At 41.9% G+C, this 55,327-nt stretch overlaps 2 protein-coding genes across 5 annotated transcripts; one reads left to right on the forward strand and one right to left on the reverse strand.

The window, feature by feature from the left end:
• The first annotated feature begins 1,933 nt into the window (after window positions 1–1,933).
• On the forward strand, window positions 1,934–38,420 carry LOC117537362 (monocarboxylate transporter 1-like). 2 transcript variants are annotated; one of them, XM_034202547.1, is made up of 5 exons: window positions 1,934–2,088; window positions 20,977–21,248; window positions 32,808–32,951; window positions 35,140–35,955; window positions 36,999–38,420. In XM_034202547.1, the coding sequence occupies exons 2-5, from the start codon at window positions 21,032–21,034 to the stop codon at window positions 37,283–37,285; spliced, it is 1,464 nt and encodes a 487-aa protein (XP_034058438.1). In that variant the 5' UTR covers window positions 1,934–2,088; window positions 20,977–21,031; the 3' UTR covers window positions 37,286–38,420. The 2 variants fall into 2 exon arrangements, with proteins under 2 accessions (XP_034058438.1, XP_034058439.1); XM_034202548.1 differs by lacking the exon at window positions 1,934–2,088 and adding an exon at window positions 19,891–19,923.
• A 1,704-nt stretch (window positions 38,421–40,124) lies between these two features.
• On the reverse strand, window positions 40,125–49,982 carry LOC117537363 (vasopressin V2 receptor-like; the record flags this gene model as incomplete). 3 transcript variants are annotated; one of them, XM_034202550.1, is given in 7 exon segments in its annotated part: window positions 40,125–41,087; window positions 42,340–42,609; window positions 42,699–42,752; window positions 43,558–43,813; window positions 44,154–44,300; window positions 44,473–44,706; window positions 49,713–49,982. In XM_034202550.1, coding segments are annotated over 7 exon segments (1,407 nt in total). In that variant the 3' UTR covers window positions 40,125–40,899.
• Window positions 49,983–55,327: the final 5,345 nt, after the last annotated feature.

The following is a 55,327-nucleotide window of genomic DNA, read 5'->3' on the forward strand; positions in this document are numbered from 1 at the left end:
TTTACATTGGAATGCAAAAAAACCTGTTCCATTAATTCATTGCTTTAAAATACATTTTGTAGTTTCCTTTCATTTAAAATTATTGAAGTAAGCTTGGGGGACTCAAAGGGCACCCGATTGTTTGTCTGAACACCTTGTTATTCTTGTGCATTAAGAACACTTGTGTTATGGCATGAATTAACAATAAATAGGTTATATACAGTGTAAAATACCACGTACTGTCCGCCCTCCCATGCCACCCTGGCATGACCTCTTGCCCCCCCTTTGCCCCCCCATGTAAAATGTTCTAGAACCGCCACTGTGAAGACGTATTTACTTTAAACTGTCTACAGGGGAAGCAAAAGGCTGCGTCTGCTTTTAACGAATATTCAAGCCATGGTCTGTTGTTGTACCTACCATGCAGCGGCAAAAAGTGCGCTTCTTTCCTGAAAACAATCTCCCTGATAACGATCCAGTTTCACCTGGTTGGGTTTATTAACCCCAAGATCATCTGGGGCTGTTGTTCTTTGAGCGGTTGCTGGCCCAATAGTACCTGTTGATGTGCTGCGAGGTAGCGTCTGTAGTGGAGGCTCCGTGGAGGAGGAGGAGGAGGAGGAGGAGGAGGAGGAGGAGGAGGAGGAGGAGGAGGAGGAGGAGGAGGAGGAGGAGGAGGAGGAGGAGGAGGAGGAGGAGGATGGCGGGTGTGGTACAGGGTGTGGCAACGCAGGTGGTGATGGTATGGGGCACAAGGAGCTGTGCCTCGGAGGACAGCGTTGGTGGCGGCCGCCTTGATGTGTCAAGGATTGGGCTCGCTAACTCAGCCCCGGGGTTTGCCGAGGTCAAGCTTGTGACATTAAGGCGTGCTGCTGCAACGGCAGGTGCAGGGTCGCCAGCAGCTGCATCGGCTGCAGTTCTTTCATCGCTATTTCGTTTTTAATAAATCCTTAGACCTTTTAAGCCAATTTCTGAAGTCCATTTTGTAATTCAAACAGAAATGGGAGTCTACAGAATGCACAATAAACAATAAACAAATCCAGAATAGGCGGCAGAGTGTGACGCTGTGATTGGTCTAAATGTGGACGAATCACAAATCACAACAGACACATGCATTTATTTGACGTAGCCTGCGATTTTTTTTTAGTTACTATCTGACATCACATACATCGTAGCATAACAGTTCACCTTTTATTTATAATTTTAAAAAAATATATATATATTTTTTTAAAGTTTTAAATAATAAAAAACGTGTTTATTGGGGGAGGGCATGAATATCAAATGGAAGGGCCTGGCCCTCCCTGGCCCTCCCACGGCGCCGGGCATGGGGGGGGGGGGGTACTAGTGGAGCCTCGCAGCGGCGAATCCGTGCAGCGCCACACTAATTGACCCTCATAACGTAAGCGCATAGGTGCGCCGCATTTTCGGCTCAGTTGAGGCACCCTCCGCAAGATGAGGTCCCCTCCGCAAGATGAGGTCCCCTCCGCAAGGTGAGGCCCCACGCAGTCTGCATGATCGGCCTGTAGGGATTCCGGGAAGGACGGCTCTGGGTTATGATCACAATGTAAATGTTTGATTCCAGCTTTTGGACCTTTGTTTCATATAATCTTACCCCACTCTCTCTCCCCCCATGTGTACACTTTGTCAAACAGAGGTAAAAAGGCCAAACGGGGGTTATATCTCTTAATTTTCCTGTGTACTAGGCTATAACCCATGTGTAATGCAACATGCTGCTATTACAAAAAATACATCTTATCTAATCTAAGAGGTTTGCAGGACTTTTAATTGTACCAGTTCTCCACTACTGAATCAGAGGCCTCTCCTTTATATAAATTATCTGAGTACTTCCACTAGCAGTTTGACGCCTCTCCCTATACGCACGTGCTGACTTTTTTCAGATACCTCCGCTGCCACTCACGCTCGTACGCATGCGCGGTGCCTGCAGTGTCATCATCACCATCCCAGAAGTTGTCCAGTCTGTGGTGATACCCCGAGCTGCTGCTGCTGGAGGATCGACGTTCAGCCATTGTCAATACTAAGGACACCCCGGGACTCACCCACTCACAGCCGAACCGAGCCCCACCGGGTCCGGCCGAACACCCGAACACAGCCCCGGTGAGTGAACGGACCAACCGTCGAGACAAAGAGGCAACCGCTGAATAAAACGGCTCTTTTTTGGAGGTGGGGGGGTTATGCTCAACTTGTGCTGAACGACTAGTTGTGTAAATTGGCTAGCTCCGCTCCTCCATTAGCTTAACCAGTGCATCCTTCTGCTTTCGTTACTGTTTCCTCATTGCGAGACATGATTTAAAGAGCGTGCTTCACCGGGCAGTTGTTTAACCGACGTGGTTACATTAATCGGTGCCGTGATGCTGGCGCTATTTTTTTAACATTCATTTAAGTGAAGTCAGGGAGGCTGGCCGGGTGTTTGACAGCCCGGTGCTGCGGGTCACTCAGCGGGTCGGCTCAGTGCCAGAACCGACAGCTTATGGACTCAAACACACACACACACACACACACACACACATACACACACACACACACACACACACACACACACACACACACACACACACACACACACACACACACACACACACACTCAAACACACACACGCGCGCGCACACGCACTCACACAGAAGAGGTTTGATTTGCAGTCCATTTGCCCGCAGCCCTTTAACGTGTTATCTGTATCCTGAGCTGAATGAGCTTCACATGCTGGCTCGTTCGAGGGGCTCAGCTCAATGGAGAGATCACATGCGCTGCCCACCATTCATCCCCATTGTCTCTACTGTCTATTACTGTAGAGGAAAATACTGTACTGTATTTAGGTGCAATATAGTGCTATTTGTACAGTTCTTGAGTAATTTATGGTTTTTATACACTACAATTTAGAGGGTGTGCTTTTTACTGGATTACTGTAATTTTAGAGCTTGTGTTAAAAGCTATTATTAAAACGAAATGTGATCAAAGAAGCATTAACTCAAGTATTTTGAGTTATATGTATGTCCAGTGCTTAAATCTTTGTATTTAAAAATAAAATATGATCAATTAAATGTAATATAGAGCACTTTTATACTCTACTTACACTAAGCAGTTCTCAAAAAGAAACTCCAATTATTTAGATCATCATGTAACTGTGATTTATTAAAACAACGCAGTACCAACAGAATTCACATAGTACACAGTACGTAATAAAACAGGACTAAATTCAATGATATTCAAAGCCAACATGAAATGGTGGATCTTCACTAATGGCGCGTTTCCACTGCAGCGGGTAGCCCCGTTTAAGCGTCCTTAACCGTCCTCAAGCGGCCAGGCCGGTTTTTGGTGGCGTTTCCATATAGCCTAGTACCGGCTAGCGGGTACTTTTCCCCTCTTTTTCCGGCCCCATAAAATCGTGGTTCCCTCAGACCAGGGCCAGGGCTGAACTAGTGACGTCAACACTCTCGACTGCTGATTGGTCAGAGAGAATCGTCACAAGATTGCGCGCGAGTTCATCCCTAGCGTCGCATATATATCTAGAAGCAAGCTTGCAGCATTTTTATACACAGCATTTTGTAAACGGAGGAGCTACAAAAATGGCAATAAAAAAGAATCAGCATGACATGCCAAACAATATGAAATAAAAAAGCAGAACACAAATTAAAATCAATGGAATACATTTAAAAATATGTTGCAGTTCTCTGCTTAAAACACAACGCCATCATATTAATTACATCCGGCATTCAGGCATGGTATTTATTGCATATCAGGTTAGGAAGGTGCATCTGCTAACACTTCACTATCTGCACATTTGGAATATAACACAAAGACAATCAGGATATGAAAATGATGGCGTCTTTGTGTTGGTGAGCTAACAGTCTGTGAACAACAGTCTGGAGCTTCACTTCCTGATAACACATTTTTCTCACTAACAATTTTGAGGATTTAGTGCCAGTGGGCCAGAGCTCTCCCGAATTTCATAGCAGAGAAAAAAGCTACTTTTAATTACAGCATCTTCATAACAGATTCATAACATATGAATTAAAAGACACACCCCAAGTGTTTTTATGCATTTAATACAACATTTCTATTCCAATTGGTTTAAAACATATATTTTAACTTTCAACACAGATGTCAGCTTTGTCACTAGTCAAGTTTCTTTCTACAAGAGCATCAGCCTGTAAAGGATGAAACTGTAGAGCAGCCTTACCATTTTAATACACCTTGCTCATGTTCATATTCTCATATATTTATATTCATTACCAACAGGCTGGACATAATGTAATTCACTTTCACAATCATTGTAAACATCTAGGGCCAGCACTTTCTTCAGTTCACCTTACTGTTGTTCTGTTTATACATGTTATTCTTATATCCTTGTGTGACCTGTACCCGTCCTGTGTTTTTTCCTTATTGCTAATTATTATCTTATTGTCACCTAGGCAAGAGGAAACGAGGAGGAGAGCTTCTTCTGCATTTCGTCTTGATATACGCAGCCTACTTTGCATTACATTCCTGTTTGCTGTGATCCCTTTCCTTCTTCTCGCTGTGATCCCTTTCCTTCTCGCTGTGATCCCTTTCCTTCTTCTCGCTGTGATCCCTTTCCTTCTTCTTGCTGTGATCCCTTTCCTTCTTCTCGCTGTGATCCCTTTCCTTCTTCTTGCTGTGATCCCTTTCCTTCTTCTTGCTGTGATCCCTTTCCTTCTTCTCGCTGTGATCCCTTTCCTTCTTCTTGCTGTGATCCCTTTCCTTCTTCTTGCTGTGATCCCTTTCCTTCTTCTCGCTGTGATCACTTTCCTTCTTCTTGCTGTGATCCCTTTCCTTCTTCTCGCTGTGATCCCTTTCCTTCTTCTCGCTGTGATCCCTTTCCTTCTCGCTGTGATCCCTTTCCTTCTCGCTGTGATCCCTTTCCTTCTTCTTGCTGTGATCCCTTTCCTTCTTCTTGCTGTGATCCCTTTCCTTCTTCTCGCTGTGATCACTTTCCTTCTTCTTGCTGTGATCCCTTTCCTTCTTCTCGCTGTGATCCCTTTCCTTCTTCTCGCTGTGATCACTTTCCTTCTTCTTGCTGTGATCCCTTTCCTTCTTCTCGCTGTGATCCCTTTCCTTCTTCTCGCTGTGATCCCTTTCCTTCTTCTTGCTGTGATAAAAAGCCACACACCAAGAAACAAGTACACGATCGCTTCCATATCCTCCATTGTTGTGTGTGAGTTGTGTCGCATTGAAGATGACGCCACTGCAGTTTTATCTCAGCGTCGCTCCGCCCAAAAAGCCGATCGCCCCGCCTACACTGCGTTGCTACCCCAGGTCCTAAACTGTAATGGAAATGCGCCACGGCCTGGGCCGGCCAGCGAGGCAGCCCGAGGCCTGAGCGAGGACGCTTAGGGACGCTTAAACGGGGCTACCCCGCTGCAGTGGAAACGCACCATTAGTGTAATGAAGTATCATTATAGATAATTATGAGCTACTGTGCGTCATATCAAGTAGTTTAAACAGGCTCCATCTTTTACCTGCTGCACTGTTAAAGTGATACACACATTACTACATCAATAGTTATCAGTGTTTCCCCTAGGTTTACTGCTTTGTGGGGGGGGGATTATTGTTATTGATTACTGCATCAGTGTTTCTTAGGGTCAAAAACACTAAACTTACAATGAAAGCGTGTAGTTTATTTAATAAAAGAGCACATGTTCAATGTGAAAAGTGACAGTAAATATAGATTAGTTGCAATTTGGTGCTATATATTTAAAAAAAAAATATATATATAATTTATATAATACTTTGAATTTCAGGGGGGGCGCGGGGCTCTGTTGGCGGTTGAGTTCTCTGGAAGACTGGCAGTTGAATATTTCCCTCTTGCATTGAGTCACTTCTTTAGACTCAGATCTAAGTGAATTATAGTATCGTGTGTTTGAATGTTTCTGTTCTCAGGAATCTGCTGATCAGGTTACTTCTGCTGCTTTTCCAAAACTAACTTACGCAGTTGTGGTTTTCCTTGCGCTCTCATTTTCTGGCAGCCAAGGTTAACTGTAGACAGGTACCTTCATTGTGCAATCTTTATAGTTGTGTGTTATCATTATTGCTATGACCTGCCAGGAAAAATGTGAAATGCTTATTCAAACTTGAGCGTGTATTCAAATTCTGACTTGGTGCTTTCAGCTTATTGGTATTGGTGATTGTTGGCAGGTATCCATCGAAGTGGGAAGTGGTGAATCACCTTAGTGAATGATAGAGACGTGGTTTGTTGATGATTTACCTAACTATTATCTATTTAGTTATCAGGCTAATGAATGAGGAATGTTGTTTCAGCCTGAGGCTTAATGAGTGGAGACGTGTCAGTTCTGGTTGCTGTTCTTTCTGACTGCATAATGTGAGAAAGCCAATCGGGTTGGTTAGGAGGGAAAGCCTCAATTGGAACCGGATGTGGATCGAGCTTATGCCTGAGGTTATTATTCATTTGTAGCCCTCGAAAATTCCCAAGTTGAATGGGCTGCAAACAACGATTACTTTTATCCATTAATATGTCAATAATGGTTTTGCCCGTCCAAAGCACAAAGATGTATTCAGTGTCATGTGATATCAAATAGAGAACAGCAAGAACACATTCATATACAAAGGGGTTGAAATGAAAACTAACTAATGATTAATGGATTATCAACATGTTTTGATTATTTTACGATGAAATGTTTTTTTATTGGACTAATCATTGCAGCTCTATTCACCGGCCACATTCAAACATTTCACAGCAATTACGTATGGGGAGAAGGAAAGAGCCTTTGTGGGCAGGGGCCAGTTTAAATGCAAAATCTAGAAATAATAATGGATGCACTGGATGTGCACTTGCACACACTTTTGGATGCACCTGTTGTTCACATAGTCACAGGGAAAAACAATTAAACCTGTGCACTGTGTCCTTGAGCTGGTGTGTGTGTGTGTGTGTGTGTGTGTGTGTGTGTGTGTGTGTGTGTGTGTGTGTGTGTGTGTGTGTGTGTGTGTGTGTGTGTGTGTGTGTGTGTGTGTGTGTGTGTGTGTGTGTGTGTTCAGACCATGCACACGTGTTTGAATGAGGATGTATGACATGGGAAACACTGAAATGATCTCATCCTGTCTCTCAAAGGTTCACCACTGGCTGAACAACATTTGCTTACAGTTAAATGCAAAAAAACAGTAAGCATGATGTTCAGTAAACGACCAGTCAAATTCGAAGGATCCAATGTGTTTTTAAACGGAGCAGAAATAGAACTAGTCTCCCACTTCAAGTATCTTGGAGTCATATTAGACTCAAACTTGACTTTTAAGAAACATATCAAGAAAGTATCCAATACCGTTAAATTCAACTTGCAACATTTTAAACAAATCAGACCTTTCTTAACTGTCAGTGCTGCAAAGTCAGACCTCCACTGTGTGATTCTATCCCACATTGAACACTGTTTGACAAACTGGTCGTTTGCTTGTGCCACAAACCTGAAACCCACAGAACATCTGTTCAAGAGAGCGATCCAGGTGTTTGACAGAAAGCCACATTCATACCACCACTGAGCCATCCTTGAGAAACACCATTTCTTGAGTTTTGACAATTAAAAGTCTTTTAAAAGTATGTGTTTTTGTTAAAGGCAGCTCATTGTGGAATAGCCTCCCAACTGAGACACGGGATTGTCCCACTGTCAATAGCTTCAAAGGTCAACTCAAAGAATGGTTGAGAAACAAACAGATGTGCAATCACCGCTAAATGCACTTTAACACAGGGGCATCTCCTCTCGCACTTTATGTATCTCTTGTATCTTATCTTGCACTCAATATGTTGTTGCTGCTATATTGTATTGACATGTGGTAAATACTTGTGTATGTTGCTCTTTTGCATATCATGTATTTATTTTTTGCTATGTTTACAAATGTCATGTTCTTATATGTTGTATGTCAGGGACTACGGATGGAAATGAGCTCAAATCTAAAATCCGGCATGTTTACATATGCGTTCATTAATGTGCATTGTCCCTATTCAAATAAACGATGAGATGAAAATGATCTATTTGGAGTGCACTCAGAAGTGTTTGAGAGAAGGATATATGAGGCAACAATCATATTAGTTAATGTCTTTGATATTTAAGTGGTCATTAGTGCCACAGAACAGATATATAATGCTTGGTAAAGGCACGTAATGTGTATCAGTTGTCTTGTTTGAGACTGTGTGCAAAACAGGCTTTATGTTACGCTAAGTAACCCTAGTGTCATTTATTTATGAGTGTTTTAGAGTTTAGTCAAATAAAAAAAGTACCCTTGCTACCCCCCCTTCTTCCTTCCTTCCCTTCACACTCTTCACAAGTTTTCTAAGAGTTGCTTTAGTATCCTGTCTTTTGTGTGCGCTACGTAGAGCATTTGGGAAACCAGATTAGACGGCATCTTAATCATCATTTTCATGTGTCCTGAAGTTGAACCGTGTGATGTTTGGGTCAAGTCAGTTATCCAAAAAAACGGCTTTGGCACATATAGGTTATTTCTAACTTAGCGTCTGCTGAAACTATTATTTGTTATTTAAGTGATTTCCAGGTAACTTCAGGCCCTCAACAGCCTCCAGTAAAGGGAGGGTTTGTAACTGCACAATGAATGGCCCCATTTATAACTCCTCGAGGAGTTGTCCTGCTTTGCTGGTGCACACCCACACAACAGACACACACACACACACACACACACACACACACACACACACACACACACACACACACACACACACACACACACACACACACACACACACACACACACACACACACACACACACACACACACACACACACACCTAACTAACTCCAGCACAGCGCTAGGGTCTCCAGAGACAGAGAAACATAAATCCATGAATCCCAGATGCCTGCTTCGCTTCCTATTAAATCCAGGCTTACAACTGGTTGTATCACATTCCTCCTCCGTTTTTGTTCCATTTTAACATTTGATGTGGGTCCTGGTTGCGACGTAAAATAACTTCAACAAAGTTTCTTGCTGTTGCCGAAGCCAAGTTCACACCACATGTCTTTCTAAGTGATCAGATCTCTGTACTGTTCACACTACACAACTTACTGGCTTGAAGGTGTTGTGATTTCCCCACGACATCACCAGGGGTTCACACACTACAAGCTTTCTCACAGTGAGTGTCCCCAAAATGTACTGCGAGAAGTACAATTGATGACAATACCATGTATTGTTGATGCACACATGGTCACAGAACAGTTTCCACATGTCTTTACGATGTATCCATTAACCTCCAGATGCAACAACAACTAGTCTGTTTTGGGCAACACATGGCACACACAATTACAGACAGCTCCGCCCCCAGGGTTCCCCTCCACCCATTTCTTGCACTTTGATTGGCTGTAGCTCCGTGACAGTCCGCAGATATCTAGCCTGCTAGATATCTGGAATGCGTCTAGGTTTTAAAACGACATAAACACGTGAAGAGAGCCAGGGGGGAATACAGAGTGAGACTGGAGATGTGATAGTGCAAATAGTCACGGTATTAAGTTGATCTCATAAGTGGGATTTATTGCAGAATGATCCTAATAATATATGGTCCATTTGACTGCTTTGAAGTGTAGACGGGAACATTTACATTTTGACTGATTGATTGACAAGAGTCAAGACAGATAGACAGTTCGTGATCTCTCCATACTAATTTTCTTGTACAACAACACGGGCTAGTAAAACATGTTAACATGCAACGTTAAATAAACCGGTTTGTGTGAATGCCCTATACATTGACAGCACATACTCACAATTTAGAAGCTGTCACTTGGGATTGGGAATGCCTGGTGTTTCTGCTTTTGAAAAATTACTAACTCATCAGCATTTCAAAATATTTGTATATTGGTTTCCTGTTGATGGACTAAGCAGCCAAATGTTTTACTGATCCATGGAATCTAAATTGGTACCACTTCCAAATGTTTGTTTTCTTTTGAAGTCAATGCAGTCTGGTCCTAAGTGTTTCATGTGAGAACTGAAGGAGGTCTGACTGCAACGATCCTCCTGCAGTCATCACATTCCTCCTCAGCGCAGGAAGGCTGTGCTGCAGCGCAGGTCAGGACCCGATGCTTAGTTTACTGCTGGTTCGGTTAGCTCTGATGTGTCACGGCCACTTTGGGACTTGTTTTTGTCTGTAGATGTGCTCTGAAGAGAAGCACATTTAATGCAGGATAAGTTGGATTTCCCTGAAAAACAATGTATAGTCTTTCGTGTTGTCCTGGCGATGGACTTTCTTTTTTTGAATATTCTCTTTTGAGTTAAATAGTCAGTGGTGTGCCTTTACGTTCTTCTGATGCTGTGTTTGGGACGTTTCTTGACTTTAACCTCTAACAAATCATAGCAAACGGGTGCCAAGGATGGGGCTCAATGGCAAATACAGTGCCAATCAGTGTTTCTGCCAGACCAGGGCTGAGAGGGCGTCCACCCCGAGAGCGGGGGGGGGGGTGTGACGTGAATTTTGAATTGAGCCGTCCCTTATAGATACTATCTCTTTACGTATTGGTGATGGGAATTCCGGCTCTTTTTAGTGAGCCGGATCATTTGGCTCGGCTCACTAAGAAGAGCCGGCTCTTTCGCCTCCCAAGCGGCTCTTCATGTTACCCACAGTTTACCACGGAGCCTCAGTTTCACCGCTGCAAGGCTCCGGCGCTCGCAGTTCACGCGTGCTCCACTAGCACCCCCCGTCAAGGCCTGCCGGCAGTACACTTTCCGTCACAGGAACACGCTTTGCTGGCGGCGAAAAGAATCCCACCAGACTGCTTTGCCCCTCCAACAGATCGATGTCCTTGTCCTTTTTCCTTTTCGTAATTTCAAGCGATAAAAACTCGATCTTCTCTCGAATTATACATTTTTTTGGACGCCCTCGGCTCGAGTTCAGGGCGTTCCGAGCTGAATAAGGGCGTCAAATGACGGCAAGACAAGAAACGCTGGTGCCAATCAAATGCTACTATAGCTAGATGAAATGCCGGACCTCACTTTGAGAATCCTTGGAGAGCTTCAGTGACTGTTGAAGAGATGAATGATAAATGTTGTCACACCCATGTGATGGTATGCATGGCTCTGTGTCAGTGAGGGGACTGGAGAGAGGACTATGTGGCAAACAGCTCTGTGAGCAACATGATAGGGCAGACAGTCTCTGCCAGGAGTACTTACCAGGATGACCTGCTGTCACTACACAGAATGAAATCTCTTCTAAGGTTGTAATAAAAGAGTGGCTGATACCTCAGGGACTGAGTAGTATGCCATTAAGTTGGATTTAAATACCACTCGAACATTTGAATGGTGGTAAATTGCTTGTCTTGTTCACTTGTGTCAGAGTTGAGTGACTTAAAGTCTCACAGCTTACAAACTATTAACAGAAACATTTACTGCTGAAACAATACTTGTTTGGTTGTTTATGCAAATGTGTGTTGAATGTTGCCAACAGAGAGAGACAAGTATAGGAAATGAAACTGCCTAGTCTTGTTCGCATTACCGGATGTGCTGACTTTGGTTTCTGTCATAATCTGTTTGTTGGTTGGTCCTCACGTCTGTCTGATGACTAAAGTTAGAAGTCTTTTAACCTGAATGACTGGGCACCCTGTCTTTGCTGGTACAATATATCAGCTTTTTTAAAATATGTGCAATGTATGAAGATAATCATTCATTCAAAGAGGAAGACTTACTTGAAAATGATGATTATCAGGTCAAACCAAACTGCGTTGGCCTGAATTTGGCTGTTTCCTTTTCAGAAACTGTTGCACAGATCTTATTTAAAGTGTGTAGTAATGTAACCATTTACGAAGATCATAAGATAAAGCGTGCCACATGTTTGCAGATATCAGATCAACAGCCCTGTATGTCTATCTAATAGTATTCCTCTCAAGCTCCTGCAGTCTTAAAGTGGAGTTTAAACATTAACAGTATGTGGCAACTCCAGAGTGACAGCACCCACTTCAATAGGTTGATGTATTTGTTTGGGTGTATGCGTGGTGCTTGTTCACTGTGCTGGCTTACCTTTCTTGAGAACACTTCTGGCTGCATTCAATAATTGTTTAAATGACCGATATGAGGCAGATACACAGTCCTGATCCATTAGCTCATGTAAACTGCAATGGCTAATGTGTTAGCATAAGACATCCTGCCTTTACATCCTTTGTGCACACCTGATACATTTTCAGCAAGTCCAATATTCCCTCACCTCTTTAAGGCTGGTTTCATCAACCGACTCGTGAGAAAATATTTTCAGGCTAACAAGCAGCTTTTGTATTGGGTGTGTGCTTCGCCCTAAATAAACTCTGCCCCAGTCAATGGCAGAGAGAAAATTACACTCTTGGGAAATGTAACATGAACCTTAACCAGAGCAGAGACGTTACATCACAGGCAAAAACCTGATGTCATAAGTGGGGTTGAAACCTGCGTGACTTCATTGAGATGAGATGTGCACACAATCCTGAATCTGTATCAATCAATCAATCAATGTTTATTTATATAGCCCAATATCACAAATGTTACATTTGTCTCAGTGGACTTTACAGTTTGTACAAAATATCAGTATGACAATACGACACCCTCTGTCCTTAGACCCTCACATGACTCCGGATCCCGGCGTATATAGACACCAAAAAGAAAGACATTTGGGGAAGCTGGGTTAATCGGAACATGAGAGTACACAGGTATAGACAGAGAGAAGGAAGAAGTAAGATGTCCCCCGACAAACTAAGCCTATATCAGCAAAACTAGGGGCTGGATCTAATCAGCCCTAACTATAGGCTTTATCAAAAAGGAAGGTCTTAAGCGCACTCTTAAAAACGGATAGGGTGTCTGCCGCCCGAACACAAACTGGAAGCTGATTCCACAAATGTGGAGCTTGATAAGAAAAGGCTCTGGCTCCCATTGTACTTTTAGAGACTCTAGGAACAACCAACAACCCTGCATTCTTGGAACGCAATGCCCTAGTAGGACAGTAGGGTATAATGAGTTATTTAAGGTAAGATGGCGCCTGCCCATTAAGGGCTTTGTAGGCGAGAAGAAGAATTTTAAATTCTATCCTGTGTTCTATAGGGAGCCAGTGTAAGGCAGCCAGAACAGGAGTAATGTGGTCCCTTTTCCTAACCCTGGTTAGTACACGAGCTGCAGCATTTTGAATCAGCTGAAGCGACTTGACTGACTTCTTGGTACACCCTGATAATAAAGAGTTACAATAATCCAGCCTTGAAGTAACAAATGCATGGACTAGTTTCTCTGCATCGTTTTGAGGCAAGATATGCCTGATTTTTGCAATGTTACGTAGATGGAAGTAGGCGGTCCTTGAAATTGATTTTATGTGGGCGTTAAAGGATAAATCCTGATCAAATATAACACCAAGATTCCTTACAGTCTCACTGGAGGCCAAATTAATGCCATCCATAGTTAGTATATCCTTAGATAATTTGTTTCGTAGATTCTTCGGGCCAAGTACAATAACTTCAGTTTTGGTCGTGTTTAACATCAAAAAGTTTAAGGTCATCCACGTTTTTAAGTCCTTAAGGCAGTCTTGAATTGTATTTAGATGATTAATTTCATCAGGCTTGATTGATAAATATAGTTGAGTATCATCCGCATAACAATTAAAGTTTACAGAATGATTCCTTATAATATTGCCTAACGGAAGCATATATAATGTGAACAAAATAGGTCCGAGCAGTGAGCCCTGTGGCACTCCATGGCTAACTTTGGTTTGCGTGGAAGATTCATCATTGACACGTACAAACTGAGAGCGTTCAGATCGATAGGACCTAAACCAGTCTAAAGCAGTTCCCTGTATGCCAACTAAGTGCTCTAGTCTTTGCAATAGGATATCATGGTCGATAGTATCAAATGCAGCACTGAGATCAAGCAAAACAAGAATAGAGACACGTCCCTTGTCAGAGGCTATTAGAATGTCATTTGTGACTTTAACCAGAGCTGTCTCTGTGCTATGATGTGTTCTAAAGCCAGACTGAAAAGCTTCAAATAAATCATTGTTTTTTAAGTAATCACACAGCTGTTTTGCGACCGCTTTCTCAAGAATTTTTGAGAGGAACGGAAGATTGGAAATAGGTCTATAATTGGCTAAAACCTCTGGATCGAGGTTGTGCTTTTTAAGAAGCGGTTTTATCACTGCTACTTTGAATGATTGTGGAACATAGCCTGATAATAAAGACATATTCATAATATTTAATAAATAAGTGCTAATTAATGGAAAAACTTCCTTCAACAGCTTAGTTGGAATTGGGTCTAACATACACGTTGATGGTTTAGAAGAGAGAATCATTGAATTTAATTGTTCAAGGTTTATGGCTGAAAAGCATTCTAGTTTACTATCTAGTGTAATATTAGAACTTACGTTTCCGGGAGCTGTTGATAACACTATACTGGTCAAAGGCAAGAGGTCATTAATTTTGTTTCTAAGAGTAACAATTTTATCGTTAAAAAAGCACATAAAATCATTACTACTGAGTGCTATGGGAATAGAAGGCTCAATCGAGCTGTGGCTCTCTGTCAGCCTGGCTACAGTGCTGAAAAGAAATCTTGCATTATTCTTATTCTCATCTATTAATGAAGAGTAGTAGGCTGCTCTCGCTTTACGCAGTGCTTTCTTATATTCATTGAGAGTAATATGCCAAATTAAACGAGATTCTTCAAGTTTAGTGGAACGCCATATCCTTTCAAGTTGTCTCGACTTTTGCTTTATTTTGCGGGTTTCGGCATTATGCCATGGAGCTAATCTATGTTGTTTTATTTTCTTCTTTTTCAAAGGAGCAACAGAGTCTAATTTTATTCGCAGCGCATCTGTAGCACTATCAACAACATGATCAATTTGGGGTGGTGTACATTTTGTATAAGTTTCCTCCCTTACATGCAGACATGCTATCGAGTTAAGTATTGGTGGAATCTCTTCCTTAAATGTGGCTATAGCACTAACAGATAGGTTTCTGCTGCAGGAGCTTTTGACTAATGCTTTGTAGTCTCGTAACAGTACTTCAAAAGTTACTAAGAAATGGTCGGATAAAGCAGGATTATGCGGTTCGACTAATAGTTGCTCAATTTCAATACCATAAGTCAGAACAAGGTCGAGAGTGTGATTATAGCAGTGGGTTGGTTTATTTACACTCTGACAAAAACCAACAGAATCTAATATAGAGTTAAATGCAACAGTAAGGCTATTTCTATCGTCGTCAACATGAATATTAAAGTCACCTACGATAATTACTTTATCTGTTTTAAGAACCAAAGTTGATAAAAACTCAGAGAATTCAGATAATAATTCTGAATAAGGACCTGGTGCACGGTACACTGTAACAAATAAGATTGGCTGCAAAGTTTTCCAGGTCGGATGCGTAAGACTAAAAACGAGACTTTCAAAGGAGGTATAATTTAATTTTGGTTTAGTATTGATAAGTAAACTTGAGTCAAAGATTGATGCAACTCCACCTCCTCGGCCCGTGCCTCGGGCAATATGAGTATTGATATGGCTGGGTGGAGTGGCCTCATTTATGCTGACATATTCTTCATGTCTCAACCAAGTTTCAGTGAGACAGCATATATCAATATTATAATCTGATATTAAATCATTTACCAATATTGCTTTAGATGCTAGAGATCTTATGTTTAAGAGACCACATTTAATATTCCTGTTTTGTTGCACTGTAGTAGTTGTTACATTTACTTTTATTAGGTTATTATGTATGACACCTCTATTAGGTTTTACCTTAACTTGTCCTTGGGCAGACACACACACCGCTAATATTATCACACAGCTTGGCTAACCTAACTCCCCTGTTAAGGGGCTATGTTCATTTTCAGGTTCAGTTTTGTATTTAGTGTCTCTACTGTGACATGTCTCCATGCTTTAATGTTCAAAAAGCTCTTGATTTTTCTCACACTGCCTGTGCTGCAGCACCTCTTTTCACCCTCTGTCTGAAACCAGAGCCCAGTCTGCTCTGATTGGTTAGCTGGCCGGCTCTCTTATTAAGCCCACTCAGATTGTAAGCTCTCCAAAAAGAACCCCACAATTAACGGAGAGAAAAGGAAGAAACCTCACGTACAGCAACTGAGAAGGGATCCATCTCCAAGGATAACGTTAACATATTTGTAAAAGATGGATCTAGGAGGATGTCAACGAGCATACAGTGAGATCCTGTTGGCTGTAAACAGCTGACTACGGTCATAGAAGCTGCCAGAGTCATGGGACTCAAACATACAGTCTGTGTGCAAGCTGAAAGGAAAACAAAACAACTGAAAGCTGCCTAGAGGCCGAGAGGTGGGTTATCGTGCTCAGTGGGTTACTGAGTGGTGTAAAGCAAAATGGTGTGCTGGCATGACCTATAACTGCTGTAGAGGAATGAAATAACTGAAAGCTCAGCATTAACAAAAACACACATTCGTCCCACGGTTTTCTCTAACTGTAGACAAACACACTTAACATTTAGAGGAGGACAACCAGAAAGCGACAAGGAGTAAAAAGTTGTGTTTCTTCATGCATTGGTGTAAATATGTTTCATACGTTTTTGCCCTTATAATTGTTTGCAATCTTTGCTCTTTGTGGCGAGGAGATGGGATGAAAGATACAAAGCAGAAAAAAAGTAAAAAACAAACTCATTTTGAGCTCATGTGATGAGCATCAGCGGCTTGCAGGCACTGTGGCCTCAGACCTGAGTTAACCAGTTACTGTAATGTATGCTGGCAGTGTAATGATTGGCATAGCATGGTTGTTTAGAGCATGACTCACGCTAATGCCATGTAATAGAGCAAGACGTCTGGCAGTTCATTAGCACAGTCATTATGTTGGCTCAGTGAATCTCAATATTTTAGGGTTTCATCAATGCTAGTTTCTTATATGTGTCTCTTTATGTTAACTTACAATGACATCCTTAGTACTAGGGATGTAACCGAATATCCGAATAATCGTTCGTTGGAGTACTATTCGGGTTTCAATTTCGTTATTCGGATATACTTTTTTTTTTTTTTTGGCAGGCGCTCTGCACAGTGGCTGCCAACTTGAATTTATTTAAATCTCCAATATCAACGTAAGAGCTTGTGCCTCTTCGGCGGGTGCTAACACGTAACCATAAACTTTATCCTTTACTTTCTCCGTCTTGATATGTCGATATGACTTTTTCTCCGTTAATCTCCGTCGTTTCCATAGCAACAACAACTTCCTGTCAACAGCGCTAACTCTCCTTCAAAATAAAAGCATGTCCATACAAAATAGGAAGCCAAGCCAAATTACACTTAAATATATACAACTGCAACGAAAGTAATAAACACAATGCGATATCCTTTTCAATTTCAAAGAACACAAATTGGTTTGTATACATTAACAAATAACTATAAAACAACAATACTGTAGAATAACAAAATGAATGCCGTGAATAAACCGAAATACACGTGCTGAAGCAGTTCACTGCTGAATACTACGCACCCCCCCCCGTGCGTGCCGAATATCCGCTGCTGATTACCACCGAATATCCGGAGCCCGAAAAATGGTATTCGGGACAGCCCTAGTTAGTACCCGTTTGATTCATAGATTGTATCCCAGAGTCCATTTAAGGTAAATGGCTCAACCTGTAGCAGAGTGGATGTGAGAGTCGACCATAAATAGCTCGTCTCTGCGTGGACTAAATGGGAAAAGAGGACATTGAGGCTTACTCAACACTTACAAGGGTATTTTTGTAAACGTAGCTACTTCTTTGCGTTTCTGTTTTTTGTCCACATCAAGTGCTGTTTTAGGAAACAGAAAACAGCTGTTGTAGAACTCCAACCAGGGGGAAAACAACTCTAAAACATCAGGAATCTGAGTTATAAACCAGTCCATAATGCGTGCCTTTGTGTGTTGTCACTGATGGATGAAAAAAAAACAATGTGAGAATGATGGAGGAAACAAACAACTTGTACATTCTCACTGGACCTGTTTTTAGATGGATGCATTCACTGAGGAAGCCCGGGGATTTCCATTTGTTTTGGCAACATGTGTCACTCAAACTCATAATCAAATTCTGCAGTAAGTTTGGCATCCTCATTCCGATTCTTCCATAATTACAATGAAATAAATGGTTTATCTTGCCACTTAAATGTGGTATTTATTTATTTCCTGGACCAGTTACTGGCACCTTTATATTTTATGAAGGGACTTAGGGCGTTATTAAGCTTCGATGAGAGGGAACATTTGGATTCTTGTGGGTTGTTGGTTCATATGATGTTGTTTTTCTATAGTCAGTGTAGAGCCTACTGTAGATGGTGATTGGCATGCCCCCAGTATGGAGTACGGCCAAGTAGTGTACTGCTGTGGTCAGGGCAGCAGCAAAACGTTATTGATTATGGTGACTCTGATCTGACCCATTAAACCACAAAAGTCAAACAATGACACAAACACTAAACAATTTAGGCATCAGTAGACCATAGGGGTGTAACGGTACACGTACCCGTACCGAAATTATTCGGTACGGGCCCTTCGGTTCGGTACAGGTGTGTACCGAAGTGTACCGAACGAATATAACGTTAAACGTAAAAAATTGAGAACGTGAACAACTTTTTGGAAGTAATCTCAGGTGCTGCGTCGCAGCATTCAGAGTAATTTGGTCACATTGGGTTTAACGCGTCATAGAGCGAGCAAGTCATTTCATTGGATGAGAGGCATACTATGAGAGCTGTTCAGAGGGATGCGTTCAAATGTAGTCAGTAATTTGAGGAACTGTCGAAAATTAATGGCGAACGCAGATAAAGTTGAGCTCGAAAATCCTCCAGCATCATTGAAGTCTCCGGTTTGGGAACATTTTGATTTCGCAGTTACGTACAAGGATGACGGACAAAGACAGGTGGACCGAACCAAAGCTGTTTGTCGGCATTGTTCAACTAAAATTGGTTACGCGGCTGGCAATACGTCAAACTTGCACACTCTTGAAAAGGCATCACCCGAACGTGAATATCACCGGTACCAAAAGAAAAAAGACTGAAGTGCAAACCCAACTCCCGCTAGCATTTAAGCCTCCACCACTCGCAAAAAGATCAGACCGAGCCAAAGCTATTACAAACACCAAATATCCTTATGTTGCCATGTTAGCAAAGCGCTACCTGGCTGTATCTGCTACCTCTGTCCCTAGCGAGAGGGTGTTCTCCACAGCAGGAGACATTGTTAGTGCCAGCAGATCTGCCCTTTCGGCAAGCAATGTGGACAAGTTAATTTTCTTTAAAAAAACATGAAAATACAATGACAAGCAAGTCCTAATGTCAAGCTGGCTGCTTAGGTACTAGCACAGTACAGTTCAAATACAGATTATTTCAGTTCATCGAAAAGCTGCACCTTAATGTTTATTTTATTATATTTTGTATTTATTTGAGTGAATATTCACAGTTTAATAATAATTAAAAACCCAAAACTAATAGTTTATGTTTTGTGAGTACTAGTAGCCTACAGTAAAGTTTAAATACAGATTATTTCAGTTCATCGAAATGCTGCACCTTAATGTTTATTTTATTATATTTTGTATTTATTTGAGTGAATACATTATTCACAGTTTAATAATAATAAAAAAATATATATATATATATGTTTTGTTCTGTGAAAAAAAATTCTGCTGTACCGAAAACGTACCGAACCGAACCGTGACCAAAAAACCGAGGTACGTACCGAACCGAAATGTTTGTGAACCGTTACACCCCTAGTAGACCATGATCGGCGAGGTACAATAATTGTTGTCAACTGGATACTACGAGTGTTAGGATCTGTCGGTGTTGTAGTTTTGTATGTCTGGTTATGGGTATTTTCATCCTTGTATATTGTCTGGTCCTTCTTCCTGTGTTTTTCCTCCCGTCGTTAGTTTCCCTGGTGTGTCTAGTTGTCTGATTGTTTTCACCTGTGGCCCTTGTGTTTCGTCTTGTGATTACCCCTCCCTGTATTTAGTCTTGTCTCTTCCTGTGTTCAGTCTCGGTTCGTCTTGTGTTGTGAGTAAACTGCGGTGAGTGTTCTGTTCTGTCTCTGAATATTGTAGCCTTGAAATAAAGGAATTATTTTGTCACTTAAATCTGCATTTGGGTCCTGCTTCCTGCACACCGTAACAACGAGACACTCAATAGATTACCAATGACTTATTTTGGCTGGTTAATCAACTCAAACCAGCAGGTGGTAAACCAGACCCGGGGACTTGGCTCTGGTTTTGGTTTAGCTCACCTTCGAATAAACTGTACACACGCTGCATATCTACATTCACAGCTATAACGCACAGCAACTGCCGACCCCATAACATCAGACGGATGCCCTGCTTGCAATATACCTCACAGCTACACTAATTGATGCGGTGTTGGTTTAACATTATTGGGAATATGGCTGCATGTCTAAACAACAAAGCTCCTCACAAATCTACAACCACAACTCCTGTGCAGGCAAGGCAATCATCTCGTTTGTTAAAGTTAATAATTTGCTCTTTATCAGAGATATTTTTAAGTACAAAACACTGTTTGTCTGACCTGTCAAATAATTTGCTAACTGACTGCTGCTCAGTGTCCTATTTTCTTTTCCCAATTCAACCTTTGTCTACACAAACTCTTGACTCATGGACTTCCCAAGCAGTTGTTAAGCAGCTTTGTACGTAACATTCCTGCATCAACTAAAAAGCGTAGGCAGTAGTTTGGTGTCATGGCCAAAGCGGGTGCATGGACCGGTTCATTTGGTAAATGTTCACAAGATGTTTAGTGTTAAGCTGCTCAAATTACAACCGGGGAAATAAACATTTAACACAAACATTGCCATAGTCTAATCTTGTTACTCTTTCTCTGCTTGTATGTTGGGATGCGGCCCGGCCCAGCTGCTCTTTCTCAGACAGCACTTGGCGATAATATTTTGTTTAGAAGTTTCCCTTACTGCACTACTGTCCTCCCTCTGTACTTAATCCCTCTTTTCTACATGTTGTAGACGCCCACAAATTAAATAAAAATGCTAACTAAAGGTCAGAATAAGATATGTGTGTTATATCTGTCCTTACACCAGCTTTCTCCCTCTGTTTCCTTCCTAGGTTTTGAGTCCTGACCTCAGTTCGCCTCCTCCACTCTTCTTCCTCGGCAGCAGCCATGCCTCCAGCGCCGGGTGGGCCTGTGGGCTGCGAGCCTCCTGAAGGGGGCTGGGGCTGGGCGGTGGTGGCGGGCGCCTTCATCTCCATCGGCTTCTCCTACGCCTTCCCCAAATCCATCACCGTGTTCTTCAAAGAGATCGAGGTCATCTTCGACGCCACACCCAGCCAGGTGTCATGGATCTCCTCCATCATGCTGGCTGTCATGTACGCTGGAGGTGAGTGGCGAGTGTGTGTATTAGGAATGTCTGTTTCATTGTTTATTTATTCCTATTACTGTGTTGTTCTAGGGGGCATGTCTAATTATTAGAATCGAATAGAATCCAGTTTCTGTCCAGAGTGTCCATGTCAGAAGCGTTCTCACTTACTGCAAAGACTCCTTAGCTCTAATATCAGCAGCCGTTATCTCTGAGCTGTTCATGTCGGTCTGTTTTTGCGCCCGTTGAAAGTGTTGAAAGCCCCGACTGGCACGGTGTCAGTTTTTCCCCTCTACATTTCAATATGGAAAATAACAAATATCCCACACACTGTAACGCATTCCTTCCACGTGATGCTTGTTTGTTGTTTGGATTCGCTTGACCTGGAAATTAGCAATTCTAAATAACCAGCAGCACTTTCATAATAACTGACATTTGTAGAAACTCTTAACTAAAGCTCTAAAGATCAACCAGGAAATGGCCATATAGTCACATGGTATTTAGAATGTGTTTCTAAAATATTCACCACATCTTTGTTGTTTACAATACAAAGCACACTCTGCAGACTGAGCTATTTAATGCCGCCCTTTCTCAGGTGGGTGCTTGTTGTAGCGTGTCTTTGCCTCCAGGGAGCAAAGGGGTGTTTGTTAATACAACTGGTTTGCTGGTGGAGTGTTTGTGTGTAAATATTTGCGGTTGTGTTTCTATCGTCAGGACTGTAGTGTGAATGTTTGGCTCCAAAGAGGCTCTGTCTTCTTATCGTTCACCCTTCACTGAAGCAAATCAAGCACACACCTGTTTTTATCACCATCTCTATCTTTCTCTCAATCAGTCTCAGATTAGAAATGGATACTTTAGAGCAGGGGTGTCAAACTCAAGGCCCGGGGGCCAAATCCGGCCCGCCACTTCATTTTATGTGGCCCACAAGAGTTTGCAAAGAATATATTAAGTTTATTATAATGTTACATGCCGCTTTACAGGAGAATGTTGCCCATAAACTACATGTCCCACAATGCATCTCATTTTGTGACATGCACAATGAAGAGATTTGCAATGATTTGCCCTAGACTTCTGCTTTCAGACGTAGTTAATTATGAAGTTATTACCCTATCCGATAATAATCCAATGCAGAGGAAATATTGTAAAAGTATACATTATTTCATATTTATTATGTATATTTATCTATGTATATTTATATAGTCTTAAAGTTACCACCGGCCCTTTGAGTGCAACCATAATTCTAATGTGGCCCGCGATGAAATTGAGTTTGACACCCCTACTTTAGAGAGTGAGTTCAAACCAACTATGAAAACCAGCACATATTTGTCCGGCTGCTGAATATAAACAGGAGGGCGCAGATGTTGATTTAATGAAATTATGTTTAAATGAATAGTTAAGCAGAATGATTACAAACAAATCATCACTCACCATCTTATATCGTGCAGAGATTCTCCCCTTATGGTCAAATGTCACAGTAGAGGCACAACAAAAAAACATGTACCTGAAAATGAGCATATTAGGGCCGCTTAAATGAGTCATCTGGGCACAAAATTCATCTGAAGGTTGTTGAGATATTCATAGTGTTGTCTCTGCAAGCTGAGCACCTTCATACTTGTTTTGGCTCTTTCAAATATTTTGAATATAGTCCGATGTTTCTTACGCTTTATGGCTCTTTCACTGCACTGCTTCAACAGGCTTTTATTTAGATGTTAATTCAGGATTCAGGCTGGAGAAAGACTCCCAGGTTCAGGTCAGGTTTCTCTCTTTCTGGCGCAAGACACAAAGCAAATTCCTTCCTATGCACACTCTCTCTCTCGCTCTCTCTCGCTCTCTCTCGCTCTCTCTCTCGCTCTCTCTCGCTCTCTCTCGCTCTCTCTCGCTCTCTCTCGCTCTCTCTCTCTCGCTCTCTCTCCTCTCTCGCTCTCTCTCTCGCTCTCTCTCGCTCTCTCTCGCTCTCTCTCGCTCTCTCTCGCTCTCGCTCGCTCTCGCTCTCTCTCGCTCTCTCCCGCTCTCTCTCTCTCTCTCTCTCTCTCTCTCTCTCTCTCTCTAAAAATGGTTTCAGCTCCTTCCACTTCATCTGCGAGCCAGCCTGCGTTAGATTCAGGCATTTATGAGAGGAAACTGCTGAGGGGGGAAACAGGGGAGGAGAGAATTGCATAACAGGAGCCAGATGTTGGCGTTTTCTTTCACAACCTTTTATTTTCTTTCTCCCCTATTTCAAAACTCAGCCGGCTCAACAGTTAATAAAGTCACAGTGCTTGTACAGCGTTAAGGTGTAGGCCAACAGTTACCATCGCCACATGACTCACTGTTTACATCCGTGAGGCAGCTCACGTCCGCACACCCTCTTCCACAGAAACACACACGTATTCTCTGTGGCTGCACTACGTCACTGAATGCTGACTAATAGTGTGAAACGGATTCAGTGTAAGAAGGAAGAGGAAGATATTTGAGGCAGGCATACAACAAACGAAAGAATTGCATCATTTTCAGCTGCCAGTATAGTCAACACCTACATTACAAAACACACAGCTACAGGATAAATACGAGTCATTGCTTATGGTGTTTTGTTTTAGTTTCAGTAGTGGTATGTAACAAAGTGCATTTAGTCAAATTCTCTACTAAAGGCAATCAATATTTTAGGGTGCGTTCACATCAGCCTTGTTTAGTCCGGTTGAATCGAACCCTAGTGCGTTTAGCCGCTTGGTGCGGTTCGTTTGGGTCGGTGTGAACGCAGTCCGAGACCTCTGAAGTGAACTAAACAACCGGACTCTGGTCCGCTTAAAAGAGGTGGTCTCAGACCGCTTGCAAGTGAACTCTGGAGCGGTTCATCGCTGGTGTGAACGCAGTCCGCACCAAAATACAGGAAGCGTAGTATTTACGAGCAGTGTTGGGCAAGTTACTTCCAAAATGTAATATATTACATATGACTTATTACTGTCTTTTGAAAGTAATAAGTTACATTACAATATTACTGTCTCTGAAATGTAATGAGTGACGTACTTTTTAGTTACTTTCACCAAAATAACCACAAAAGAATGGCTAGGTGTTTTAAATGCTAAAATGTAGTTTAGTGCAGCTCATTATACATCCAGTGAAGGGCAATGTGGTATACAGCATAACAACTGTTTAGGCCCTTAAGGCTACTAACAACTTTTATTACACGGCTTAGTTGAATACTCAATTCTGATTGTAAATTCTTAACATGTGACACGTTGATAATACAGCAGTACAGACCACTGTCAAGGACTATAATGAAGGTTGCTAAGGAGGATCCAGAAAGAGAAAGGAAAAGAGGTTAAAAGACGGCGTGCTGGACGTCAGATAAATCACCAGAATAAGGCAGAGAGGAAGTAAACAATAACGGGACACGGAATGGGCTCTAGAGTGTGTTTAGTATATGGCCGTGTACAGGCCCGGTTCCAGAACAAAATGACTCAGGGTGCCTCTGAGATTACAGGGGGCGCAGCAGTAGTAGGTTTACATGAGCAATAGTGGCCGGCAACAGCAATGAAAAATAGGGTTGATGTTATGGTCCCCAATGAACAGATTATGGCCTTTGTTATGTTTTGAAACCAAGCAAGTGAGAACATTTCAAGTGAGTTAAAAGTGCAATCCTGAAATATCTCATATAGTCCAAAGTGGACTACGGCAAAGAAAAGCACAAAAGCTTCAAAACTGTACTGATAAAACAAATGAGAACATAATGTAAATCAAGGCAAATATTATTTGAACCAGCTCATGATTTGAAATGGCAAACATTGAAAAGCAAAAGTATTATTAAAACCATGTACTAAATCATCACTTTGATCCCATCATATACTCTGGGAAGAGAATATTTACTGTGCTTGAAAACTGGTATCACATCATCATGTGAGGTTGACTTTGTGACCTGGAGAACATTTCAGCTGCAACATTAGCTTGTTGATAAGCTTGGGATATGAGATCTTTTTGTAGCCATTCGTGGTGAAGGCATCTGTGCTATTGTATGCATTATTTGTGACCCAACATTTCTACAGGCATGGCAGAATATGGCACTATTTTCACATGAATATTCTAGCCCTGGTCTATTTTTATACCACGAGCTGCAACATGACCGCCTAACCCCACTGTACAGGCAGGTACTCGTTTAGATATACCTGGGCAGGCTCTGTTTTGCCGTGGTATCCTGGCACCTGCAGGCCGCAGAGGGGCGGCGTAGTTTCGGGCAACGAAGACTGCTGCTCCGGGGGCGAGGGCGGCGAGTCAGGCGGGAGTAAGCTAGTGTCCACAACGGAGGGTGATGTCCCCATCTGACCTGTTGCTACTGTCTGCAGTAGATGCAGTGTTGCTGGCGTTTAGTGATGGTTGCTTTAACTATTTTTGTATAAATGATTATCCACAGATGTGTGTCACTGCTGTGGAAGCACTTTGGAAATGATGCACGTGCAGCGGAGCAGATCACGCGCACCTGACACAATTTGTTGTTTGTATTTTTCGCTCAGTTCTCTTTTTTGAATAGAGGGTGCATAACATTCAACTGCCCCGAAGATCCCGACGCGAAGCCTGAAGGGTAAACACACCAGGTTTACTAATCTACCCGCACAATAATTTGTTTCTGGTGTCGGAATGTCTCGTTATGTTAGTACATTCAACAAAACACCATTTCATTTCGGGTTGAAATGTGTTGTAACTGCGTTAATGAGCATTGTAACGGGTAATATATTACCCACATTTCATTAGTAATGTGTTACATTTTGCTGTAACGAAGTAATGTAATATATTACTGTAACTCCATTACTTTTGTAACGCGTTACACCCAACACTGTTTACGAGTCACAAGAACGCGGATGTCTTCCAAATCTTTAGCGAAAGAGTGAAGCAGAATGAAGTGTTGAACAGTGTCGTGTAAAGTAAAAATGCTGTCGTCGGGGAAACGCCCCTCCTTACTGCAGAACGCCTCTCAATAGGCTATATGTGTGTTTTAACGCACGTCGTCTGATTATATAATCATATACTGTCCACTAGATTCTGTTGATCTCCAGATTAACTGCAGCATGGAAATAACCTGCCGATGCTCCATGGCGGAGGCTCCGGTAGAAATTGCCGGGATTTGCGTTGTTACCCCCTTAATGTCTGACCAATGGTTGAACAGCATTTCCGCGCACATGATTTGTGTTTAAAGTTTATAGTCCGTTTGAGTTTTGCCGCGTGAACGCAAACCGAACCTTCTGAAAAATGAAACGATGTAACAAATGGTCGTCTGGTGCGCACCTGAGAAACGACTATTAGGTGTGAATGCGACCTTATTTAGCTAAAGAGAACAACATGATCCAGTACAAACTGAGCTCAGTCCAAATGAGTTTGACTCTTTCTGAAAGGGGGAATAGATATTTTTTTACATCTGATGATGAACTACTATTGTCAGTTTGTATACTCTTTCTCAATACGCCAAAGTACAAATCACTTACTACTATGTTGTCATTTAGTATCATAATGGCTCTAAAGCCTCTTCAACTGGAGGGCTTTTCTCGGGTAACAGAATCATCATTATGCAATACTGTAATTGTATTCAGCACTTTTGTAATAACCTTTTGTTGTACATCCTTCCTTTCATTTCAAAGGAAATAACATTGTATGTAACTCCAGCGAGGAATCATTTGGAAGTAAACTTTATCTCACACTTTTTATTTAAAGAGACAAGGAATAAAAGAGAAATAAAACGCATGTTTAAAGAAGCCAAAACAAATGAAAATATGTCAAAATAACTTGCGTAATAAAGTGACACTGCTTTGTAAATTGTCCTATTTTGCAAAATGTCCCCTGAACTTCTTACTCCTCTTTTCCATGAGGAACCTTGTTCCAAATAAAAATCCCTTGTGACTGTGACAGTGCCTTGGAAAAAGAAGTGACAGAAACCACAACAATGGACCACAGAGTCCTTTTGTCTGTCTCTCATTAGACAGCTCTTGGCCTGGAATGAGGAAGTATATTTAAAACATCCAATTTAGCAGCAGTGGGAATCACTCAGTTAAGCAGTGGGAATCACTCAGTTAAGCAGTATAGAATCACTCAGTTAAGCAGTATAGAATCACTCAGTTAAGCAGTATAGAATCACTCAGTTAAGCAGTATAGAATCACTCAGTTAAGCAGTATAGAATCACTCAGTTAAGCAGTATAGAATCACTCAGTTAAGCAGTATAGAATCACTCAACAACTTGCACGTATCCACTCATATCCTAATCCTCATGGCTTTAGTAGTTAGGCGGAATTACAAACATGTTTCTTTCCTTTTTAAATTCCTGTAATTTCTGGATTGTGTTGGATAAGGATAACACTGGATAAGTGTTGGGGGCTTACAGGATATTGATATGATTAACATAAGAAGGAGAATTTAGATTTAAGCCGATTTAGCAAAGGAAAGAAAACAGAAGAAATGATTATCGTCAAAGTCGTCAGCTTCCCGGAGTACAAAAGACACAACTCTCCATTCGATTAGGCACATGTATAAGGCCTTAAGGCTTTTGCCACTGCCACAGTCGATTTGACATGCTAGCCTCTTTCTTTCCGTCTCCTGTCTATCTTCAGCTGTACTCAACAATAAAGGGAAATCAAAAAAGAATATAGACTGTTATAAAATGGCACAAGTATTGTCTTTTCCTGGATTTAAAGGCTGCAGTACAGTAGAGTGATGTCATATTATGAATTTACCAGACTGTGCTATTCTAGTATTTTCCTTATCCACTTTATTATGTCCACATGACTGATGATGATCGATCTTTTATCTTTTAATACCCCAATAGTCAACCCTACAATATCGTTGCAATATCCATATCAAGGTATTTGGTCAAAATATTGGGATACTTCAAAACATTATCCTTAAAATCTAATGTTGACGGATGCATAGTGGTATCAATCTTCTATCCAACTCTGCAAGAAAGTGATGAATCCTAATTCCCAAACTGTAGATCTTTTCTTTCTAAAGCTTCGGTCATCTGTAATGGATGTGTCCTGTTAGCTATGTGACAAATCCAATCATCTTTCTTCTTGCCCTTTTGGTCACTCTGACTCATCACCAGCTGATGCTCTCCGTCTCACAACACAAGTAGATTGTTATATAGATTGAAATCACTGAAGCACAGCAAGAAGCAGAGCCTAAATTTAGACCGGGGAAAAGCTCGTCACAGCTGGGTTCACTCCTAACATCCCTTTTTTTAAACTCTCTTGTGGATGCTGTGTCAGAGTTAAGCTGAGGGCAACTCCTCTCCTTCCTCCTCTCTGTGTTCTTTTGGTTCACAGAGAGAAGGAGAGCAAACGATGGAGGGAGGGGGGAGGACGAATCGTTTCTATAATGTTCCTGAGAACACCACTCACTGCCCTCTTTGTGTTTGGGAGAAAGCAACAAAGACCGTCACTACTGATTTGTTTATGTGAGTGTCGAGGGGATGCAAATTAATTCCTGTCTTTGTACAGGTTCGCTTTTGTTCACGGCGAAGCTCCACACACAATCAGGTTCATGCCGGAGTCTGGAGGGTACGCCGTGTGTTCTGGTAGATTCTCTGTGCCCGCCTCTTTCACCTCAGACTGCATCATGGAAACCCACCGGCCCCTCGGACACGGCGACCCACCGAGACAGACCCTCAGCGACAAGACAGACACAACACAGAAACCAGAGTGGTATTCAGTGCGTGACCCCGGCCTGGCCCGCTGCCAAGTTTTCAAAGGCAAATCCACCGTGGTGTGAGTGAAGGGCCCTCTGTGTCCGAGGGAACAGACTTTAGCTGAGAGGACCACGGAAGTGATGAAGACTGAGTGTAACTTCATTCATATTTAACTCAACTTTTAGGGGGTTGGATTTGTTTATTTGCACAATGAAGACACAGAACAATCGGGAAAGCATGTACAGGAGAGTAAGGAGGCAGGCTCAGATCTAAAGCTTGTTGTAAAGGATGCTAACATGAGTCGACATTAGATAAGATGGTACTTTATTGATCCCAATTTGGGACATTTTTAGGAAGTCAGCTGAAGCTTAAGTTTTGATAAGATATCTGCATACCTATGGAATGAAGGTAATTATTAAACACAGTGGCATCTGCACTTCCTCCTGCTTCACTCATAAAAGGAATCTTAACTTCATAAGAACAGCTGTACCGCTGTGCTGTTTAATCAGGTTTTAGATAAGCACATCAAACCAAGGTTTTGCTTCCTAAAATCATTTATTGAAAAGCTTCTTCGTGCCAAAGACCTGACGTTTAATCCAGATAGTTTTAGTTTGCTAAAAGCATTATCTGACCAAAGTTTTGCGGCGAGAATTGATGCTATATTTCAGTTGAGTGACTGCTTCTGTGAAGATTCATCACGATCGCTTTTCTCATCAAGACGGAAATAATGGAAAGCTATCAGCACACAGGGCCCTGGATTTTCCTGGAAGGAGTTTTGTACACACGCAACCTTATCAGACTGGGGAGACGGAGAAGGCTCCTTAATCTGGTCAGTGAACCCCAACAGAGAGCTGGGTGGCGTTTCGGGGGATGGATCCCCTCTCGTACGGGTAGAAGGGGTCAAGGTGGGTCAAAAAAACTCCTTTCTGCTCCGTAGTCTCCCGTGATTTACACCTTGTGGGAGCTGTGGTGGTTACTCTCCAAGGTCTTTGCTGCAATTTATTATGTTTTATTACTAATTTGATTCCTCTTGACGCGTGTCCTTGGCAGAGGGGTGACACAGGAAGCATTCTAGGTTAGATGTATACAATATTACTGAGACAAACATCCATCTGCCCTAGGAAGATGTCTGCAGACAAAAGGGACATTTTCATTACAATGGATGGTATATGCAGATGAAAGCCATGTGCTCGGTGCCAACAGTCTGCTGAATACTCTTAAAGCCTCAGTGGCTCAGTATTCAGAGAACATGTTCAACAGATCAAAAGTCTCATTTAAGCATTTTCAAACTTTTCCATTTGACCCAATGTGCAGAATGGCGTTTGTTTTACAGTTTGGTGTGAAGCCCAGATATGAGAGACCTTATCTTTATGAAAACAGAGTATTCTGGCTTTGTTTTTACTCCACATGTTTTTTTTACAGATAGACAGCACCACAATCTGAGTCTGAGGTCCAGTCGTTTCCCTGCTGGCTTTGACTTCCTCAGACACTTTCACTTCTTACCCTGCTGTGTGAACGTGAGAGACCATCTAGTGCATCAGAAAGATCGTTTGTTTGTTGCTAGCTCTCCTTTTAGACGCTGTCCACGGCTTTCCTACTTTGTACAGGGTTAGAGAGAGGAGCTCTGCCAGCCGGCCACATCATAAATCTCAGAGGCAATGGGATTCCTCCTGCTGCTTGGTGGTCTTTTTTATTCGCTTGTTTTTGTCCAATGCTTTGAGCCGTTTGTAAAGTTGTGGCCTTTTCATGTAGTCCAATCCCTTCCAAGTTCACTTCCACTGGTTCATTTAGGTTTTCAGCACTGCAGACTTCGTAGAGATTTGCAGTAATCACTCTTGATGAAAGGGACACGTTCAATACAAATATTAGCCGGAGAATGCAACTGAGACAATGTATGAGTTCTTTAGGGAAGCTGACAATAAGGGGATGTTTTGAGACATTGCCATTCAATTCCTGAACGATGCAATTATTTTACAAATGTCAGAAGTTCTTGATCCTAAATCACAGCATGAATTATTATATTGTGTTCCTCAGGGTCTTGGTGTGTGGTATTTGGGAAAGGTTTGTAAACATTATGATCAGTTCTTGAGTCGTCAACATTTTTAAATCTGCCCATAAATCTGTGTACAAAATGATACCAACACAAACATTGCTGCAACCACTTTTGAGACTTAAGTGAACCACCTATCAGAGCTTTGAGGAATGATCATCTCCTTCACTGACTGTCCTGTCGTGCAGTCACACACTGTAGCTTCAGCAGTCTTTGTATTCACATCCAGAGAGAGCCAGTCTGAGCCCATGTGAGGCCCATTCATAGTGAGGCTGGCACGTGGACCGCCTTCTCACCCGTCTCTCTTCTTACGTTTCTGTTCTCTTCATTTCTCTGCTGTCCTTTTCCTCTCCGAGTCTGAGGATTCTTAAGGTTGTTTCAGGGAGGGTCTTGTATGCAGCTAACAACTTCACAGCACTAATAGCCTGTGTCCACTTTCCACCAAGCCAGTTCCAGGGTCAGTTCAAAGCTGAAGCCCAATTGCGAAACCCTTTTTAATGTTTGGACTGTATCGACGTCTGGTTGAAATCAAGCACCGATTTCCTGCCCAGTTAACACCAATTGCCGAGAGACTCATAAGTCAGAGTTGTTGTCAGAGACTAGGGTGGGATTTGGAGAAGTTTTTCGAGTCCAAAGTAAACATTAACAGTGACGTTAACAGTGAAGTCATGAGTAGTGTCCTATCTCTCTGGTCGGTGGAAAGCAAACTGGTTCTTATGAGCTTTGCAACCTGGACCAACCCCCAAAACAAGCACTGAACTCAAACAAAACTCATTTCAGTGAAACATTTAGTATGGAGGAAAGGGAGCATTAGTGTTACAAAGTATGGCAGGGTTTAGGTACGACACAAACGTCCGTCTTTCTAAGAGATCCGGGGCGTTTCAGTAGAGTTTCTCCCAGAGGCTCCCAGTGCGTGGGATGGATCAGTATTCAACATGCCTCGGTCCCTACATCATAGGTTGATTTAATATCGTTGTGTGTAACCTTCATTGTGTTCTCTCCCTGCTGTCTGTGGGAAGATGGAAGGGTTCTGAGGGGCTCTGGGGGGGTTTCTGGCCGGACAAAGAGCTGTGTTAGGCTGTCTGCGGGCTCTCAAGGCCAAACGGTGCAGGCCCTTTAATAGTTATCTGTTCCACGATAAACCATCATTAAATATGGATGATCAATAAACCCAGATTTCATTGGAAGACCTCTCTGTAAATACTGTTCATTATGAGTTTGAATGTGTTGTTTAGTGCTGTGCAGTAACTAGTACTTGGTAGATCAGTCCTCCCTACTTATTTTTATTTTCTCCTGTTCTCCCTCATTTTATCTCCTCCATAAACTCTCACTCTGACGTGTGCCATGCCATACCTTGCACTGCATGGCTCATCCCTCCCTCCTTCATGTAACATCCATGCAACCACTGCTGTTACACAATCAGCTATCTTTTTCAATGTTTGCCATCATAGCCCCACCTGTTGGTGAAAAGTTGAAATGTTTTCTTTAAAATAATTATACTTGTTTATATTTCTTTGTCACTACCTACATCTCCAGATTAAATCCTTTATTTTTTGGTCGATTACAGTTACAGTCTCCTTAAGCCCAAGTCTTCCAATTAATTGTTTTTGTCCGACCCTACAAAGATATTCAATGTTAAAAATAAAAAAGGTTTTTATAATAGATTAAATGTTGTTGTTTCGATTTATTTGTGATTTGTTGAGTCTATAAAATGTCATGAAATTGTAAGAAAAGAGTAAAATATTCACTGAATCCACAATTATGTATAATTGTGGATTCCCTGTTATCATCTAATATTTATTATGTTATTTTAAATGGTGTTTCTTAAGATGCAATACTTCAGCACTGCTTTTGTATTTTCTTTATATGACATCAGTTCTTTCCCTCCAGGTCCAATCAGCAGCATCCTCGTGAACAAATATGGCAGTCGACCAATCATCTTAGTCGGAGGCTGTCTGGCCAGCACCGGGCTCATCTTGGCGTCATTCTGCAACACGGTGGGGCAGCTCTACTTCTGCATAGGAGTGGTGGGAGGTCAGTGACAAAGCAAATATAACCAAGTACTTCAACTCAAATCTATTTCGAAAACAGAAAGCTCTGATCCTTCTGATTGGCTGAGCCGCATTCCAACCTGCTCCTCAATACTCTGAAAACATACAGCTGTGATTGCATTACAATATTCAGGGTTCGTACGGTCATTGAAAACCTGGAAAAGTCATGGAAATTGAAAATGCAAATTCCAGGCCCTGGAAAAGTTATGGAACACAATATTTTTCCCAAAGTTTTGGAAAAGTCATGGAAATGTAACTAAAGTTGTGTCAAATATAATTTACATTTAATCTAATCGCTGAAATAATCTGTGGGCGCGAGCTGTTATGTGCCATGATGACGCGCATGGTGTTGTTTTTTAATATATGAAGCGCAAACTGTGCTCGAGTCTTCCTGCCTGTCGGACCGGCTGAACTCTGCTGCTTTAGATCTTTGAGTTCATCTCATGAAAAATGGGAGCAAAAACAAAAGTGTTGCATTTATATTTTTGTTCAGTGTATATGATATGTTTTCTAATGATTGATCATGAAAGTGTTCTCAAAGCTGGTGAAGGTGCAGCTAGTTTGAATGACTTGTATACTGCAGGGTAGCTGGTGGATTTACTCCAGGTGGAACTAAAGATTTAACACTTGATTAGATTTCACATCATTCATCCACATCTGAAAGTAACTAAAGGTATTAAATACATGTAGAGGAGTAGAAGTACACCATGTACCTCTGAACTGTAGTGGAGTAGAAGTACACCATGTACCTCTGAACTGTAGTGGAGTAGAAGTACACCATGTACCTCTGAACTGTAGTGGAGTAGAAGTACACCATGTACATCTGAACTGTAGTGGAGTAGAAGTACACCATGTACCTCTGAACTGTAGTGGAGTCGAAGTACACCATGTACCTCTGAACTGTAGTGGAGTCGAAGTACACCATGTACCTTCAGGTTCAGGTTATTTATTTGTACCCGTAGGTAGATTCTGTTTGCAGAGAAAAAGACAAGGGTTCCATCCTGACACTAAAAAGTGTTGAGTTTATGAACACCAGTGGCTATACAGATAGAAAGACTAAGCCTTGAACAGAGGCATGAAAATACATTTTCAAAATGCTCAACAGTGCTGGCAGAATTATAAACTGACTGCTACACAATTAAAATAAATGCTTTTATATATTTCTATTAGATGTGACTCTTTGGCGTTTCTGTTATTATTACCTGCTGCTTTAGTTGTTCTGACTGCTAACATCCTGTTATTCCTCATTTTAAAGCCGATATTCCGTGGGGTCGGGGGGCTCGGGTCCTTGTCACCTTTTACCTTTTATCATACCTGATGAGTTTGCATCCCTGACTACAGTTGCTTTAGCGTGTAGAAGCTAGTAAGCCATTTTATTTGATTGTTTTAGATAGGCACTACATGTTTCATATGCAGACCTTATTTTCCTGTTCCATGTTAAAATAAACCATTTTCAGTGGCAATTTTTTTTTTTTGGTCATGGAAAATTAGGTAAAGGTCATTGAGAAGTCATTGAGAAGTCATTGAGAAGTCATTGAGAAGTCATTGAGAAGTCATTGAGAAGTCATTGAGAAGTCATTGGTGAAAAAGTGTATGAACCCTGAATATTATCACTGTGCCAATAAGTCACCTGTTATCAGTGGTTTGAAGAGATGGACAGGATAGAGGAGAAAGAAAGAGTTACCAAGGGATACATCACTACAACAAATATAATAAATAATGATATTGCTTGGTGGAGAAATTTAATTGAATGGATTTTTTTATCAATGAAATATTGATTGTATTTATTTAAAAATACAAAAAGGGAAAGGTGTATGTAAAATAGTTTGTTCTATTATTATTCTGTCTTTTAATGTATTATTTCTTTCTTCTCGAGTAGTTTTCCATTTGTCATCTAATTGATAAAGTGTCCCCATGAACGATATGATGATGACGAATCTAGTGGAGACGGATTAGATCTTTTATTTTGCATGCTCGTTTCGTGTCTTTCCCAACTTTATTTTTATAGGATGTAAAATTGTAAAAAACTTAAATGAGGTTATGTAGTTATCATTCTCTTTTGTAATGACTTTGGTTGGCAGAAGAAAAAAAATGTACACCCTTTCTTCATCTTCTCCCCAAGTAACCCTACCTTCCCCCCCCCCCCCCCTCTACCCTCCCTATCCCTCCAGGTTTGGGTCTAGCGTTTAACTTGAACCCCGCCCTCACCATGATCGGTAGATACTTCTACAAGCGCCGTCCCATCGCCAACGGCATCGCCATGGCGGGCAGCCCGGTGTTCCTCTCCACCCTCGCCCCGCTCAACACCTGGCTGTTTGACCAGTTCGGCTGGAGGGGCAGCTTCCTGATCCTCGGGGGACTCCTGCTCAACTGCTGCGTGGCCGGCGCCCTCATGCGGCCCCTCAGACCCTCGCCCCAAAAAGCCAAGCCCGACGCAGAGGCCAACGAGGTGAAAGCCGTGGAGCCAGTCGCGCCGCAGCAGAAGAAGACCGTCATGCAGACCATCAACTCCTTCATCGACCTGACGCTGTTCCAACACCGCGGCTTCCTGCTCTACCTCATGGGGAACGTGGTCATGTTCTTCGGCCTCTTCGCGCCGCTCGTCTTCCTCTCTAACTACGCCAAGAGTAAGGACATCAGCAAAGAGAAGGCGGCCTTCCTGCTGTCCGTGCTGGCCATGGTGGACATGGTCGCCCGGCCCTCCATGGGCATGCTGGCCAACACCAAGTGGGTCCGGCCCAGGATCCAGTACTTCTTCGCCGCCGCCGTGCTTTATAACGGCGTGTGCCACGTGCTGGCGCCGCTCTCCGTGGACTACACCGGCTTCGTGGTGTACGCCATCTTCTTCGGGTTTGCGTTCGGCTGGCTGAGCGCCGTGCTGTTTGAGACGCTGATGGACCTGGTGGGAGCGCAGAGGTTCTCCTCCGCCGTGGGGCTGGTTACCATCGTGGAATGTGGGCCGGTGCTGCTCGGACCACCGCTGACAGGTAAAACACCCACAATGCATCACAGGAAGGGAGGAACTTCACTCTTGTGTATGTTTTTTTACTTGTATGCGGACCTGGCACTTTCAGCACATTATATAAAGTACAGGACAATTTGTCTGTTAAAGGAAATCCCCACCCCTACCCCATTAGGTCATGGTCACAAAACAATAATAATACAAATACACAAAATAATAAATACAATCAAATAAATAACTCCTCAAAAAGTCACAGGTAACAGGAATACAAACAATTCACGTTGAGTAGAATAGTAAGTAACTAAAAAACAAACAATGAAGACATGGGGGAACAATAAGGGATACGCAGAGTGTCGGTCAATGTGAAACAGGAAGAAAGAAAAGTATAGGGCTCCCCCCCCCCCCCCCCCCCCCCCCCGCCTCACTCTTGTATACGTTTTAGTTTTTTTTATTATTGTGGATAAATCTCTGCAAACAGTACATTAGTCAGACTCTCGATACACTGAGCATACACACATTGTTTCCTACCACAGATGTATAAAGTTAAAAAGATGTCAATGGTAACATGTATAATGTTTACCACGCTCTTAGTTTCCATTGTTCTGTCAGCATAACCTTCCTTCACCTCACCGCCCATACTACACACCTCTGAAGTTGTTTCGCAATAAGAGCTGCAGTTGTAAGTCGACACAGTTATTTATCCATCAGGCAAAAAACAACAGTTTTTATAATGGATTTATAGCAAAAAATGCTCTTTAACTTCTCAAATGTGACCATTTTCCGTTTTCTGTCATGATTGATGTTAAGCTGAATATTTTTTTGATGTTGAGGGATAACAAAGACAGAACTTGTGCTCTAGGAAGTTTTGTTATACTATCTTTTGACATTTAATTGGGAGAACAATTCTCTGTAAGTTAATATATAATGGAAAAACAATAACTGTTGCAAATTTGGAAGTGGACAAAAGTCAGGCAGCTGCATGCCTACTTTAATGTCAGTTTGGTCGTTATTGATGGTGAAAATAGCAGAAGATTAAATCTGAATCGTTTCTTTGTTGTCCACCTTCAGGAAGTTTCTATAACTACTACGAGCACTACGACTACACCTACGTCTCCTCCGGCATCATCCTCATCGTCGCCAGTGGGATCCTCTTCGTAGGAATGACCATCAACTACCGCATGCTGGCGCGGGAGAAGAAGGAGGAGGAGAGGAGAGAGAGGGAGGAGCCTAAGGAGGAGCTCACCGCCATGTTGGAGCCTCCTTCTCCGTCAAAATCTGACGAGGAGGCGGAGAAGAAAGCACCAGAGGCCGTCGCCCTGGAGAACGTGGCCAGGATGGACGAGGACACGGTGTAGATTATTCTTTTTTTTTTAAAAACAGACTCGAGATGGACGCACACGCTTCACAGAAACCGAAACCCACGCCTTCTTTATAGAGAGGTAAATCCCTGAAGCCATAGACGCCTAAGTTTATCTTTAAGAACAGAGACAGCTGCTGTGACGTGAGTTCGCCAAGGAGCTTTCACCGAGTCCTTTTGGTGACCTCGAGTCCTCCAGGAGCTCACACACTCTAACACGCCAGCTACACGTTATACGAACACCTGATAGACGCACAGCAGACAGAATGACTGTAAGAGAACATTTTAGGATACTAATCTCAGGGTGCCATTACGGTTTAGAACCTCACACACAAACATGATATCCACACCATCTGAGGCCAACAGTTTCCTGGCATTGCTTCACTCCTGCAGGGCTGGACATAAATGAAGGGACACGTTTATATCACAGTAGAGCTGTTCATAGGTTCAGCGTGACATCTCCAGGGTTTTTAATGTAGATTTATGCATAAAAATGTACAATTTGGGAGAAATACGTCCAGAAGTCACATTTTTAACTCTTAGAAACAAATAAATGGTAAGTAAGGAGGTTAAATGTAGGTACATTTTGAGAGGTCTGAAGGGTCACACTGATAGCGGTTTAGGAGCCACTGTTAACGGTGTGCTTGTACATAAATGTGTGTAGTTTTGTGTCACAGCCTAGACCCGGAGCAGCCCATCATGCGTTGCCGTATTGATAAAGACACATTCGAACAAAGCGCTCTCACAGTTGCTCCCCGCAGACTCTCCTGCCGAGTGACCGGCACTCACAGTATTACATGACATCTCTCACACTGTTTTTTGGGGGGGGGATAATGGTTGTGTGTATTCCAGATCTATTGGTTTACAGGGTGTGTGTGTGCGCCTGCCCGGTTGTGCTGCCAAAAATAGGAAAATACAATTATGGAGATTACACACAATCCTAGTAGTTGCAGTACCGGATAGCGTTGTTTTTAAAATGTGACACTTTGTAGTTATATCAATAAACCTTTGTGATTTTAAAGATATCTGCTTACTGTTCAATACAACGTGTATTAGGGCCATTGTACGTAAATAAACGGGAAATAAATTCAGGTATTTTTGAAGATTAAATTTGTAAATGTACAAGAAAAAAACATGAATATTCTTTGAGATTATTTACATTTATGAGAAAAAGACGGAAATATGATTTCTTTAGTTTTTTTCCCATGTAAATGTACCACTTTTTTTTTTCTTGAAATGTACTACTTATAATCGCCAACCCCAGTTCTGTAATATATACTTTTTTAAATTCAATGGCACTAATACGCCTGTATATGTGGGGTGTGTGTGGGAGATGTGTGTGTGTGTGTGGGAGATGTGTGTGTGTGGGAGATGTGTGTGTGTGGGAGATGTGTGTGTGTCAACAGACAGTTGAATCTGTACCCAGGTTTCATAATTTCACTTTTTTAAATCTATCCGCTGCAGTATCAACCGTCTCAGTGTCTCTGAGCTGTGCAGAACGTCTCATATCTGATTTCATGTTTCAGTTTCAAAACGATCTCGAATTGGAGAAAAAAATGACTTGACTTTAAAAGTATATAGAGAAAAGCAAAAATGCTTCTAAGTGCAATGAAAACAAGTTTCTGCTCCGCTGGAGAGATTTATAAATATATGACTGCCGTTAAGTTTTCTAAAAGTATTGCATTTTTCGCAAATGGAGAATTACCGCCACCTACTGTTGGTTTTTAATAAACTACTACTCGTTTATCTCGATTTTCCTTTGCCCATATTCCTGAATTTGGGTTTAAATGCGATACGCTTGGAAGGAAACCCCGCTGTTGTTTTAATAACATTTGCTGAAATTACAATAACATATTATCCACTTCCTCTTTTATAATCTGAAGGAAAATTAAACATTTGAAATGTTTCTCTAACAGAGCACTTTTACATTTAAGTAGGAATGTGAATAAAGGTGATGGAAAGGGTTTACTCTTGTTTGCTTCGGTGCCCGGTGAGGTGGTTTTCTTAGAGTATCTTTGTAATTACATTTTTTTTTTTATCATTTCATATTCCAGCTATTCCTCAAAAAACATGTTTTGGATATCATGCCATTCAAATTGTTTATTTACATTTTAAGAAATTGTAGTTTTTGTATTACTACCCCAAGCTTCCACAAGTGGGTCAAAAATGACCCGCATGCATTTCCTCTGGGATCCTCTGGGAAAACGGTTTTTTTTCAAAATGTAATTTTCTTTTCTAAAATTATAAAAATTAAATATAAAATATTTCTAGTGTGAACCAAAATATAATAATATTATACAAGTGATTTTTCTTAACCAAAATGACAAACATGGCATAAAAACACATATTATTCTAATACGGGTCCTTTTTGACCCACTTATGGAAGAGAGGGTCCATCACTCGTGCATCTAAGGGTTAAGAGCCTACCATTGTCTTGGAGGGGCGCTGCGCCCCGCCCCCCCTGAAATTCAAGGTTTCAACTTTTTATATATATATACATACATAGCACCAAATTGCAACTAATCTATATCTATTTTCACATTGAACATGTGCTCTTTTATTAAATAAACTAAATGCTTTCATTTTAAGTTGTGAAATTAGTGTTTTTGACCCTAAGAAACACTGATGCATTAATCAATAACAATAATCCACAGCTCCTCTCTCTGCTTCTGAGGATTTCAAAAATATATATCCCAATACCCCCAATAGCTCAGGCAGCACCCCCCCCCCCCCCCCCCCCCCAAAAGCAGTAAACCTTGGGGAAACACTGAATTGACTAAAAACTTCAGTTATTTCGCTTTTTCCCGAGTATTAGAAAGAAACGTTGACACTTTAAAAACAACTAAAACATTTTATTGAAACATGTGAATGTTAGTTTTCATCCAGTGCAAGATTTATTTTTAAACGGTACTGCAGAAGCACATTTTCGTCTTTACAAATAAATAAATACAAGAACAAATCATTGTGTTAAGTTTGTAGAAAATGTTTTTTTTTTCATGGAGATGTTTTTCTGTGAATTTGTATGTATGGACTGTTTTTAGGACTTTTGAGGGGATGAATAAACTGTTTTTAAAACATATCTCATTGAATTTGTTCTGTTCTGAAAGGGAATGTTTTTAATCAAGTCAGTTCCTGAAATATCACCCGAATATTTACTATAATTACACTTTATAAAAATGCATTACAGCAGTTTGTATCTAAACTATCTGTTTCTTTCAGGGAGAGTTTTACATGTGAAATATATAACTAGCCTTATTTTCTATATCAATGATCAAGCAGTTCTGTAAATGGCTACCTTAACAGTGTAAAGCACACTTAAGTCATCTGACAATTAGTGGTTTTATATGTGGGTTTGTGCCGGACTGAGGAAGCAGCGGTGAATTCCTGCAGGAAAACATAATTCATTCTTAAATTAAAGCAGCTTAGCAAACATGATTTGCTTCTCAGAACCTCTAAACTTCACTTAAGATATTAAAATGTACAAATGACTTTATATTAATCTGTAAAAGAAACAAAATGTATTTCCCTAACTATTATTCAAACAAGAAAAAGGAAGCTCTAGTTTTTAAGATAAAGACTTTTCAGGATTTGCACGTGTGTGTGTGTGTGTGTTCAGTAGTTGGAGTTGTGTGTGGTGGTGGTGGAGTCACTGGGCAGGGAGCCGCGGCGCTGCGAGGCGGAGCGGCAGAGCAGCAGCAGGCGGAGCTCCGGAGAGACGCTGCTGGAGAAGGCCGAGTAGATCCAGGGGTTAGTGCACGAGTTCAGACTAGCCAGCAGCATCAGCAGGGTGAACACCGCATCTACACACACACCACACACACACACACACACACACACACACACACACACACACACACACACACACACACACACACACACACACACACACACACACACACACACACACACACACACAGCATTGATCAAATTCAGTATTATTATTGCAAAGTAGCCTACTCATAATCCAGAATGGTTCCATTGAAAGTCTTAAATTATTATAGAATATTATTTTATTCAGATTTATAGTGCCGATGACTGTCCGCACCGCTGTGCAGGAGACGTGGGGTGAGGGAGGGAGGGAGGGAGGGTAGAGAGAGCATCGGAACTTCAGTCTAATCTCCCGACCTGATATTTTTATTTGTTATTCAATCAATATTTTTTTGGAAAGGTAAACTGTGCGCAAACGGGAGTAGATATATATTCATTTATTTAAATTACAAATTAAAAAGCATCCCATAAAAAGGACACTTTCTCTGGAGGAAGAAAAAGGGCATGGGCTCAAGCCCACTTTGATGTATATGTGTGCACGTGCCTGATCACCAATGAATACCTGTAAGAGTATTTTCATATAGATTTGAAATGTGGAGTCAACTTTAGGTACCTTGTATGCTACTGGGTAGATTAACCTGTTAAGCCCTGAGCACTGCATTTTATCAGTTTAATATGTGTGTTTTCTTAAGTATAAACAGACCTAATCTTAAGTGTGTGTGTGTGTGTGTGTGTGTGTGTGTCACAATGTAAAACTGAAGTCACAGGCTCCTCCAACAGTGCAACGTGAATATATATAGGATATAGAACAAATAAGAGATAAATAGTGCAAGAGAATGTTTTGAGATGCACAAATAAAATAGAAATAGTCTACATACAAGTAAATGGAATGATATGTTGGATAAATAATTTGCAAAATGCAATCAGTTGAATGTTTATGGATGTTCTTTAAAAGGTTCAGGTGTTTCATGGTTTTATGGCCTGTGGAATAAAACTGTAAGGCAAGTTTATTTTATATAGCACTTTTCAACACAAGGCAATTCAAAGTGCTTTACAAAAACGAAAGACATTAAGAGCATAAAACACATTTGAAACATTAAAAAGCAAAGATAATAAAACATGAATAGCACAGGAACATGAATAAGTTACAGTGCAAGATGTGAATATATCAATTAAGAGCAGCGACAAAAAGAAAAGTCTTCAGCCTGGATTTAAAAGTAGTAAGAGTTGCAGCGGACCTGCAGGTTTCTGGTAGTTTGTTCCAGATATTTGGAAATACTGTACCGTTCTGAGGGGGGTGGGGGTCCCAGGCGGCCCACAGCTGGACGCTGAAGAAGGGGGCCCAGCAGAGCGAGTAGACCAGCACGATGACCAGCGTCATCCTGACCGTCTTCGACATGGCCGCTGATACCCCCCCACCGCGGGCCTCGGCTGTGAGTGGGGGGGCTTTAAGCGGGGGGGCTTTGGGGCCGCAGGCAGCAGGGGGCGCTGCAGGGCCCGGCAGCACGTCAGGTTGCAGCTCCACAGACAGGAAGCCGTGATTATTAGCAGACACTAAAACAAACACAGGAGGTCAACAAAAATATTGACTTAAAAAACTGTCACAAGCGAAACAGTAAAACTGGCTCAAAGTTTAAGGTCACCTATTATGCAAAATCCACGTTTCCATGTCTCCTCTACATCAACATGTTTCCCCTCTGTGGAAAGAGAGTCTGAAGGTTTCAGGAAAAAAGATTCTCTCACTTTTTGTCCTGATCCATTTCTTTAAAAACCTGTCTGAAAATGAGCTGATCAGATGTTGAGGGGATTATGGGATGCTACAATGATCTGGTTGGTATTTGGAGCCAAACACTTAAGAGAAATGTTTTGTATACTGTACATCTGAGACCTATAATATATTGATTAAAAACAGTATAATAGGGGACCTTTAAAGAAAGTCAAATGTAATATTTTAACATTTTGAGTGTCTGATGGTTGTTCCACTTGTGCCTACCCCTAATACTGCAGATCAACCTGGCATAAATCCTCTTATCTTTTTGAGTTTTATAATCTTTTATGCGTGGTCCTTGTATAAAAAAGGATTCATAATAGTGTGTTTTATAATAATAATAATATATTTATTTTATATAGGCACCTTTCAAGGCTCTCAAGGTCGCCGTACAAACACATAAAAAATACACAATACAAAACACCAGCATAAGAAACATAAACAGATCAATCAAATAAATAAAACAGAAGATGTGTGATGGATAATGATCAGGGTGGATATGCGAGTGTGAAGAGATGTGTTTATTGTAGTGTTAATTGTGATGTAATGTTATAGTCAATAGAAAAATGATAGTAATAGTAAAATAATGTCTAATAATATTTAGAATAATTGTGTTGGGTGTACCTTTAACAACATAATTTCTAACATTTCAAATACAAAATAAAATAATAATAATAATTATTATAACCTTGCAGAATTAGGATTTATTAACGGAAATAAAAAAACGAACTCACCATAGTCAGCAGTGTAGGTGTTGTCGCTGTGTGAGGTGACGCTGTTGGACGGCTGGTAGACGGGGGCGGGGCTAAAACTGCTGTCATTCAAGGGGTTTTTGAACACGAGGGGTGAAACATACAGGGGGAGATCTGACCTCCTTCTGACTCCTTCTCCTCTCTGGCTGTCCCGTCTGGAGGGGGAGAGGGAGGCAGGGGAGAGGCGGCGGTCCGACTTCAGGTACAGGTTGTTATGGATCTCCTTGAAGATTCGTACCTGAAGGAAAATGTTGTGAAATAAGAACAGTTGATAATCAGAAACAGGTCAGGTAGGTTTACACGTACGAGGAATTTGACTTGATGGTGCATACATAAAAGTAAAACAAGAATTAAAAACTCAGGTAGAGAACTATACAAATATTAAGAATAATACAAAATGTAGTAAAATATAACAGTATTTACAATGCAATGGAATGGAATAAAATATGGAATAAAAATCGGCAGTAATACAAAAAAGAAAACAGTCCAACATCCAAGATCTAAAATCCCATCACAGAAGATGGTCCCTGTTGTTTTGTGTCTCCCTGTAAATCAAACTCTGGCCCGCCCCTCTCTACCTGGCAGACGGTGATGATGAGGACGGGGAGGACGAAGACCGCCAGAGTCATCCAGGTGACGTAGGCCTTGAGGCCCCACGACTCAGCAAAGTTCCCCCAGCAATCGTATTCTCCTGGAGACCGTTCAGAGCGGGAGAAGATGAACACCTGGAGGAGCAGAGAGGAGAGGGCGGACATATTATTCTGATTCTAAAAAGCTCTATTAAGACTTCCCTTTCCTGTAGTGTGCTATATAGTTTTGTGTGCATGTAAATGGTCGGCAAAGGCTACAATTCAAAGTCTCCCCCCTCCCTGTCTCTCTCCCCCCCCATCTCCCTACCTGTGGCAGGCTGAGCACCAGCGACAGCCCCCAGGCCAGCAGGATGAAGCTGTTCCAGCGCTGCGTGGCCCAGCTGCGGTGCGCCAGCAGGGGGCAGCAGATGGCGTAGTGCCGGTCCACCGTCATGGCAACGATCATGTAGGACGAGGCGAACATCCCGAGGACCTGCAGGTACTTCACCAGCCGGCACAGGAAGTCCGGGCCAGGGAATCTGCCTTTTGCATCCCACACCAGCTGGGGCAGCACCTCAGAGAGGGAGAGCAGGGGGAGCAGGGTGAGATGCAGCCAGTGGGTGTGTGTTTGTGTGTGTGTGCATCATGGATGGATTACTGACCCTACCTACAGGCAGTGTGAGAAAAAGTTTTTAGAGAGTACTTGTCCATGGACAAGTGAGTTTGGCAATTTACTTGTCCGAATACATTTTTCACTTGTCCAGAATGGACAAAAATTGGGGCCACTGGAATCTTCTTCTTCGTCATCGTATTTTACATTTTCCCACGGTTTTTACGACACCGCTAACGTAAGTGAGCGGTAAGATTTTACTGCATCACACATAGGGTTGGGTATTGTTTGGATTTGAACGATTCTGGTTCTGCTTTTCGATTCCGGTTATTTTCGGTTCTCAATTCCGGTTCTTTGAGAGGGTAAAAACAAGTCAAACTGGGAGAAAAATATATTTATGAAAAGATTAAGTCAAATCTGTATTCCTATTTACAAATCACTTCATACTGTTGAATTTCTTACGGTTATTGAATACAATTATATAAAAATAATCTCTGCATTGTTTAGTTAGTTCTGGTGCAGTTTGAGAATGTACAATTGGCCCAGTCTCCTCTGATGTTACACTGCAACCTGCCTGTGAGACAAAGTCCAACCACACATGTCCAACACATAGGACATAACCTAATAATAATAATAATAATAATGACACATTAGATGTATAGCCTATAGGCCTAGCGCTTTTCTACAACTCAAATACGCTTACACATGTCCTGCAATACACATGCTGCAGCTGCCCAGCTGCTCACTGTTTGTAAAAGTAAATAAATAGTATTTTCATTTCAATAATGTACCTTCTATACCCTGCTTCATAAACAATACTGACATCCAGTGGCGTGCACAGACATTTATAGGGGCAGGTGCTCAAGAGAAAAAAAAGGGGCACCTTCTGAGTCGTTGTGGCGGTCGCGCCGAAATTGTGCGCAAAAATTTGCCGGATTTTGTTACGTTTCTTTTTGGTTTTTGGTTACTTTATTTCGGGGTTAGGGTTATGTTATTTAATTCTTATTTTTACCTGATTTTACTGATTTATTATCAACATTTTTATTATTTTAACATTTATTTTTATTATTCTAAATGACTTAGGGGGGTCCAATCTGAAGCTAGGGGGGGATGAAACCCCCCCCCCCCCCCGGGATTGACGCCCCTGGTGGAACCGCCGGCTGCCTTAGTAGTGTGAGATTTATTAAAAGGCACATCTTGTATGTGTAATTGCATATATATTTATTTCAATAACCATATGCTGTCTGATGCAGATGCCTATCTAAAACAAATCAAATAGTAGGCTTACTAGCTTCTACACGCTAAAGCAACTGTAGTCAGGGATGCAAACTCATCAGGTATGAAAAAGGTGACAAGGATCCGAGCCCCCGACCCCACGGAATATCGGCTTTAAAATGAGGAATAACAGAGGATTTTAGCAGTCAGAGCAACTAAAGCAGCAGGTAATAATAACAGAAACGCCAAAGAGTTACATCTAATAGAAATATATAAAAGCATTTATTTTAATTGTGTAGCAGTCAGTTTATAATTTTGGCAGCACTGTTGAGCATTTTGAAAATGTATTTTCATGCCTCTTAGTATTTTTATAATACTTTTCTACTTTCACTTGAGGAACATTTTGAATGCAGGACTTTTACTGTAACAGAGTATTCCTACACTGTGGTACTTCTACTTTTACTCAAGTACAAGATCTGAGTACTTCTACTTTTATTAAGTACAAGATCTGAGTATTTCTACTAAAGTACAAGATCTGAATACTTCTACTTTTACTCAAGTACAAGATCTGAGTACTTCTACTACTAACAGCTGTTCACCAGCGGTGCAGTCTGTGCCACAGTGACTCCGCACAGTTAACGAACGCACCGTAGCTAATGTAGCTGACCCTCATCCCGGAGCAGCAGAGTTCAGCCGGCCCGACAGGCAAGAAGACTCGAGCACACAGCTCGCGCTTCATATATTAAAAAATAACACCATGCGCACATAACAGCTCGCGACCGCAGATTATTTCGGCGATTAGATAAAATGTAAATTATATTTGACGCAACTTTAGTTACATTTCCATGACTTTTCCAAAACTTTGGGAAAAATATTGTTTTCCATAACTTTTCCAGGGCCTGGAATTTGCATTTTGAATTTCCATGACTTTTCCAGGTTTTGAATGACCGTACGGTACGAACCCTGTATAGTTTAGTTTGGCATCTGATTTAGGGGATTAAACAATACACTCGTTGTATTTGTTACCTGTTGGTTACTGACTTGGTCGTCACTAGGGCACTTTTAATCGTGTTGCTGCGTGCTGCTGCACCACACACCCGCCGTGGCCTGTCTGACTGAGTGACTGACTTAGTGATGTGTCGGTCGCGAACGAGCCGGCGCAAAGAGCCGGCTCTTTTAAGTGAACGACGGGAGCCGGCTCTCGCCCGCGAACGAGCCATTTTTGCAGAGGGATTTAGATCGGCATGAAGGCACATTTGCAATGTGCACATTATCCCGCTTATTACATGGCCACATTCTCAACAAAGTAACGACATGACTCCCAATAGTAATGGAAATGCTTTTATGGATTTAGAAAATGATTTTATTGATTTAAAAAATAGTTTTATGTATTGATTTAAATTGACATGCATCCGCTAAGAAAAGTAGTCCGTTGTTACTGTTTGAACTAACGTAGCAACGGCAGGAACTGCTTCGATAGTGTTTTTGATTACAGATTTGAAAACATCGTTGCTTGCTTTAAAAGTAGCTCAATTCATTATGTCAAACCTTGGAAAGTATCTAGATATCCCTGCCCTAATGCTAAAGTAACTGGCAACTGAATATGTGTCGCAGTTTGATGTCTATGTCTGGACCGCTGCGTAAAAAGGAGGGTTTCTGCCCCATTACTTCTCTTCTTACTTCTATAAGAATAAAACACGGAGGACGGAGATCTCTTTTTCTCCCCCTCTTCTGACAGCCCAGCAGCTGATCTCAGAGCACGCTCCCCTCTCCTGTAGGGGGGCGTGGTCAGCTGCAGCTCACAGAATCAGCCCCCTGCAAAAACAGCGCTGGATGGAGCAAATAGAGCGAAATGAGGCATGGCTAAAATACAGGATCTTTTTGGTATTTTGAAAAAAAAACCTATATTTATATAGTTTATATAGGTCGATACAGTAGCCCCTTTTTTTAAATAGTTTTTATAGGTGTTGCTATCTGTTTTGTGTAGTGTGGTTCTACAAGCAAGTCAATGCATTCATTGGGTGGTATCAGAGAGTTGCACGGGTCTGTAAATGCAATGAAAACAATTGGCCACAGCAAATCATTTATATTAAACATGTAATTTTTACTTTTGAATACTTCAGTACAAAGGATGTATTGAATAATTTAAGTGATATATGTGTACAAATATAAATCATTAGTCAAAACAGGGCTACATTTGATTTAATTAAAAGGTATAATAAGTGGTAAACTGGAGAGCCGTTTGGGAGCCGAAAGAGCCGGCTCTTCTTGGTGAGCCGAGCCAAATGATCCGGCTCACCAAGAAGAGCCGGAATTCCCATCACTAGACTGACTGTCAGCTCTGCGCGCTGCGCGTTCACGTTGAGAGCAGGGAAGGGAGGGGCTGCAGCCAGGAGTACGGGAGTGCCGCGGGGCACGCGTGGGGATGTCTGACAAAATTACAACGCGCATTTGGGGCATTGTTGTATATATTAGAAGCTTTTAATCCAGAATTGATCGATGTTACCATGAGCCACATACAGTACACTGTAAAAAAAAAAACGAACTTTCAAAAGGGCACATTGCTGTCCAGAGGGCAAAACGGGCAGGTGCTCAAGCACTACCTAGAGTCTATGTGTGCACGTCTCTGCTGACATCCCTGTGCTCCTCTGAGTCTGGGGGTCCGGGGATGTGAGGACAGCGCGAGGACACAGACAGGGAGGTTGCTTTACTTCATAAAAGGAAATGGTGGTCAATATTAACAACATAGGAGTTAAAACGCTTAATAACCTTCATTATGCGTTAGAGAAAGAACATAAGAAAGTTTGACAAAGATGAGGCTGTTAATCGGGCAGCGGATCCGCTGTGTGTAGAAAGAGAGAGAGACGCTGAGCTGCACCGTGCAGCGATCAGCTGATACCGAGCATAGATAGAGCTGCAGTCCGCGGGGCTCGGCCTCGCCTCCTGTCCTCACAACTCTTATTAATCCCGGTACCGGACAATTGATATTTGTTCCTAATCGGAACCGTGTTTTGCTTCCCAACCCTGCCACTGTGCTACACTTCCAACCCGCCCCGCCCCGTCTAACTGTACAGAAAGCGGCGAGATGCATTTCCTTAGGAATCGACAAGCAGAATCTAAACGAACAATGGCGGACACGTACAATTTGCGATTGAGTTCTGCCTTTTGTAAACCGAATGTATCAACAATTTGTCAATAAATCAGGCCGAAAAACGTCACTTGTCCGCCGGACAAGTCAATTGAAAGATCTACTTGTCCGATATTGTAAATAACACGTCCCGGACGGTGGGACGTGTACTTTTTCGCACACTGTACAGGGCACAGGGCCAGGGGATCAAAGTGTCAGGGGACCCCTTGGCTTCACCCACAAGATGCAACTCAAAGAGAGAGAGTGGAGATCCAGAGTGAGACTCAAAATGATCAAAAAGAAGAACGTCTAGACACAAAAAGTCCACAATGACAAGCAAAACAACTGTAAAGTGACTTCAAAAAAGAGTGACAGCAATCAACAACTAAGAACCTGAAATGTAGTAGGCCTATAATAAGACTCAAAATGACTACAAAGAGACACAGAGCAACTACAGAAAGCCATCACAATGGACAGTTAAAGACACAAAGCAACCAAGAAGAGACTTCAAAATACTACAAAGTTGTTAAAAAGAGACCTAAGATGATGAGAAAAAGACACCAAGCAAGTGAAAAGACCAAAAAAGAGACATCTGTGTGTGTGTGTGTGCGTGTACCTGGAACAGCGCCACCACCAGGTCAGCTAAACAGAGGTTGATCATGAAGCGGTGCAGCGGGTTCTGTTGGCGTCTCCGCCTTAGCAACACCAGCAGCACCAGCCCGTTACCGAGCAACGCCATCACCAAGATCACCGCCAGCACCACAACCTCGGCAACCGCCAGCAGAGCGTCACGCTGCACCTTTGTGACGTTACCGTATACAGGAGTCATGGGGACCACCGACCAGCTGAGGTCTGTTACCGGGGACACTGACATGATGACTGCGGCGAGGAGGAGGAGAGGAAAGGAAAAGGAGAGGAAGTGAGGAAGATGACAGGAATAGGAAAGAAGACAGTAGAGGAAGAGAAAAAGGGCAAGAGGAAGAGAAGTAAACAAAGAGATGAATTGAAAGAAAGAGGGGAGAGGAAGAGAAGATGAGAGGAAGAGCAGAGGAAGTGAGGAAAAAGGGAGAGGAGGAAGAGCAGAGGAAGTGAGGTGGAAATAAGAAAAAGAGGAGAAAAGAGAAAATTACTGTTTTGTTTTTTTTAAAGTTAAAAAAATGTTTAAGCAACAATTAAAGTATAATATATATTTATATATGTAGTTTCTCTACAGGGGAGAGAAACTCCCTCTGGAGGAAAGGGATTGTAGCCTTTGCACACCATTTCCATCAATCAATCAATCAATGTTTATTTATATAGCCCAATATCACAAATGTTACAATTGTCTCAGTGGTCTTCACAGTTAATACATAATATCAGTATGACAATACGACACCCTCTGTCCTTAGACCCTCACATCGTACAAGGAAAAACTTCCGGAGAAAACCCACAGTTTAAAGGGAAAATGGGAGAAACCTCAGGGAGAGCAACAGAGGAGGGATCCCTCTCCCAGGACGGACAGACGTGCAATAGATGCCGTGTGTAAATTGAAAAGATAATACATTTGCAACATAGGTAGTCCAAATGTTTGGAAATGCATGTGTGTATAATAGTAAGATGAATCCACGAGGATATCCATCCAGGATCTATGATCCAGGACCACAGCCAAAACTCAAGATCCAGGACACAGGACCATCCATGACTCCGGATCCCGGCGTATACCAAAAAGAAAGAAATGTGGGGAAGCTGGGTTAATCGGAACATGAGAGTACACAGGTATAGACAGAGAGAAGGAAGAAGTAAGATGTCCCCCGACAAACTAAGCCTATATCAGCAAAACTAGGGGCTGAATCTAATCAGCCCTAACTATAAGCTTTATCAAAAAGGAAGGTCTTAAGCGCACTCTTAAAAACGGATAGGGTGTCTGCCGCCCGAACACAAACTGGAAGCTGATTCCACAAATGTGGAGCTTGACATGCACAGAAACACACTGCAGGGAAGAGAACACCCCCAAAAAGCATAATAGGGGCTCCTTATATTAAATAGCAAAATCGTACATGTTATATGTATATACTTTAAGAAGTAACTATCGCTCTCAGATACATGTCCTTGAATAAAAAGTACAATATACTTCTGAATTGAAGTGGCATTACATTGAAATACTGTTGGAAATGGTAGACAAGTACAGCACTTGAGTATCTCCTTTTGACCATTGCCTGTGAACTTATAGCGTGATATTTTTCCCAATTAGTGAATTCCAATGAACAGTTCCCATGTTTTCTCTGCAGTCCTGGAACATATTGCCAGAAACCCTCACAGGGGACGTATTGTGACCCTAGTTATGAAACATGAGCGTTATTCTATCCACGGTTTATCTATAATGACCGTCGACTCGGTGTTGTGTGTTTATCATTAATCTGCTTGTTCGGGGGCAGAGCTGTTAACGTGTATTGAATCTGACCTCTGCCGTCTGTAAACAAACACACATAGCTGCAGTTTGCTGTGTGCGCGGAGTCAACCTTTACGTTAATTGCAAAACAATGGGATGTTTGAGCATGTTTGTAGCAGCTCCTTCACACACTTTTACACTTCAACACACACTGTAAACCAGAACGTTCAAAATAATTAAATAGATTAATTAGTGTAAACTTAAATAAAAAAAAAAGTTCTACTAACTTCAATATATTCAGTTCCTGTGACTGTTCTTCGTTTTTGAGTTAAGTAAACTGATAATCTTTGATTAACTTGAACTATTTGGCGGATTAAGTAAGCATCACTTAAACATATACATTGAACTGTACTCATTTCTAATGCTTATTGTGTGTCTGACGTCACTAACTGTCGAAAGTGGGATGCAGCACATGCAGCTAATACCTGCAATAAGGTGGATCTTCACACTTAATTTCCACACTTTCCGGTGGTAATCAGCATCATTGGTCTCACTGTAAGTGCAATAATAATATTTCTTCACTTTTTTAAATATTTTGAGATTAAACATGTGAAAGAGAGTGTTGATGTTAGCCAGATACATGCATGTTAGCTAGCATTAGCCATAGGTTGAGTCAGCAGATTCACAGAAATGCCTGAATTATTTGCAGTTACTGTATAATGTTAACTTGTAAGATATGTAGTTGTTTAAACTTGGTGCCAAAATAGGGCTGTCACTTTTTGTATATGATGAAAAATGTCATTGCCCCTAAGCTAATTATGTATTCAAAAAGTTCAGCAAAATGCATTGTGGTTGTGGGTGCTCGTAGTGACGGCAGCCGTTGAAACACGAACATAACAGGTAGGTTTCCTAATAAAAGCCTTCAATGTTAGTTTAATCAATTTATACTCAAATGTGTCATAATATACCCAACCATTTACTTAATTTACTACGAGCAACCCCGAAGGCATTGGACTGCAAGTCACTATTTAACACGGTCACTAGCTAGCTAGTTTGCTAACAGTTAGCAAGCTAACATTTTCATCCACTGTAAACCACGAGGTGCGGAGGATTGTGTGTGCTCCCTCCGTGCTCTCCTCGCTGCCGCTGAATTAAGAGACCCGCTGCTAAAGTTTAACACTCTCCTTCACCCAGGTTTCAACCTCTTTATACGGTTTCAACGCGCGTGAGGCCACACACACGGGACGGAGCAGAGCAGAGACAGGTAATGTTAAATTGAATATAACGTTGTCAGTTATAAACAAGCTCGGTAGTGAACGCTTGTCCATTTGTTGTCTATTAATTCATCATTTACCATACTAACATTTCCCCAATGGATGTTTAAGAATGTATTAAGCAGTAGCTTACATTACATTTTAAATATAGGATTTGTTCAGCTTTATGCCCCGGCCACACGAGGACGAAAACGGCTAAACGCATAGGATTAACGCAAACCCAAAAAAGCTTCCATCCACACGCAATAGTCATCCGGATAGTGTCTGTCCACACGAGACAGCTCCGTTTAGCTCCAACCGCTGGAGAAGCTGCAGTACATATGCAGGAGCCTGTACGTGGCGCTGTAACTTCCTCCACAAAAGCAGCGAAGAAGCATGGTTGTCATGGTTGCCCTTCTGTTTATTCTCCGCGGTGGGGGCCGAGGGATCCGGGCAGAGTTTTTCGCCAGTCAACGTGTATTAAAGTTTAAATCTTCCGACAAAATTCTAAAAGTGCCGGTCAAAGGTCTTCTTTGTTATTTATTGAGCTTTAAAACAAATGAATAACGAATCTATCTATTATAATAATAAATTACACAGAGCCTCTCTTTTTTCCTCCCTCTCTTCGCGACAGCGCCAGTGTCTGTTTCATGCAGCAGCTGATCCAGTAATGAGTGACCCGGCCGACAGTAAAAATAAACATATTTATATCTAGTTTAGGTAGTTTGAGAGGTACATTAAAATAGCTAAGGGTTGATGATCAGGGGCGGACTGGGACTAAAATTCAGCCCTGGAAACTGACCCAGTCCGGCCACATGAAATGTCAAATGTTAGAAATCCGCTGTTTATTATTTAAAGTTTTTATGTCCGATTCGCTCCTTTTTCCCCTCGCTGTACACAGCTCCAGTTTGGGCATTGGCCTGTCATCAGATTTCATTTTAGTTGCTGCTGTGTAGCCGGAAGTTTAGTAAATTATGTTTGATGAAATACTCCAAATCTTACCCTCCATAATTGCAATTGCTTCAGTTGCTTGCTACTTTTTGTGATGACAGTTACGGTACGAACTGAAGTTGATGCGATTTGATTGGATTGTCAGGCATGATGTTAGCCTCATCTGATTGGTAACTCCCTCAATTTCTTTTCACCAGGGAAGCCAATTTCGGCTAGCCTCCTCTCGCAACAGATGTGCAATCTACGTTTCATCATAACATCTAGAGGGGCGCTGTTTCACTCTTTGTAAACAATACTGGGAGGAATGGGGGGAAGAGACGGGCCGGCAGAATCATTACCGAAACTAAACAAAGTGTTTTTATTTATTATTAAAATTATAACTACAATCCAAAAAAAACAGGGAAGCCTGGCTTCCCTTGGCCTCCAGGAGAAAACGCCACTGAGTTCAAGGGATAATTCTCACCCACCTCTTGCTCTTGCCCTGCACGTGTGCCAGTTGAGCTGGTTCTTCCAGCAGCTCAACTCTGTCCCTCATCATGAACGCAGGAGGCTGGCTGTATATCTGAACTCGCGCCCACATCATTCTCTTCATCATCTTGCACTTGTTCTAAAGCTGCTGCTGATAGTGCTTTGTAGCAGCGCTGCTGCCAAAAAGGTCTGTCAATTTGCGACATTGATATGCTTCACCTGCGAGTGACTTCACCTTTTTCTCTCTTGCCTTCTCGGCCCCACCTTTTTCTTTTCGTTTTCTTTGATATTTATCCATGTTTTTTTATTCTCCCTGTCTGCCGCGGCGTCTAATCCCTTCTCTTCCTGTTGCCGGTCTTTTTCTTCTTCGTGTGTGATTATTTGACAGATAAGAACCACACAACTGCAGTTAGCGGCCGCTGTCGCCCTCTGTCGGCCGTCAGCGCCATTTAAATGATGACGTTACGTTCAACTTTTTTTTTTTTTTTTAAAGGGCCGGCCGGCCGTCAACGGCCCTTGACGACCGGCCGTTCTGTGGTTCTCCAGATTCTACAGATGGCCAGTCCGCCCCTGGTGATGATCGGACTTGAAGTGTGTGTTTTACTCCGTTCACCGCCGCATCACAGCGGGAGGAGCTGCAGGTGAGCAGAGCTGCGTGTCTCCGTCCTGTCAGATTAGACTTCACTCGCGTTTAGGTCCATATCGAGAGAAAGATAAATAATCTGAATTCAGTGTGCAGTTTACTTTGACGCGGGGGAGCAGCAGAGGTGGGGAGAGGCGGGGCTATTGCCTCATCATTATCAGAAAATGATCGTATAGGGCGTATACACACAGAGCCGTTGGACCCCCCAGAGCGTTGCGTATGCCGTTCTATCCACCTTGGGACCCGTTATCGTTTACGCAGTCGTTTAGTGCCGTATTCGGTCGTCCTCGTATGGCCGAACGGTTCTATACACTAAACAGTAACGCAAACGACCGTTTTCGTCCTCGTGTGCCCGGGGCATAAGTCAATGTGTTTGGTTTGGTTGAAATAATAAATATTGAGTTCTGTTAACCCAAAAAAAAGACTGAGTATGAGTTAAGTTTACTTATTGGGGCTTACAGTGCACACAATTACAAGCAGCAGAGAGGGCCCCTCTGAGGAGAATGTGCACGCTCTGAGTTCACCAATCTGCAGCAATCAACATTACA

This window comes from Gymnodraco acuticeps, unplaced genomic scaffold, assembly GCF_902827175.1.
Source record: "Gymnodraco acuticeps unplaced genomic scaffold, fGymAcu1.1, whole genome shotgun sequence".
NCBI classification, from domain to species: domain Eukaryota; kingdom Metazoa; phylum Chordata; class Actinopteri; order Perciformes; family Bathydraconidae; genus Gymnodraco; species Gymnodraco acuticeps.

Bases quoted from the DNA above. Each gene is read 5' to 3' on its own strand.
- LOC117537362 (XM_034202547.1), top strand. From the start codon at position 21,032: ATGCCTCCAGCGCCGGGTGGGCCTGTGGGCTGCGAGCCTCCTGAAGGG. The intron at 21,249-32,807 runs GTGAGTGGCGAG...CTTTCCCTCCAG, and splicing joins GGCTGTCATGTACGCTGGAG to GTCCAATCAGCAGCATCCTC. The intron at 35,956-36,998 runs GTAAAACACCCA...GTCCACCTTCAG, and splicing joins GCTCGGACCACCGCTGACAG to GAAGTTTCTATAACTACTAC.